The sequence below is a fragment of the Chelmon rostratus genome, chromosome 9, assembly GCF_017976325.1.
Source record: "Chelmon rostratus isolate fCheRos1 chromosome 9, fCheRos1.pri, whole genome shotgun sequence".
In the NCBI taxonomy this organism is placed as follows: Eukaryota; Metazoa; Chordata; class Actinopteri; order Chaetodontiformes; family Chaetodontidae; genus Chelmon; species Chelmon rostratus.
Window position 1 is genome coordinate 1,938,701 of NC_055666.1, and position 72,089 is coordinate 2,010,789.

General features: G+C 42.2%; 1 protein-coding gene across 2 annotated transcripts; it reads right to left on the reverse strand.

Annotated features, from left to right (window-relative positions):
* Window positions 1–10,666: 10,666 nt before the first annotated feature.
* pcdh18b (protocadherin 18b) lies at window positions 10,667–20,098 on the reverse strand. 2 transcript variants are annotated; one of them, XM_041944137.1, is made up of 4 exons: window positions 17,516–20,098; window positions 16,984–17,039; window positions 16,437–16,606; window positions 10,667–12,079 (listed from the first exon to the last, which is right to left on the reverse strand). In XM_041944137.1, exons 1-4 carry the CDS (start codon window positions 20,015–20,017, stop codon window positions 11,115–11,117), a joined length of 3,693 nt encoding a protein of 1,230 aa, XP_041800071.1. In that variant the 5' UTR covers window positions 20,018–20,098; the 3' UTR covers window positions 10,667–11,114. The 2 variants fall into 2 exon arrangements, with proteins under 2 accessions (XP_041800071.1, XP_041800070.1); XM_041944136.1 differs by having other exon boundaries at window positions 16,984–17,072.
* Window positions 20,099–72,089: the final 51,991 nt, after the last annotated feature.

A 72,089-nucleotide genomic window follows, 5' to 3' on the forward strand; every position in this document is an offset into this window, starting at 1 on the left:
TTATGTGGATGCGACAATGCCCTCGTTGAGTGCCGTGTCGTTGAGGAATGAACGAGAGACATAATGATCAGCAGGGGGAAGACATCCAGGTTTTCCCTGAAGCCTTGTTATTGTTGATCCACTTGTATGTGTTAGCAGGTGACTGCGTCCACTGTATGTTGCTGTTTCCTTAATGGAGGTGAGTGGGTCAGTTTTAATGACCTCTGAGACCCTTGCAATCCTAGAGTCAGACTCACCCACTCCAGGGACACTCCAGGTCGGTACAAAGATCATTCAGATCCGGCCAGTCTGACCAAATCCACCCCAAACCCAGGTATCAAGTTTTCTGCTTGGTTTCCTTGTGAATCCAAGGATGTGGCACTTTGACTCCATGGCCAGAGGAGGGCCAGAGGAGGATTGAGCCAGCTCTGGAACATCTTGTCATCATTATTCAGCATTTTTGCAGGGACCTCACCGCGTGGGTGAACAAAGAGAGACCTGCATGTAATAAGAAAAGCTGGAACAATGAAACGGTGCCAACACCCTGTCAGGCCTTGCAAATACCACCTGAGTGCAAGATTCAGTTCGAATCCAAATACAGGTTTCTCATTGGATGAGACTGCATGGTCAAATCACAGGGGGGGTGATGGGTGATGGGTGATATGACCATGAAGTCACCAAGCATGTAAAGATCAACGCACTCCACTGAACCTTTCTGCTGTGACATCAAGTGTCTAAATGTGTATCCTTCCTACTCAAACATTTGCACTGTAATTAGCTTAACAGTCTCTCACGTCTAACAGACAGGTAAACCTGGGAAAGCTGTATAAACATGGTTTTCCTTCGAAGAGCAGTTGGTTGTGATGGTCAGTGCTTTAAACATTGAAATTTTAAGTGAACACCCCTGTCATAAGAATGCATTCATGATTCAATCATTGGTCCCTTATCCCAGTATGGTGCCCTGTAAATGTTCATACCTATGAATAATCTTGTTAATATCAGTCACTCTCTCTGATATTTGCTAACAGCCAAAACTGCTCCTACCAGTTTACAACAATAGTCAGAAGATGGGAAATCCACATGCTGATAAAAGTCAACGTCACATTTGTTAGCCTGAGTCTTCCCTCCCACCGGGGATAAATAATGTCATGGGTGCAGTGTGTATTATGTTTTATTGTACATTTCACTGAGCACCTTCTTTTGGATGTAGATGTTGGGGAATAGATGTTGTACTTTCAGTATTGCCACCTGACTGACAGCTTCTGACTTTATGGTCAGAGGCAGTGGGCAACTGTCAATCAGGTCCAACCTGGACTAATAAGGGAGGGAGTATATATGTATAGGATTTGTTGCTATTGTGAACACAGGCCTGACCACTCCAAACAGGATCTGTCCGGGTGAGCATGCTCTTAATTACACCTTCTTCTCTAGGGGCTTGCTGGATGTCATCTGCATCTTAATGTTTGATTGGTAGCAGGTCTAAAATTAATTGTGGACCATGGACAGCCAGTTTTAGTATCGATCTGCTGGGTGACACAGAGACTGGATGAGAAAAAAAGAGGTACTCTCTTCCAAGTCTTGTACGTGTCTTGACATTGACAATAACAAAGTCTAACAGTACAGCAAAAAAAAAAAAAAGGGTGACATCACCCTCCAGTGGGCAAGAAAAACCTCCAAAAACCCCATTAATGAAGCAAACTTGGGAGTTCCTTTGGGAGGAGTTGCTCAAGAAGGAAGCTCATAAACAACAAGAGAAAGCATCACAGTAAAAGACTGAAACATAAAAATACCTGTAAAGAAACCACCCTCCAGTGGGCAAGGAAAAACCTCCAAAAAACCCAGCAGTGACGCTAAGTTTGGAAGTTCCCATGGGAAGAATTGCATAAGGCCGACTCTTTGCCAAGGCTTGCAGGTGTCTTGACATTAACAAAGTATAACAGCAACGAACAAGCACAAATAAATACATAAATAAAGTGTAGCACAATACCACAGTAAAGTTTGGAAGTTCTCTTGCACAAGAAAGACCGTCTTCCAAGGCTTGCATTTGTCTGGACATTAACAATGATAAAGTATAAATGTAAAACAAATAAACAAAGCACACACACACACACAAACAAATACACTCTCAACACCTGCTTTTTGGTAGCTGAGCATTGAAGTGAGAGCAGAACCCAGCAGAGAACCTGACTCTGCTGTGGTTCCAGGGAGCATATCTATCAAATACCTTTACACAGCAAAACACACACATACCGACGCAGCAGACAGCAGAGGTGGCATTCCTGTGACAACAAAAGCAAGTCAGCTTGACTGCAGCATTAAAAGTGGTGATAACATTAGATCTGACTATGTCAGATGATACAAAAAGCATGTGAAAGAAGGCAATGGAGGATATAATTTTAAATCCCAGCATCGAGGAGAAAGCAGAGCCCAGCCAGAGTCTGGTGCGGTTCAACCTCCAATGACCCCCCATTCTTTTTTTTTTTTTAACTTTAACGTTTTTATTTCAGTTTATTATATACAAAATCACATTCATCATATCTGCTATTTTTTTCTTTTTTTCCCCTCAAAATTTTCATTACAACTTAGTGCTTGTATAATAACAATTATGAAATAAAAATGAGGGTGGAGCTATAGTGACAGAAAGAAAAAATAAATAAATGAAATACAACAAAATGGGATAGGCAAATACAATAAAAATAAAAGCAGAGTTAAAAAAAATAATATATAGATATCAGATCAATAATATAGATCAAATGGATTCCTCACTATAACAGTATACCCATTGCAGGGCTCCACCTTCAAGTGAATAGATCTTTTTGAAGTCTCAGGGAGTATATTATTTGTTCCATTTGGTATACTTCCATTATTTTTCCAGTCCACATCCTGTACGTCGGAGGGTCAGGTTTCAGCCACTTTACTGTGATGCATTGCTGTTGCTAATGGTATTTGTAAAAGATATTTTTTGGCTCTTCCATTAATGCCTTTTCGTAATAGACCTAGTAGAGCCACCATTAGGTCCCTTGTAATATTTACCCCACATACTACATTAAGTTTTTTAAACACTTGTTTCCAGAAACTTTCCAGTTTCAGACATAGCCAAAACATGTGGCTCTGATTGCCAATATGTGGGCCACAGTTTCTCCAGCATTTGTTTGAATGTATATTGTCAAATTTGGCCATTATTTCAGGTGTCCGAAAGAACCTCATGATAAGCTTCCATTTAAATTCCCTCCATACATTCAAATTGGTTACCAAATGTACACCAGTACATATTTCTTCCCACATATCGCATGACATGCCGGAATTAATATCAATTTCCCATCTTTCTTTAATCTGTGTAGTTTTATTCAAATTCATGCCCAAGAATATTTGGTAGCAACAGCTTATTAGTTTCTTATCCCACTTTTCTATTTGTACTTTTATCAACAATTCTTCTTTAGCCCAGTCCTTGTGTTTTAATAAGAAATCCCATAGCTGTAGGTACCTGAAGAAATCTGTGCTTGGTAGTTTAAATTCCTCAGATAGCTGTACAAATGATTTTAAGTTACCAGCATTGTGGAGTTGATGTAAACTGGCGAGCCCATACTTGGACCATTTTTCAAACCCAGCATCTAATTTAGAGGCCACAAACTCATTTATATATCCAATATTTCTGAGTGCTGAAATTGTTTTAGACAGGCCAAATGTACAATTTATTGCCCTCCATATTTTTAATGTGTTTTTGGTCCATTGTCCCATATATATATATATATATATATATATATATATATATATATTTTTTTTTTTTTTTTTTTTTTTTTCTAAAAATGGCAAGGCCTTTAGAGGTCTTTCCCATGACACCCCTTTCTGAATCTGCATCAAGAATTTATCCAAGGTGGATCGAAATTTAAAGCCCAGCACTGACGAGAAGCAGAACCCAGAAGGGAACCACACTCTGCTGAGCTTCCTGCTCCAATGACAGCCCCGGCTGAATCAGGCCAGGGAGAAGTTATGACATCCCCTGTAGAACCCCCTGTAGGTTCAGAAGGGGGTGTCATCAGATCTGGAACTGCTGTAAAGTCAGGTTCTCTGCTGGGTTCTGCCTTCTCCTCAGTGTGGGGCTTTACATTTTCATACTCCCTGTCCTGAAAAAGATTTAAAAAAAAAAAAAATGTGTTGTGACACCACTGCCCAGTGGGCAAAGAAAAATGTCAGCATGTAAATGTAAAATGTAAACCTGATGAGTGAGGTAAATTTGGAAGTTCCCTTGGGAAGACGGATCCTCTTCCAAGGCTTGAAGGTGTCTTGATATTATCAATGACAGAAAGAATCACAGGAAAAAATGTCATGACACCAGCCTACAGGGGGCAAGGAAAAACCTCCAGAAACCCCAGTTTCAAGGTAAAGTTTAGAAGTCCTCAAGAAGGTCAAACAACCGAAACACACAAACAACACAATACTGGGATAAAAACAGAAGCATGTTGTCATGACAACAAAAAGGAGTTGTATTCATCGATGTACACTTATCAGGTGATTCTCAAAAATTTCCAGATCCAGCAGTCACTCGTCAGGAGATCTGTGGATTCTCCTGAGAACTTCTGATTGTGGAGGAATTACTTTGAAAAATAAAAGCTGTTAATAGGCCGACAGTCAAACTGATTTCATCTGTGTGTCTTTTATGAGCAGGAGACCTAGTGTACAAGCTTCTGGTGAATTAGTTGTTTTCCTATAAATTCTGTCACTTCTTTCATCCCTAAATGTGATCACCTTTATGAGTAAATTAAGATTCAAGATTCAAGATTTCTTTATTGTCATTGAGCATGACATGCCAATGAAATTTGCATTGCAACCCCATGTTAGAAACAAGATAATAAGAAAGATAAGAAAGATTCTAAAATAAAATCAAGATACTGGAATAAAATAAACCAACATGCAACAAAAATATTCTTAAATGCAATTAAAAACATACCAGAAATGAAAATATGCTAAATAATAATCAATAAAATACGTGACTCTTTATTTACCTTAGCAGCTGGACAGTTGCTTCTGAATTACTTTCACGTTGTTGCTCTTGCTAACAGGTGCTACTAGCTAAATGTGGTGTGTATACATGCGATTGGCTGAAAAGTGAGAGTGTGGTGACTGCATGAGATGCCGAGGGGCGTGACAGGATGCTCCGGGAGCGGGACCGGGCTCCACTGAGGGGATCTGTACTGACGAGACAGCAGACAAAGTGTCTGTGAGAAAAAGGCTGAACTGCAGTAAATTCTCTGTTTCTTTGCTTCTCCCTCGCATCGTCTCAGCTTCTGTCTCTGTGTCACTCTGCAGGCATAGTTCCTCCATCTCTATCTGTCTCATATACTCTGGTTCCACCTCTGTCCCTCTCTTTCACTGATGCCCACTCATTCTGTCCTCTGCTTTATTTTTTCAATTACTGTGGTCATACAATTCATTCTTGTTCATTCAACTATTTAATTAAATACTTTTTTCAAAGTGCACATTTCAGTCCGATGATTCCTCCTCTCTAACGGAAAAACAATATTTTTACATTTATCTCTTAAACATGCACATTCCTCTTGAGCCATCTTCAAAAAGGCTTTTGGATATTAGTAATCAGGACTATTATCCGTCTGTTTGTTTTTCCTGATCTGATCTGTTTTTTTTTTTGTTTGTTTTTTTTTACTGTTCTTATCTCTGCAAGGCGTCAGCTTGGAGGGGATCATGTGTTCGGTCATGTGTGTGCATGTGTCTTTGTGCATCTTATTTCACATACTGTTGGATGTATCAGCTTAATGTCTTTGTTTTTTTCTTGTGGTTACTGTCATTCACAATGTTTAAAATACCTAAATTATTGACAGCTCTGTTTTATTCCGCCACTGGGCCACAAGTAATCAACAACTGCTCCAGTGTGAGCCCAGACACCTGGAAGTAGTGATGCATGGTTCAGATCTGACATCATCCAAATCCACATTATGCGTAAATCATCCACCTGCCACCCCCCCCCCCCCCCGAAGCAATTCTTTAGGATTTAGAGACCCACATGGACGTTTGACTGCATGTCTACTGGTCCCTGTAGGCCATGCTTCTTTTTAAATTATGTCAAGCACTGAAGCTTTCCAGGTGATTTCCTTACTGTGTTGTATTGATATGTGACTGTTTTCTTTATCAGTTTACTTCAGTGATTAGAGCAGCTGCTTTTATTCATTTTAAATATTTCAATGCACACACTAGTGTTACAGCAGCAAATAACATGGGAAATATAAGCAGCAAAATTAGAAATCATCACTATAAAGTTGACAGGACAGGGGGAACTCTCTGGAGGATGCAGAATAACATTTTTAGCTTCTGAATTTTTTTTTTTTTTTTTTGTGAGCTTTGCTGGAGCTCAGGATTCCTCAGGAGGGCAGCTGCTTTAGTTCTGTGCCTGGGCTGTGTGTGTGACCTTTTGGGGGTGTAGATGAACACGCCATAAAAAAGATAAAGGCACGCCATACATGATTTGTTGGTCGCTGTTTTAAACACAACAATTCAATGTTGGCCCCTCCTCTGCAGCTCTCTTTGAGTGAAAGTGAATGAAGGGAGGGCGTGGCATTAGCGGCAACACACCATATATTATACATAGTATAAATATTTCATATCGTTTCAAGTTGGTTATGTTCTAAAGTACAGATAAACACGTCCACATATCGAGCCTGCGGAGGGGCTGCATTGCCGGATTTTGTGTGAATGGAACGCACGCTTCATCCTCCCCTGCTCCCACCCGTGCAGCGAAGCCCCACCCTCAAGTCAAGTCATGTCAAGTCAAGCAGACACACAGACCTGCAGCCCTTTAAACATCCGTGATACAGAAAGCAGAGGAGAGAGACAGTAATGTAACCTTGATGCCATGTTTTATAGAGTCCCGCCTTCACGCTCTGCGTGCTGGTATTGGCTGGAGTGAACACATTCACTGCCCAAAAGTTGACATGGTTCCTCCATGTCCTTTAAGCATTGAATTATGGGGCTCTAATATACCGATATACATTAATTGTATATTGCTGAGATGAGCCAGGCCTGCACAGAACTGACCATCTGTATCACCACACGTCGCATGTCAGGCTCCTGTTTCTCACATCAGAAATGACAGTCACTCAGATCACATAAGGATTCCTAAAATGACATTCGAACAGACTACAGTTCATCCCTGACAGTCGAATTATTCTATTGTATCATCTTCTATTCCTGCTTGCATGTAACTATATTTACTGTACTGTGTACATGTATAATGCATACAGTTACATATACTATCCATTTTCATCGCTCTCAGTGAGCTTACACAGAAAGAGACATAACAGCTGAGAACAAAGACAACAAAGCTCAACAAATAATGGTTAAGAACTGACAGTGCTATAATTTACACAAGTATGTGAAAAACAAGGCGTAGATACATATATATGTATAGAACACCAATGACCAACAACATAAATAAAATGGCCATATGGAAGTCAATTGTTTCTGTCAGCTGTAAATAATACAGCTTCTGCAAAGACAAATAAATACTTAATGCTTATACATTGAGTAGATAATTACATAACATATGCATGCATGTCTATGCAGGTACACACTGTATGACTGATTCACCCACTAGAGGGGAGTCGGGACAGGTTGTGTCCAGGGTGTGATGGGTCTGCAGAGACGTTTCCTGCCCTTTTCCTGACTCTGGACATAAGTCCAGAATAGATGGCAGGTTGGCATCAGTGATTTTCTCTGATGTCCTGCTTGTCCGGTGTAGACTGTCCCTGTCCTGTTTGGTGGCGGGTCCAAACCAGACAGTGATGGATACACAGAGAACAGCTGGGAGTACATTCTCTGCTGGGCCTTTTTGATAATGAGTCGATGTCAGATGACCACTATAGGGTGTTTTTCTGATGCTGCTTAATGTATAGAATAAACACTGTCATGGTTATCAGATATGCGTACAGTATACACCCTATCACACAAAACAGAATTTAAAAAACCTTTACTGATGACTGAGTAAAAGTTGGATTGATCTAATGAATACCATTATATTTCCTTTTGCATTGCATTTTGAGAGAGCAGAATACATTTAGTGATGGTTTGAAGTCGGGACACACTATAATTGATATTCTTTCGTGAACATATTGCATGATTTTGTGTTAGCACTAAAAGGTCAGGTTTGAAGCCATTAAAGGTGTTCCGGGTGAGGATATAGTATTGACTACAGTCAGTCAGAGGTGAGTTGCCATTATTATTTTCTATTCAGAAAAATGAAATACAACTGCAGGAGAGAGAGGTTAAGCTGTTCAAACATGCTGATGATATGGCTTTAGTTGGTCTGATCCTTAAGAATTACAAAATCAATCATTTTGTCCAAGTATCTAAGCTGGGAGAATTGTGTAAATTTTCTCTGTTGTTCAAAACAAAGGAGCACATTGTAAATCACATAGGTCCATCTCTGTCACTGTGCGATCAGTCTGTTCAGGATGTTAACAGTGACTGGGAATATAAGAATAAATGCCTGTCAGAGACTATTTCAGATCAGGAAATGAAGTCAGTCAAAATGTTTTGGAAATAAAATATGCTAGCCTGATACAGAGCATCCAAATGTCTAAGTATGATGGGGTAACCTGACTGTGGCACAGAAAAACAGTTGGGCAGTTGGAACATCTGGGAAAATTGCAGGTTGCCATCAAAAGTCATTATATCTGTATAATATTATACAGGAAAGGTTTATCTGCTGATTGTGTATACCCCCCTCTCAGTTTAAGATAATGCTGTCAGGACAATGTAGTGGAACACCTTTAGTCCCTGGCCTCAGCACTCTACATGTCGCAGTATCTGAATTTTCCTTGCAGGTGCCTTCATGCATTTTCTTTTCACTTTCCCTGAAAGCTGCAGGGTGGTGTGTTCTCCTCTAGGGGGCTCTGTCTGGTTGTCTGCTCTCGCTCCTCCCTGGTTCCATGTCAGGGTTTGGTGCTGCTAGTAATTGTAGTAATGTGGTGGTAAAAGCTGGGTTCTGGAGTCATTGGTTTACAGTGCACATGGTGAACCTCTAGGTGTCACCAATTATCTAGTTGTTAAGGGAACAGAGGAGGGAGGTGTCTCCATCGAATCCAAACCCCTCCATGAAACTCTCACCATCTCTCTGTGTTTCTTCACAGCAGCTATTTCCATCTGCTTCCACAGCACATTTCTCCCATCAGCCACCACACATCCAAGTCTGATTCTTTTGTTTTGTGAATTCAAGTGGCTCTGAGATTGCTGACAGAGTGCAGAGCCTCTCAGTGTTTTTCTGGGCTAAGACAACAATCTTGGCTGCATCAAGTCATTTAGTGTTTGTGGAAATGCTTCAAAGCTTTTTCATATGAGCAGGCGCATGTCGCACAAATTGCAAACACTGACAAGAACCCAAATTTGCTGACGTGAAGACGAGGACCCAGATGGGTTTACTGGAGGGTACTGTTCATCCACAGCGTTTTCACAGACCTCGCACTCGTTTTCTTGGCTTTATGAGTTTTAAGAGGATATCACAATGTATGGTACTGACCACATCAATTTCAGTAAACAACAGCACTGTAGCACTGTTTGGAGTATTCTGTCATTATTTGTTAGTTTTATTACTCAGTTAGTCTATAAAATGTGAAAAAAAATCCCAGAGCCCAATCTGATGTCTCTAAACGTCTTTTTTGAGCAACGGTTCAAACCAAAGAATCCAGTTTACAATGATAAAAACAGCTCATACTGCTACTTCAGCCAAAACCAGAGAATGTGTGTCATTTTTTAATATTTTGTATTGTTGATCAGTTGCTGAAATGATCAGAATGAATCAGTTAATGTGTTTCACTACTGGAGAAGACAGTTTGTATTCATTGCTACTGCACTGAAACATTGTGTTCGATGGCTTTTCACTTGAAAGCATTTACATGGAATCTGTGTGTATTATTCCTCTCTTTATTTCCATTACACTATAAACAGGAGTTGACAAATCAAACTCAACAAGATCTATTTAGAAGCTTTTGCTTGTAGAGTCACAACCGCCTGACATCTGCACGGCTAAACTTTATCTCTCCAGGAAGATTGTGTGATCCTTTCACAGCTTCCGAGTAGACCTTGTGGTACCCGTGGTAAAATTACTTTGTCAGCTACTTACTTCACATGTCCTGAATAGTAGCTGTTTCTGTTGTTTTTGTATGTGGTACATAGACTTGAACTGCTTGCCCCTCTCTTGCTCCTTCCAAATTTGAACTTCTCTTCTTCAATATCACTTATTTTGATTTTTTCTTTCAGTACTCCACCGCTTCTGTAGCACTCTATCCATTGTTTGTATCTCTGATCGTTTGTCGCAGCCTGCGGTTCTTGTCTTACCGACTTCTCTCTGGGCCTGCTGGCTCACAGGTAAAGTCTTGTCCATTTAAAACTTCCATTCCGAGGAGGTGGTGGCTGGAAGCCTTGCTCTTCAATCATACATGGAACAAAGCACATGTTGTATTTTATTGGACGTACAGTATTTATTCACTCTCACAAAGTCCATTAAAAACTAGAGAACCTACCTCAAACCACAACAAAACTTGAATTCAAACCACAGACACCTGAAAAATGTTTGTGTATTGTTATTTTTATTTGTGTACTGTCCACTTCCCCACAATAATCCACAAACACAAATTTCCATTAATTAATTAATATGTTTATGTATACATATCATAGTGACAAATAAAAAAAGAATCACAATACAAAAGACAATTTAAATATGTAGAATGTCGATCGCATGTCAAAGTCTTGATTCAACGTTTTGTACTCAACATGCATTCAAAATATAAAAATAGACTTCTGATTAAGTTTATATACACTTTTTTTTTATAAATATAAGTATACAAATGTATTTTTAAAATACAAAGATAAATACAGTCACATAGTGTACATTGTGTACCAAACCAGCAATTACAAACAATTTTTTGGATATTTAGCATTCACAAAACACAATTATTACATTAAAAATGCAACTTTAACGACAATTGCAGGTCTCGTTTTTTGTCTTTGTTTCTTTTTCAGCTTTTTTCTGTCCTTCTTTTGCCGCCCACAGTCCCTTACTTTCATTCTGAACTAAAGGAAGCAGTCAGTGAGTGGCGAATAAATAAAGAGAATAAGACACAGGAAGTTTAGCTCTGCCGGACATCCTGTAAGAGTTTGTTGATCTCAGCCACCAGCTCGCTGGCGTCCACCAGCTCATGCCGGCTGTCGCTGCGTTTGCCCTGAAGGTGGCTGAGCACTGAGTCGAAATCGTCCTCCTCGTAGTTTTCTGGGATCTCCTCCATGGCTGGCAACCACTTGGAGGAGGGTCCGGGGAGAGGAACTGGCACCGGCACCGGGGCCGGGGCCGGGGAAGGATGCACCAGAGTGGGGCTGACCAGTGCCGTGAGCAGGGGGCTGCTGTGGGGTTTGGGGGCATGGCCGCTGTTCTGGGGGCTGTTTTTGGGTACCTGCGAGCCCTTGTGGCCGCTATTCTGGGAGCTGAGCTTGGTGCTGGGTTTCAGGGTGTGGTAGCTGCCACCCTGGTGGTGGCCAGATGGGCCGATGCTACTTCCCGGGTTCTGGAAGTGGGTGTTGGCGGCCCAGGCGGCCACACCCTGCTGGTGGACGGAGGGGTTGGACTTGCCGGGAAGATGGCCCCTCCGGCGATCTAATGATCCAGTCATGGGAACGCCCACCCCGCTCAGGCTAGTCCCCTTCTGGTTCTCATTGACTTGGATGTACGAGTCCAGACCCTGGGGTAACAACCGCTGGAACACACTGCTCATCTCTGACAGCAACGACGTGGTCCCACACAGGTCTTCATCTCTAGCCTCGCCCTCACCATCTCCTCCACCCTCCTCCTCTCCGCCCTCCTCACCACCCAGGTCCTTGCCAAAAGTGGAGAAGCTCTGGTTCCGGGCAGGACCAGTATCAGTGCAGGGCTGCGGGGTCTTTTCCTGAGAGAGGTCGGTGGCTTGGCGGGCTTCTTCACCAGGGATGTAGAGGTTGCTGCGGTAGTCAGAGGAGGAGGAGGCTGGGGAGGCCAGCGGGGGCATCCAGCACTGATCCGAGTGACCCAGGACACGACACTCCTCTGTGCAGAGCCTCATAGCTGGAAAGAACAAAAGAAACACTCATGAGCAATCAGTCACATGCAGTCACTATAGTCAGAAATTAATAACCCAGACATTTAATTACACTGATGTAATACAGAGAAAAGCACACAATCCTCACAGTTGAGAAGGTGGAACAAGAGAATGCTGTTTTTTCTTTTTTTTTGTTGCAGATCACACTGAAAGAGATCCCATTATTTTATGTGTATGTGCTTTTTTTTCCATGTTTTAACAAAACCAAAGCGATGTAAAGATGATTCCTCTTAGTTGGGTCTCTTTCCATCCAGCTAATATTTGTCTGCCTCTCCTCCGGTGTTTTTGCTGCACTCTCTCTGGAAACACAGTGGAAATCTGCAATAATTAGTCTGAAAGGCTCTCTGCAGGAGCACTGCCTGCTACAGTACCTTCCAATGGATTTACCACAGAGAGACAATTCAGCAAGGCCGATCAATGCCTATTACCCATTCAAAATAACTCCTCCTCTAAAAGCCCTGCATTTTTCCCTTTCAAGTCCTTCTTTTCAATATTAAATCTTCAAACAGAAAATCTCTGAAGAATAAATTAGACAAATCAAATATGCCAACTTAAAGCCTTCATTAAAGGAGTGCAGCACTGTTCAGTCGTGCTATTGAGGGACTTCATTATTCCCTCATTAACATGAAAGGAACATTTATAATACATCAGAAAAGTGCATTTGAGTGCACAGGAAGGCATAAAAAACAGTGCGGGGGCAGCGGCAGATTGGGTGCCCTGCTGATGAAAGGGCAAAAATAAAAGATTTAACCCAAATGATTTGTGTACAAAAATGAAACACATTGGGCGAACATTAACTGAAAGCCTTCCTGTCTGACTGTAAGGTCAATTCATCCGACTTACTGAATGATAATTTATTGGCAGAAAATCAGACCAGTTTTATTCAGAGCTCTAGACTACATGGCTCGCTGCCGACAATCTGTTTGTTTACTTGAGAGCTTTTCTTTTATCAAATTTTATCAGGAAACAAATTCTACTTTTATCCCTGATAAGAAGCAGCTGGAGGGTGCTGTTATCCACTAAGCAGAGTGTTGGCAGTGAGATTTAGACTAGACTGAGGACTACAATGTGAGCACATACTCAAAGGGACATTCCAGTGATTAAATATTGCAGTTCCACAGAGTCTGAGTGTTTGTGGGCAAGAGATTAAAACAAGAATGTTGCTGTATGGGGTTCAGACCCAAAATCATTACTCCTGCACTACCAATAAAGCAACTAGATAGCATCTTTCCTTCAACACTTATGGCCTGGCAAATGCCCACATCTTTCAAACTTCAAGCACTCAATTTGTGACCCAGGCTTTAAGTTAAAATCTGTCTGCACTGTGTGCCTTCCATGGCCCCTGCCTGGATGTGACAGGCATTTATTATGCAAAAAGAATGGGGTCATGCTCGATGGTGAGAGTATTTTTAACCAGCTTCATCATACGCAAACTGTTATGAGTGGTCTGACCTTCTGTTCATCAGTGTCCGACTGGAAGCGGGGGGAAATACATTGCTGGTTCTGTCTAAAGTGAAGAAAAATGCCTGCCTATAAAGTTCCCTAAATAGCATTTTCCAAACATTTTCACCGATCCAGACAGTACTTATCAACCTTTACTATAGCATGGGCTGAAGCACAGGTTGTAGTTTAGATCTCTGTATAGGCATGATGGTACCACATCCGACAATGTCACGCCGACAGCAGGGCTCCAGGACATTACTGCTCCCCGCTGTTATTCGCCAAGACACAACTTTCTTTTTAACTTTAAGATTACTTTCACAGATTGTCAATTTCACATTACTGTTTGTGTGTCAATAAAAAAAATTAAAAAATGAGAAACAACTTTCGTGAACTTTAGAGGTAGGTGTATGAACTTTGGACAGAACCAAGCTTCCGGTCTTCATGCTAAGCTAGGCTAACCTCATCCAGACTCCACATCTGTACCTAACACACAGACATGAGAGTGCTGTTGATCTTCTCTTCTCACTTTCAGAGAGAAAGCAAATAAGTGTATTTCACAATCATCATACTGCTTCTTTTAAAAATCAAGAACATAATAAGGAGCACAGAATAGTCATGAATGTCTTTTAATGCTGCCGTTTTAGAGAATTTAATGTTTTCTAATAGTGCTCTAAGCATTTGAGTATGAGTTCTTGTGATGCTTCAAGCATGAAGGTACATTTCCCCTTAATATACTGAATAAAATCCTCTGCATCTAGATGCTCTACAACAAACAGTTTCTACCTCATCGCCTCAGCAACGCTGCCATACGCAGCCATAATGACAGGGCACTGACTAAACGCTGCCCGAAATCATCCATGCTGCAGTGGACATGGGGGTGGGAGGCAGGGCGAACATACAGAAGGAGAAAGGTGAGCTTTGAGATGTAATTATGCTCTTCAGGGCTTAATCATGAGTGCATCTTGGTGCTCGCTCCATAGCAACTATTTGTCACATGGCAATTAAATTCCTCCTTTTCATCAGAGGAGCACTAGTATTTCAGTTTGGACAGCTGAAAGCTTGAAGGTGGGAAAAAGGGGAATGAATAACGAGCAGAGCTCCTCCACAAAGCTATGAAGGAAGGGAGGGAGCAAGTGAGGGTGGGAGGTGTTGGTGATGAGATTGTCTGCCCGTCTGGGTCGACTTTAATTGGGATGTAGCTAAAATGCAGTGTCAAGTGACGGCTGTGTGGGAAGCTGGCTGGAAAGAAGTGGGAGCTCTGGAAGGAGAGAGATTGCGTGATAAAGGAAGCGGCAGCAGCTTGCAACCTGCGTGACGTTAGCTCAGACAGGCTGAGAGGCAGAGGAACTTTAGAGTATGAGACTGAGTGTTTCAAACTGCCAGGTATTTGATGCTGGGTGGATCGAATATTCCAAAGTCAGTACGGTCAATCAATGTTCAACAAGTGTTCAAAGCTCTTCCTTGTTAACTCAATTGTGGAGAGGAGGGAAACTTCATGCAGTGTGACAGCAGGGAGAAGAGATGGGTGGCTGTAAAGCAAGATCAGCTGAGCTATCTAGAGAGATAGAGAGAGATATCTCAAGAACTTAGTGACAGTAAAGTGAAACTGGTTGAGTACATACAGTATCATTCACAAACCTAACAGGCCAATGCACATGCAGCCACATGTAATGCAGAACAAAGAAGGCAGAGTGGGGTATGGCACTTTCTCAACCTGATGTGGCTGGTTTCTGGGTCACAAAATTCATGATCCCAGCTATAGACCTGTCACTGAGTCTGAGTATGAAGGCATGCCTCAAGTAATTAGAAAGAAAAGAAAATCTCAATGAAAGATTGATTCAGAATTTTTTCAAGTCTGTCTTAACACAATATATATTTTGCATATAGGGACTTTGAGTTGTTGGTCATCAGCCCTGAAATGATCACTTTCTAGCTTGACTCCACTGTAAGTGATGAGGGACGAAATCCACAGTCTTCATTCTGTGCAAAATACATTATTAAATTCAGCTGTAGCAAATGTGTGCTACTAAGTAAGAGTTTCAAGAAGCTAGATAGCCACTTGATTTGGGTAACTCAGCCTGCTGAAGTTTGTATTAGCCTTACCTGAGCCTTGGAATGCATTTCTGCACAGAATGAGGACTGTGGTTTTGTTGCCCAGCACTTACATTGGAATTGTACTCGAAAGGGATCACTTCAGACCCATGTACAGGTAGGAAGAATGACTGCAACAACCAATAACTCTTTCATCATGCAAATAGCACTTGGGTGTTGCATTAAAATCCTTTAAGATTTAGGATTCAGAACTATTTATTTGATGGCTTTATTAAAAACAAATTGAGCACATCAACATGTCAGTCTAAGAAACCTGCCACAATCAGTGCTGACCAGGTGACATTTAGATGGGTTTGCTACCCCTTGGTTGAGAAACTCTGGTTTGGCCCATTTGTGCCATATTTTCAGATGCAACGTAGAAGGTATGGGACAGTGTTGGAGCAGAGTTGATGATCTGTGCTTCAGGACCATGCATGGACATGGATGGAACAAATAATTACACTGGCATTTGTCACTATTTTTTTTTGTTTTGACATAAAGTAATCCATTACTTAACTATTTGACAAAGGATTTGGGGGCAGATTGGATCAGTAATTTAAATGACAAATGACTATCAGCCCCATTTTCCTGTATACCCTGTACATTTTCATATATATATATATATACACATATATATATATATATATATATATATATATATATATATACACACACACACACACACAGTGCACTTTGTCTTCAGAACTAGATGCTTGGGAGAAAAGACGGGAATGATGGGATATAAAGAGAGGGTTATGAGGTGTGGTAGATGGGGGGCCAGGGGTGTACCTGCATGCGTTCTGTGCTGGCCATCAGGGGAATATATCTCAGTAAAGCCCTCACCAAGGAGCCTATCCATGGGTGACTCCCTGCCAGGCTCGTAGTCGCTGTCTCCTGCTTCACTGTCTCCACGGCCGCTGTCCTTGAGACTGAATTTATCCATCTCATTCAGGGCATATCTGTACGGAAGGACAGACAAATATTTGATTCATTTCCCATAGAAGACTGGCTAATCATTGACAATAATATTATCAAATTGTTAAGGGAAAGCCATGCAACTGATGGATAATAAGGTGCACAGAGAGGCAGAAAGTGCTCTGCAGAAGAGGTTTTGCATAAAATTATGCAAATGAAAATTATTGAGCACACAGTTTGACTCTAAACCAAAAAGCTACTGGATATGGATATAACGAACTATGTGAAAGTGCTGACAAGAGACTAAATCAAGTGGAAATATTTTACCCATGATATTACAAAGGTGCACAAAAGAACGTCCCTTAATTTTGACCTTACTTCTGCCAGTGCCACACAAAAAAGGCTTTAAACACATCATTACCTGTAGCTCCTGGTGTATTTGTTGCCTCTGAAGCTTGGTCGTGGCTGGTACTGGCCCTGATGGAGCATGGACAGAAGCTGTGAAACTTGCTACAATCCCAAGAGAAACAAAAAAGACAAAAAAGAAAGAAAAAAGAAAAATAAAAGGAAAAAATGAAGAGGGGAAAATGAATGGAGTCAAACAAGCAAGGCCACAAGACAATGTTGGGTGGGGGGGTGTGGGGAAGGGGTAGGGGTGGGGGTGGCATGACTTTGTGACTTGGTCCTGAATGTGATGGTCAACAAAAACATGACACGAAGGGCTGAAGGTAACAGAATATGGGAGCGAGGGATAAATTCAGAACACATACTTGATTTAAGACAAAAAACGTGCACAGTATGTGACTTTGCACAGAAATATTACACACGGTTAGTCTTTTGGTTTTAACAGACGCTTTAGGTTGTATGTTTATAGTACTTTTAGCAGAAACAGCAGTCATGACAGAGCACCTTTTGAAAAAATAAACTAAAAGCATGAACTCTCATTGACTTACCTCTACAGGAGGTGTAGCGTGAGCCAGCTCCAGGGCAAAGTTCTCCGGCACATGATTGGAGGAGATGGTGACCAGGCTGTTGAGGGATTGGCGGCTGTGATGGCTCTGCCTGCTCCCCAGTGTGCCCCTCTCAGGTGTAGGTGAGGCTGAGGGGGAGCGTGGGTGGGCTCGGACAGGCAGGGTCCCATTGACGGTCGGCACCAGGGTGATGTCTGCCTTGTGGATCTGCCTGGCGGGCTTCTTGGGGTGGTTCTGGTAGCTGTTCTCCGCCACTCTGCAGTTGTAGTTGTGTCTGGGGTCTTTCTTCTCGCGGCTGCAGCGGGCAGTGGCAAACATTACCATGACGATCAGCAGCAAAGCACAAACGGCGCCCAGAGAGATGATGACGATAAGGGAGAGATCCAATGGGGCCTGGCTGGAGCCAGTGGGGTAGAGAGGGGGGAGGATGTCCATCGTCTCCTGCAGAGAAAGTCTGAGGACGGCTCCTGTGGACAACCGACTGGTGCCCCTGTCCTGCACTTCCACCCTGATCTCCATCACATCCCGTGGAGCCTGCTCCAGGCTGGTGTTAGTTCTGAGCTCACATCGCCGAGCGTCCATCACAAACAGCCCATCCTCATTGCCACCAACAATAGCACAGCTCACCTCTCCGTTGGCGCCGGCGTCGCGGTCTGTGACTTTAAGTGCTGTGATCAGCTGACCTGGTGATGCGTACTTCCACACCGGCAGCTCAGCCGTGTGATTCTGGAGGGAGGGGGAGTGGATGATGGGCGGGTTGTCATTTTCATCCAAAACAGTCAGCAGGACGGTGGTGTTAGTTGATAGCGCAGGGTTTCCCCCATCGCGTGCCTGAATGGTGAAGGCAATCCGACTGACATCTTCATGGTCAAAGCTTCGTAAGGCATAGATGGCACCATTAGAAGGATCAATAGTGACATAGGTGGAGATGGGGCTCCCCTGGACCAGAGCATCTATGATGGTGTAGGTGACTTGGCCATTGGTGCCCAGATCTGGATCCGAGGCAACAACAGTCATCAGGTAAGCTCCAGGAGAATTGTTCTCTGATTTAAAGACCTCGTAGCGGCTCTTCTCAAAACACGGAGGATTGTCATTTTCATCCAGCACTTGAACGGTGAAGTGTTTGATGGTGGAGAGGCTGGGGGAACCCCTGTCCTCAGCTATGACCGTCAGACTGTACTCCGACCTCTTCTCCCTGTCCAGTGAGACGTTGGTGAGGATCATGTAGTTCTTCTCGTGGGTCTTCTGGAGTCTGAAGTGGCCATGGCCATGCAGCCTGCACACCACCTCACCATTGAGCCCAGCGTCGCTGTCGTCAACACGCACCAGAGCTATGAAGGTGTCCACAGGGGCGCCCTCTGAAATATAGGCCACTTCCTCTTTCCCAGGCGTCATCAGGTTGATGTTTATCTCAGGCTTGTTGTCATTCACATCCTCCACTTTTACCACAATTTTGCAAAGTCCAGGAATAGAATTAGGGCCTAAATCCTGAGCCTGAACATCCAGCTCATAGGAAGCAGTGGTTTCATAGTCCACCTTTTTAATAAGAGTAATGTGGCCATTTTCTGGGTTTATCTTAAATGTTTCCAAGATCTTTGGAGAAACGTGGCTGCTGAAAGAGTAGACTATTTTCCCATTAGTGCCCTCGTCTGGATCTGTGGCGTTTAAATCAATGATTAAAGTCCCAAGGGGGGAGTTTTCCAGCAAATTGATGATATAAGCCTGCTCATCAAAGGCTGGGCTGTTGTCGTTCGAGTCAGAGATGCTGATCTTGAGCAAAGTAGAGCCAGACTTGGAGGGTGCACCATTATCTGAGGCCGTGAGTTGCAGCTGGTAGCTGGACTGCACCTCCCGGTCTAACTCCCTCATCACCACCAGCTCTGCGTACTTGGCCCCATCCGTCCTGGTCCTGATGTCGATCTTGAAGAAGTTATTGGGTGTCAGGGAGTATGTGTGGAGGGAGTTCTCCCCGACGTCCGCATCCACGGCGCCGTCCAGGGGGATGCGCGTCCCCACGGATGCGCTTTCGGAGATCTCAATGGGAACGATGGCGCGGGAGAAGTGCGGGGAGTTGTCGTTAATGTCCAACACTTCCACCTCCACATGGAACAGCTGCAGGTACTCCGTCGGGAGTGTGACCACGTCGAATTCAATCGAGCAGTTCAAGTTTTTCTCGCAAAGCTTCTCACGATCGATTTTGGTGCCAATGCTGATCTCGCCGTCCTCCTCCCGGACAGACAGGAACGACGTACTCCCCCGTTGCATAGCGCGGAACCGAAAGGTCAGGGAACTCGGTAGTTTGGATAAAACCCCTGCTACATCCTCCTTTAACCGTGCAATAACAGTGCCCACTTTCTGCTCCTCGTAAACTTTATATTTCAAAGTCTTACCGGTGGCACCGTGCATCAGCGCGGCCAAAAGCAGTAGTTTGAGTAGTGCCGAAGAGAATATATTTCCTTTGGTTTGGATCATTTTCGCCCCCATCTTCTGCGTGCACACTGTGGCCAGTACTTCCACAGAGGGGAAAAAAACTGGGGGAAAAAGGAGAATGTCTTCTCAGACGTCTGGCATGTTAAGTCCTCGGCTGCTGCTCACTCTCCGCAAAGAACTCCGCAAAATAGATTAAAAAAAATAAATAAATGAATAAATATATAAGTAAACTTTCCTTCTTCTCGAAAAGAACAGCACACAAACGCAAACTGCGGCGCTCTCTTTGTAGACAGATCTGTTGCATGTATCGACATATGCCTAATGTGTGTGTGCGCGCTAGTGAATGAGTGAGAGTGAATGTCTGGGCGAAGAAAAGGCGCAGCTTTCTCACAGTCTGTGCACGAGAGTGAGTGAGCGAGAGAGCGAGAGCGCGAGAGAGAGAGCGAGAGAGGGAGGGGGAAGTGTGTATGTGTGTGTGTGAGAGAGAGCGCGCTGTGCGCCGTGCGCTCTGCTCTGTCGACGCTCCAGCCTCTCTCTCTCTGCCCGCCCCGCACCCAAACCGCGTATCACCCCCGCCTCCCCCTCTTCCATTCCCTCACCCCCTCTTCTCCTAAATCATCGGAACGGCCTCCCGAAGCAACACAGGAGGGGCTGTTGGTAGTGGCCCCGTCTCTCTCCCCCACCTTTCTCCCCAAACGCCGAGGACACCCCAGTAAAAGAAGTGTGCCACAACAATGGGCCCGAGGAGGAATTATTCTGGCCTCAGCCACTTTCAAGACAACCACACACTGCGGCAGACTTACATTGTTGCAGTTCACAAATGGGGTCTTTTGTCATGTGTGCGTAAAACGCGAAGTTGTTCCTCACAGAATAGTAATTCCAAGAGGAAGGAAACATGCCCATCAGGCAGCGGTGGTAATGTGACGGGAGGGGGGCAGACTTAAAAGTCAAAATCACATCAAATATTTCGCTGTCATCTCGCCAGTGTTTTTTGTTTGTTTGTTTGTTTGTTTTTTGTGATAGCCAGAATAAAACTCATAGCTATGTTACATAATTTTAGCATCTCACTACCCTCATATTTCCATACTTTTCTTTCTGGGGCTTATGACAGCTTATATCATCTGTCTGCTCTTTGTGCTTTCTGCAATAATGCACAAAATGTCTCTCCATCAGTTCTTTCTTATTAAACCTGTCTGCCTGACCCAGAATCTGGAGACCTGTCACGCCTGAAGCCAAACATGCCCTGAAACCAACAACCAGTCAAATATTCCTGCATTATGAACACAAGAGCTGTTTGTGACACCCAAGATAGACAAATCTCAAGTTTACACAACTTTATAATAGCACATGGCTCATAAATGATGATTTGGCCAAAGCTGGCCAAATGTTTAGAAATGTTACTGAGATTCTAGTCTTAGGATATCTCCTCCTCCTCCTCCTCCTCCTGCTCTTGCTGTATAGTAATGTTTTTGTGGAGGCCTACAACTCCTGACACAACCAAATTACCATCCTGCAAACTCAAAGAGTCACTCAGAGAGCAAACAACTGGGCAAGCAGTGCTTTATGAGGGGAGCTCCAGGCCATCTGGCCAAGGCCTCAGACAACCCAAACCTACAATTACCGTCTATGCAGACCCTGCCGCCCCCCAGCCAAGTAACGCCAAATGAGAATTAGCCCCACTCAGATAAAATCTCCTCCTCATATTTGCTGTGGTAAAAGTCTTCTTAACCAGTCTTGTATGGGTTTACTATTCAGTAGTAATGAGAGGCAATCGGTGCTCTTTGGATTGCCTTTATTTGAATGTGTCATAGCTGCTGATATGTTTCAGAGGAGCAAGAAAGGGCATAAAGATCAAAGAGGCTGATAAGCCTTTTTATGGCATGTATTAATCCATTCTCCACTCGTAAAATGGGCAGAAGTTCACATCACAGCATAAATTTCTATAGTACATCCTCATCAGTGTGCCACAGACTTCAATAAGCCAGCAGAAGCCCAATTTGAAGGTTCCCTAGATTCCATTTTCCCCTAATCATTCTGAAAGTAATGAGTTACACTGCACAGATTTATGTTCTCAATAAGTTTCATTTGGAGTGAGAATCATATCTGAATACTGGCGCACTGATTGGTTTCAACAGAGCAAATTATCTGGGGCCGGCATCTTTGAGAGGTTGCGTCTCTGTGATGGATTTTATCTGCTTTTTAAAGTCCTATGCGTGACCCGTGGGAACAGGCTCTCTGCACCGCCATCTGTCTCTGAGCAAACACATGGACATCAGCTCCAGAGCTCATATACACTCTGCTGATGCTGAGTGACTCAACAAGGGCAAAGTGTCAATTCAGTCCACGCCATAAAGACGCTCATTTCATGTTTTTATGACTGACTGCGGACAGTTAGTGTTGTTAGTTTACCACGTCCATCGCTTGTGGTGATTCTGTGACCGGGGTGACCACTCTGAAAGTCTCTATAATGTTCTTATTAAAGCTCCTGTGTGTGGTGTTTATATTCTGATGACCATAATATTGCTTTAACCATGTAACTGGAGTTTCTGATACTGTTAATAAAATGATGAAGTATGACACTCTCTATCTTTGCCTATGATGCACAAAATTCTTTGTGACACAATTGGCAATAAATCCCAATCCACCTGTTTGACACAACAATTTACAGTCATTAGATGTTTAAAATGAACTGGGATACCTGTCATGTCTTTAACTTTATATCAGTTAATCAGTGCTAAAGTCCCTGCACCAAAAGCTGAACTCCTTTCATGCATTAACTTAAAGCTTCCAAATTAATTTAGAAGATTTTTGCATGCAGCAAGATCAAATATGGACATATCCACTACAGTTTATGGTACCGTAAAAATGTAATGTTGCCTGATTGAACTAAATCTGTATGTATTTTGTATCATTTAACACTTGTAAGTGGTCATGTCATAGTCCTAGCATTACGCACGGTGCTGAGCGCTCCCCATGCGCAGTAACAACACTGTGGGGTCTCTCACAGGAGCAGACATGGTACCTCTGGCATGTCTGCAATAGAATAAACCACAGATGAAAGAGTCCCATAACATATAACAAAGTTAGCCAAGGGCTGTTGCCCCTGCACATATAGTATGAGAACCCCCCTGTTGAGGAGCTGACGGTGCCATAATGGCATTATTGGAGTCAGGAACGCACTCAAATCACATTTCCTCTACAAAAGAAAAAAAAAAAGAAGCTTGACACGTTGTACAGATTTCAGCCAAGATGTTTCTTTAATCCCAACAGAGCCACTGCTGCAGAGCTGCAGAGGCCTTCAACCTAATGCACATACAGTCAGTCTTATCATTACTAAATTTATTGATTTGATTTTAAGACTAAAGACTAGCAAACGCTCCGTCAGCTGATGGTGATCATAATGATCTGCATTCAGAACGAACCATGTTGAACTGTGAGTCGTCTTTAGAGAGAAGGCAGAAGGGCCTCTGCGTTATTTGGAGGGAGAATGACTGGGTGGATGTTGGGGTGGATGCAGAGATTCTGCCCTTGGGGACCATAAAATTACTCAAAGGAGTTTGGAGGGGAGTGTGGGGGGTGCAGGGTGAGGGGTTCAGCAACTTTGTCATTGAAATGAAGCAGGAGATCCCAATGACAAAGGCTGCATAGCAGGTGGAGAGAGGGCAACGCGGGGCAGCCCTCCCAAACCATCCTCCCTCCCCCAGAGAATCAGCATGCTCACCAGAAGGATGGGGGTGGAGGCTGGGAGCCGAGGTGGGGTTTGTGTCATGTGTGCACTTTTTAGAACATGGGAATATTCGTATGCATCCCCCCATTTCCATTCCTCTGTCTAATTTTTTTTCTTCCCAATTCAGATATTATGACAGGAAAGCGTTAAAGTGAGCCTACATGAATCGAGCAAATATGAGAAAATAAGAGAAAAAAGTAGCAAGAACAAAGATAGCAGTGTTAACAGACGTCCTATAATATTCAGTAACAGCCTAGTTAAAAGCAATACTTATAAATTAATTTGGATTCATGTATGTAGTCAGCATCTCTCTGTCTTCATCAGGCAGAAGGGGGAGTCTCGACGTGCGTCCGGGGGGGCTTGTGAGGATTGTAAAGGCACGCGAGCATCTGCCACCACCTCATTACCATGCTGTTAGCTCACACGAGACAGAAGGGATTTGGGTTCAAAGACAGGGGAGTCAGGATGTTCTCCTCCACCCACCAAGCCTGGCCAGAGATGACACATCATAAAGATCGAATTGAAATGCGAAACGTCACCGGCTGAAGATGGGTTCAAGTGTTTGCAACAGTGTAAAGTGTGACTCAGTCTAAATTAAAGCTGTTATAAAAAAAAATAAGAGCATCTCCATTGGCCCTTGCAGGCCCCCAAAGCTTCAATATAGGGTAGTGTGTATGTGGACAGCCAAACACTGCACTGGAACCTGGCAGCAGAGGTCTGCTCCCAGTCAGCCACTGGAGCCTTAGCGAGGTCCAACACTGACGTTGGATGTTAAGTCCTAGCTGGTGTTCCGGTTCATCCCAAAGGGGTTGCGTGGTGTTGAGGTCAGGGCTCTGTGCATCCCAGTCAAGTTCTTCCACAGCAAACAAGAAAAGCCATTTCTTTATGGAACTGGCTTTGTGCACAAGAGCAGTGTGGTGAAGAACACTGTTGTCTAAAATATCATTGGATGCTTCAGCATTAACATTAGCTTCATCTGAACTAAGGCACTGAGGCCAAACCAGGAAAAAGAAGACCCAGATCCAATTTACCTGGATAGTGTATGTACATACTTTGGGCCATGTGGTGTATGTAGTCCATCATGTCACCATTTAACCATGTCATTTTACAAGAAAAACAAATCAGAATATAACTTTATACAACAACTCACCACATATTAGATTATATTATTAGTATTTTTGGAAATCCTTAAGCAAACACAAATTTCTTTGGTATAAATCTCTGTACAGGGACAATGCTACTCAACCTAAGACTAAAGCATACTTTCACTGGCCTCTTTTGGCCGTTCACCAAGAAATAGTTCCAGCGTGTTACTCTCCTTAGTTTGTCATTTGTCAATTTTTCTGTTTGTGAACAGATAATCAACATAATCTGTGAGCATTATAGGTTTTGATAGCCGCATGTTTTAAACTTGAGCAGAGCCAGGGTAGCTGTTTCCCCTTACCTCCAGTCTTCATGCTAAGTTTAGATAATCATGTCCCAGATCTGCTGAGACACGAGATTGGTGTTTGTCTTCTTATCTCACTCAGAAAGAACCTAAATAAGCATATTTAAGTGTTGAGCTGTTCCTTTAAGGGAACATCCCCCCTCCCTGGCCGCCTTACAAAGTTGAGTCTCTTCAATATGTGATGTTCACTGTATTACAGGAGGGGTTTTTATGTGATGAAATTTTGCAAGTTTTACTTTTTCGCTGCATCCTCAGCCTGCATTGTTTACCTCTGCAGCAGATAGTGATTTTCTACATTTCTGAAGTGTTGTTCCTTCTCAGAGGACAAGCGGTTCTTTGTTAAGTCCTGACAGTGAAGAGAAGATGTTGCAAAATTACACAAAGAGAAAGATGACAGGGAGTATGGTGACAGATATACAACCGCGCAAGCTGCAAATCCAGGGTAATTGTTAAACTTTGGTGGATATAGTTGCGCTTTGATTAGAGAGATGTCACGTTCTGGTGTCAGTGCCTCAGAATCAAACTCCATTGTTGTTGTGCAGAAGCCGGCTCAGCCTGATATCATGTTGTCTTCATTTTCAGGTATCCACAGGAACAGCAACAACACAAACACACTTCTGTTCATGTACATTTGGATTGGGTCTGTTTTTCGTGGTTTGGTCTCAGTCCTTCAGGCCTAATCAAGGGAAATCCAAATGTGGCAGCAGGCAATGATATTTTAGACAACTGTGGACTTCCAACTTTATGTCAACAGTTTGTGTTTGGCCTTTATGTTTCAGCAGTTCGCCAGCACACTGAGAAATGGGCTGCTTGGATCCACCTAGATCTTAGACACCCTGACACACAGACCAGGATGGAACCCTGCCTGGACCTAATGAGTCTCTGCTGTTGTGCAAAGAGCTATCATATTTGATACCTTCAGAATTATGGCAAAGGTATTTTGTAATTTGAAATTTGATTTGTCTACACCTAAACCTAAACTTTACACAAGTTTAATTCATTTATTTAAATCTTGAATTCAACTATTGACATCAAATATTTCTTCATTTTCAAAAAGCTCTGGTAATTTGTACAATCTGGCTACATTTGACCAAGTAGGAGAGAGACAGAAAAGTATTAGCAGTACAAAGAAGTGTTTGTCAACAGGCAAAAATGCAATGCAATGCATATCTATAAATCTTAGGAGACGAGAAAAACAACATAATTTTCATGTGTGCTCCTAAATGTTAGAGTACAGCCGTCTGTGTATTGTTAGAATAAATACTGCAGGCTTGTGTCACATGAAAAAAGGAAACACAGACAGAGAGATGGGTTCTTCGTGTAAATTCAGTATAAGTTGTAATTACTGCATTGTTTACATCACAAGAGGGAGTGTTCATGCTGAGCTGTTCTGATGCTGTAAAGCCTGTTAGCCTTTCTCTGCAGCAGAAAAGCTTGTTTGCTCTCCTCTTGTCTCTGATCAGCTCTGATTGTCTTTGCTGGGATTGCCAGCCCATGCCAAAGCCCCCGCTTCTACCTGGGCTGCAGTCTTGTTAACTGCCCCCCAGGACTTCATTCACATTTGGAGGCATTGAAGGAGCTCCTTGACTTGGTAATGGGGTTTTCAAGCTACATACAAGGCCCTTGTCTTGTTAGGTATGTGTTGTGCGCCACCACCATTTACCTTGTTGAATTTGTCCAAGGTTTGAAAAGAAGCTTTTAGATGTCCTGTTTCACTTTGAAGAGCAGCTATCACAAAGAAAGCACACGGTGTAAAAAGGTCTCTGAATGTGCAGGGATGATTTGCCTTGAAAAGAAAAAGAAAATACTCCTCATTTCTATAGACTTAAAAAGACTTAAAGAAAGATGTGTTTGTAGCCTCAGCTCAGATGTTGCAGATTTTAAACTAGGCTCAGGTTGAAGTTTCACTACTCATGAAGTATTCATGAGCTTCAAAAATCAGGAATATCTTGTCGATACTCTCTGCAAGCTGCAAGTTGTCATCGACCCCGCTCTGCAAATTAGAGCAGCGCTGACAAACACCACAAAGGTATCCATCTGCGAGGGCTCTGCCAGTGGGTTTTTCTCCGCCACAAAGGCTAATTGACTTCTCTGGCTCACCTCAAAAGACTTGCTTTGCGTGGTCTTACATTTCATGTGCGAACAGTGCCGGTCTGTTTAGGATGATCACAGGCGCTTTTACAGCGGGTCCCTTCCTGCAGTCATGTTGTGACAGAGCCAAAGCCCTCCTCTCTGACAGACACACGTCTGGCATATGCTGCCCTGATACCTGATCACTTGTTTTTGAAGTTGTACAATGGCCTCTCCTGGTCTACGCCCTCTATTCATACCTCAGGACTGGGAAATCAGCATTCAGCCCGTTGTTGTCCAAGTGTAATATCCTCTAAATCCTTGCACCTTGGGGGCGGCTGTGGCGCAGGGGGCAGAGTGGTCATCCACTAATCAGAGGGTGGATAGCTTGATCCCTGGCCCCTGCAGTCCACTGAACCCCCTGATGCTGTGCCATCGTTGTGTGAGTGTGTGTGAAAGGTTATTGCTCCTGATAAGCAGGTGGCACCTTGCATGGTAGCCTCTGTCATTAGTATATGTTGATGGATGAGTTCTGACTTGCTTTATAAAGTGCTTTGAGTGATCAGTAAGACTAAAAAAGCGTTATATAAATGTCATGTCCATTTACCATCTACATTTTCAAATGCTACCTTTTTCTGAATCCAGCCCTCTTTTTTTTTTACCTCTCTCTCTGTCCTCAGAAGGGTTGTGCCATCTTGCCAGATGCTGAGCACCTTCTCTTTGTCTCTCATTGGCTACATTTGAAACCTGCACTCTCATATACTCATAAAGTAACAAGTGCCTCCTGAAGCAGTAGTATTTGCTTTGTGAGTCGATCATTAAACTTTCCAAGTTATGCAGTTTGCTCCTCCTCACATGGGTCACTAAAATCGTAATTTGCCCACAACCTCGGACAGCGTCAACTCATTAGGCTCTCCGACACAAAGCTGTCTTTTTCGAGCTGTCTGGGAGTTATAGGGGACGCATGCTCGCAGGACAATAGAGGGAGGACGGCAGCAAGTAAGGAGTTTCTCTGAGGGGGAGAGGAGAGCGAACAAAGGCCTCCTATGTGGCTCGAGTTGAATGTTTACCATGTGCAGGGCCAATGGGTGACATATTTTCGGGAGTGCTCATTCATTAGACTGAAGATTTACTACCCGCAGCCGCCCACCAGCCCCCACTTCTTTTCTGTTTGTCTTGGCAGATGTGAGGCAGGCGCTGGCCTTTCTTTCTCTCTTTTTCTTTTCATTTTTGGAGTGGGGGTAGAATCTTTCTGACCAAAGCGCCACGTGTTCTTAATTTTGGGGCCACTGCGTGGAAACTCTTCTAGATCCCTGGATCAGCTTTCGCAGCAGGCTGGAGGTTCTCCCTCTGTTGTGATTTGGATTGTGGAGTTGTCCACAGCAGGGCCTGAGACATGCTTTCCTCCTGTTTAAGCTTTTGTCTAAAATTCCTTCACTTAGTTGCCCTTTTGTGTGCAATTCCCCCTTCACTGTTGATACTTCATCATCCCGGCATTGCAGGGGCAATGCCAGAAAACTGGTTATTAAACTATAAATGGATTACTTATTACACAAATGTAATTAGCAAGCATCTTATTCATTACAACAGAACCAATAAACTGATGCAATAACAATCATAATTTCTATTTCAGTGTTTTTTTAAGTGTTGTATTGCAATTAGATACAAGACCAACTGTAAAGTGGGGGCTAGTCATCACATTTGTTTTACATTATTAGATATTACCTTACAAACTTTACAGGCAAACTAATTTCCCAATGAGTAATTGGGTGCACCACAGAGCTTTGTTAATAATTGCCTGCTACAGTGCCCCACACAGACACCAGCATTCTCTATAGGGTTTCACAGTAACTAGCTATTGCAGGCAATCCAGTGCTATTAGTTATCACTGCAGGATCTTGTTTTACGACCTTAATTAAAAGGTCCAGACAGTGAAAGCAGCAGTTGTGTTCATCATGGTGGCCCAAGGGTAAGGGGGTACTAAAGGGTGTACTTATTACACGGCCCATAACCAGGCCAGTCCTAATGATTCTCAGAAATGCGTGCTTTATCTAAACACATTCCAGGTTGGGCCTGGGGAGGAAACTGTAAAGCCCTCATATAGTGAAAGACTTCAGCTTTCAATTAGCTAATGACCTCGGCGTGATCCTCAGCTTTGTTTGACCTCCAGTAGAGGCAAGGTTTGGAAGGAAATTCAGGTCTAAGCCTCATAATCTAAGAGAATCTCAGTTCAAACACCAACAGTGAGTCTCAAGTGGTGCATACTCAGCTAAACACAAGCAAAAGCCATTTCTTCTCTCAAACGTGACAGAGCCGGGCTTGTAGGAACAACTGTAAGTGTATATTTGTTGGAGTCGGCTCTCAAATCCACCAGTTGGTTTGAGTCGCTAAGAGAAATAGACAGGGGAAAAGCAAAAGTGCAGGCGGTACAAGTTTTTGGAAGCGTAGCACGGATGAGAAAGCCCCAGAGTAGGGCTGTGGCACAGTGTAAAAATGAAAAGTAAACAAGATTTTCTGACAGCTAAAGAGTCTCCTGGCATCTACCGAGCTCATGTTCTCCAGACAGACCCACTCCCAGCTGCTGAGGGAAGTGTAGAGGCAGCTGCAGGGCAAGGCGACAGGGGCCTGCAGTGTGTGTGCACATTTCGTGTGAAATCACACCGCTGAAATGTGGGCCAGAGCCGGTACGAGGGCCGGTACCTGCGTGTTGATGAGGAGGGACACATTAAAAGCAGCCACCAATTCGCAGGAGCTGCAAACACTTAGCGGCATGCTCCTTTCTGAATCATTCATCAGCAACTCAACACATACATTCAGAAAAAAGGCAGAAAAGTAGGGGGTGGGGGAGGAGTGGAAGATGATTTGCATTAGGAAAAGCTGAAATGTCAGATGACTGAGGAACATTTTTCCTTCCTTCCTGCTTCTTTTTCTGCACACAGGAGTGAGTTCCAGCATGCATGGTAACAGTCAGGCTAATTGACTATTAATTTGAATCAGAGCCCTGCGCGGGGTAAAAATAACTGAGAAAACACCTTAATGATCTGATTTGGTGCCTTGTGCGTTCTCTTTCCCCTCAGTTCTCCCTGCTGCTCCTCTTCTTCTTCCCCATTCATCCCAGTGGGTTTGTTAATGAAAACTTAAGGCTCAAACAAATCCAATACTCCCAAGAGGGACTCTCTGGTGGGGCAGGCTGGTGAAAGAGAGAGAGATGCACCAGAAGAATCTTTGCCTAGCTGTGTTTAAGCTACTGAAAGAGATTCCTAATTACTTTGCCAGCACTGATTTCCATGAGAAAGCCCCAGCCATCAGTCACGACACCTTTTTCATCAGTCTTGCCTAAAGGACACCGCCCCCCAATCGTCGACTGCTTTCATTTCTAATCTACTCTTCCTCACTCCCTTGCTGTTTCCTCCTAGTATAATAAGCCATAGTGTTTTCGGAGTGAGAAATGGGGAGAAATGTAATAAAGGGAGTAGCTGCACTTCACTTGGACCGCCACATTCATTATACGCAGCTTCATTGAGGCTGTGGGGATGAAGTCCCCGAGTGCTCATGTCTAAAATATTGAGCCGTGGGACATTGTTTTAGATGCCAGCCTAAAAGTCCTTTCGATGTCCTTTAAACTTAACTTTACTTTGGGACATGCAGGCAAACTTCATTTTGAGGATGCTGAAGAGAGCAGGTGGACAACAGAACACATTAGAGCTTTCATCTGTTTTTTCTAAAATTTAAAGCTGTAGTACTTTGAGTTTAAGTGAGAGAAAATGAGGGGAACACACACATGTAGCCTCTCTCACACCTGCCTCTGCAAGGGGCAAATCTGTGCATTGGCATGTCATCAAATGAAAATTAATTTCCCAACACTATATTTCACAAGCTTTCAAAAACATAGACATTTCTTAGTGTGTGTAAATACTGAAATTTGCCAACTGTAAAAAGGGTGATATATGTTTCTGCAGCTCTGTGCGGTTATATAATTCATACCCAGCATTTCAAAAGTCCAAACAGCCTTGCACAGCCCGACTCCAACTCACAAACTCAATTTGTGTTTCACAATTTAAGTTTGGAGTCATCAATTCAGCTGAGTCAGATACACACCAGGCTAATCAGCTGACGCTTCGCTGATGATGTTATTTGTTATGTCTACTGATTTTTCAAAAAATAACACCCGATTCTTGTCTGTGTGACCGATTTGCTAAATCAAATTTATTCAGAACATAACTTATATATATAATACTTGATATTTTGGGGAAAATTTGACACTGTGGACTTTTTGTTTATTCTCAGCATGACAATCAGAAGCAAAGACAAATGACCGCCCGTAGAGCCCTGCATTCATCCAGTCAGACAGAATAGGAGTTCATGTGGATGTCTGAGTGAAGGAGAGAGCTGTCAGTCATTTGTGGTACAGCCTTTTTGAGATGACATCTGTCTCGAGCTAACCACAGCCACGCCAGTGCACTAGCTCAGTGTCACTCTCATGCTTTTAAAGCGTAATTACAATTTGACCATATTCTCACAGTTTTGCCCTCAGATCTATCACAAATAACAACGTTGGGGTCACTCGAAACATTGTCTCACTTACTGAAGTTAACAAGCGAGAAAAATAACAAGATTATTGGTCTCACTGTTTTCCAGATCTCAGCAATAACTTTATAATTGGAAGAAAACAAGGTAAAACCAATAAAAATAAAGCCATAGTCTAACCAGAGTAACATACACTACAGTACTTAACTTTTCCAGAGCTTTCAACCACATCTCATGTTGGTCACATGGTTGAAATCTCAGAAGACCTTAAGAAAAGATTATTTAATGACTATTTCCATGTTCAAGAAAGACAAACAACATAATTTATTTAATATCTAAAAAGCAATATTAAATAACCATTAGACATGTTACTATTCAGCTTTTTTGCTTTAATACATCAAACAATGTGTAGAGGCTCTGTGTTGAGCTGGCGAAAGTGCCGGCCCAGTCTGACAAAGGCTGCGGTCTGCACTCTGCACCTGTTCATCGGCTGCTACGTGTAGCGCTCACCCTCCACTTCAAGGTTTTTTTTTCCAATTTGAGTCAATGAATAGCAGCAATGAGATGCAGATGGATGGCAAACTAAATCAGCCAATCTGCTGATGCTTGACAGCAGGCACTGCTCAGCGCTGTGACATGCTGTTACATATCTACAGATGTCCACCACCACCCCCCTTCTCTCTCTGGTGCTTTCCGTCGTGGCCTCTCCCCCGCTGAGGGATAAGTGTCAGTGTGTCGGGATGTACAGATGCTGATCCATCATTGTTAGAGGCCGGGCGAGAGCTGATGGTAATAAGTCTTCTCCTCCCAGCCCCCACTCCCAAACCTATGACTTTTTGTGGTGGGCTCAGGCCCCTTTTGTCAGGCCACAGGTGACCCCTGACCCCTGGGCCCTTCCTCCACCGGACCAGAGTTAGGGTTTTAACATAGTTAAACACACATTCTGGTGAGTAGTGTGCAGCGTCACCCACCCGCAGACACACTTCCAGACAAAGACACTTGTATGCTGACACTGATTCGATGCTCTGCCTCTGTCTGTCTTTCTTTTTCAGAGCTCTTTGTGGGAGGTAAGCCTCCTGCAGGTCATTAGCGCGCAGTGTGCTGAGATTAAGAGAGCCTCCTCCCTTAATTAAGAGTAAAGGAAAGAGAGGCAACACAGGGGAGAGAGAGATATTAGATGGAGAAAGAAAAGAGAGATACACTGCCGATCCATTAAAGCTTACGGAGCAGAATACCTCTCACCTAACTTTCTCCCAAATGAGCCCATATCCATCACTCTCTGATTGAGGCTGCCTATAACACACACACACACACACACACACACACACACAACTCCGTATTACTGCATTTCCCCGTTAGCATTAACATTTTAACAGCTTCCTAGGGGAGATCACACTGAAATAGTTTCCTCAGGGAGATCACACATTACCTCAGTCAATAACTGAACCTAGAGCATTTTTCTTACCTCTGCATTATCAAGGGGGGGTTCAGCAGAGGATAGTTTAAAGTTTTTAAGCGAACGATGAGATGGTATTTTTCTTTCTTTTCTGAGAAGCAAAGTAAGTTTACCTCAAAGTTTGAGGATATGCAGGGAGCTCAAGTAGTTTGTATTCCACTGTGGCTCACCTCACCGCCTGGATTTTAAGACATTATACAGAACGCCCAAAAAGTATTGAGGGGGGTTGGTAGTGGTGGAAATGAGAGAGAATCGAAAATGTAAAAAGATGAAAGTGGGCGACTTATCAGGATGAATATTGATGTGGAGCCTATTTGGAAATCACCCTACTTTTTCTACATCAAACCAGGAAAAAAAAAATACAATATTGACCTCCTTTTTACCTTCTCCTCCTTGCTCAAAGTAGTCTCGGGAAAATCAAATTGTAAAATCACTAAAACCTGTTTAATGTATTGCCAATTTTCTATGTTATTAAAAATTCAGCAGTCACTAATCGGGTTAAGTCATGAAGTCCAGTCATATGAATACATTATTTCAGAAATGGTGCTGGAAGATTTCCGAATGACTGCAGGAATGTAGCGCTCCAGTAGTGAGCAAAGTCACTGTGCTTGCAGCTTTAGTTTTTCCACGTGCACTGCTCGAATGTCATCTATTGTGCATGCAGCTGGTAGTCTGAACTGAGGGTTTCGTATGCCACATAGGGACACAATAGAAATACATGTAACAATGTGTCATGATAGAGCAGAGGGCTGAACATGCCTTCTTGTAGTCTTGAATAGCTTTACCAAATAAACATTCCAGAGGTACTAAAATGAACTTCCTGTTCAGCAGTGCCATTCAAAGATGACAAACTCTTTACAAGTACAGGCTAAAACAGCCCCAAACAAACCTACTCTATTAAAAGTGGACACAAGAGCAAGATGTGATGTGGGATGTGACAAAGTACTTTTTGCAGTTTTGGGGACCACTGGTGGTAGAGGAGACCAGGCACAGTTTGAGGCAGCATGGAGAAGAGGCTGAATAAATGGCATTGTATTGAGTAGGAGGGATACAAAAGCAGCAGGTGGAGTTGGGGCATGCCTTGGTAATGACCAATCCTCTCATCTCCTCTAACAGCAGCAAACAGATGAAAGGAGCCAGAGGACAGAGGTGAATATGTGTATGAGGAAATCAAAGCAGGTGGTGGCTGATATTCTTCAGTCAGTCAGTAAGTATTGTTACTTATTGTTCTTTTTTTTCTGACACGTTGTTTCATTTCTTGTCGTGTTACCATCGCCATCCAATTACATATGTGAGTTTAAATGGCTGTAGCTCCTGAGCCATACAGACTTTATGCACAAACAAGGTCCTCCCACAAAGAAAATGTCTGAACCAGGAACAAAGAAACAAGGACACTCTAAAATAGAATAAATCCATCTGGAATATGAAAAAAGTCTAATTCAGATGACAAATTCAGCTTTCTAACTAACAAAAACACATGATGTTTAAGTGCCTCTCACAGAGCTGATCAATTCTCAGTATACAATAAATCCGAGCCGATGTGTCCATCTCATCCTGCGAGCTCGAGGGTGCAGTCTGAGCTGCACCTCTGCTAATCAGCCCACCAATCAGTCTGCTGTGTGCGTGCGTGAGTGTGTGTGTGTGTGTGTGTGTGTGTGTGTGTGTGTGTGTGTGAAAGAATAGCACCTGGAATGGGATCTGAAATTTTAAACAGCAGGACCATTGAAGCAACTTTTTACTACTTTTTTCTACAACAACTACAACATCACAACTGTGCAGAATGCAGTTGCAAAACCCATGACCCATGAGTACTGAGTAGTCATGTAATAATGGTTTATACTCTTTGTGTATAGTGTACATACCCTCTCTAGTTTATTTTATTTTTTGTATCTTTTATATTGTATATTTTGTTCTACTTGTTCTGTTTCTAATCTCTCCTGCTGCTGTAGCAGGTGAATTTCCTGTGTGGGATAAATAAACTCTTATCTTATCTTATCTTAATGACTACTGAGCATTTCTGGGTTGGAATGCCAGCATGTTGAGAGGCATGGCGGCTGGTGTGATCCTATCACATGATGATCTCTAGTGTTTGTCATTGCTACGCAAAACCATAGTGGCATTTGTAATAAATGCCATTACACAAATGATTGATGTAATCATATCAAACTAAAATCTCTCTGCTCCTACCCAACAGTTGTCATAGTTAAATGAAACCCACATTGAGCGTTAGCAGGAAGACGGATGTGAACCACAGTCTCTGATGTCACGGTCACACACTTTGTTGGCCCATACATCCGAGCCAGCCTCCTTCCACAGAGGTTTTGTGGTGTGTCAAAGCTACTCTCTCCTGTGCTCATTTTCTTTGTTTTCTTCGAAGTTGCTGACTCAGTGCACAGCGACTCTCCCTGAAACCTCCATCACATCTTAGGCAACATTACTGCTGTAATTCGAATGAATGATTTTCTGGTTGGTTGATTTAGTTAAATGTATCAGCAAAGTGCAAACCTTTTGATGTGAGTGTCACAGTCTTTTTTTCCTGATACACACATCAGCAAGGTATACTTAAAATACTTGTTAAAGGTACATTTAAGGCATACTTAAAATACTTTTTAAGGGAGTTTGGTACTGTGGCTTTGGAATTGAATAGATGGTTAAAAGTAGACCATTATTAACTGTTTTTAGTGTGATGTGTGTGATTTTGGTGAGTGAGAGTGTGTTTATTAATCACAATCTATGCAGGAATTCAGTTCTTCGACTCAAAGCTTTTGTGTTGAGACTCTTTGCAGGTTGGAGCTCATTTTCTGTGAGGGAGGATGGAGAGACAGAAAGAAAAGAGAGAAAAAGCAGCAGAAGAGAACATGAGAAAGAGATGAGAGAGACAGAGCTGTGAGGCTCCAGATGAGACTGATTTTCTCACGAGGAAGAGGGGGGAGCTGTCCATCTGTATGTGTGTGTGTGCGCCCTTGTGTGCGTTTGATGTGGTGTGGTGTTATGACTGAGATGTGGTATGTTTTCATCTGCATACATTCCTCTGTGTGTGTGTGTGTGTGTGGGCATGCATGTGGGTGCGTGTGTGTGTGTGTGTGTGTGTGTTTGCATTTGTGTCAATGTTGCTGTCAATAAGCATGGAGCTCTAGTTTGTATGCCCTGAGTCATCGTGTGTGTGTGTGTGTGCGTGTGTGTGTGTGTGTGTGAGTTGTTGGCCTGTGTGTGTACATATGGGCATTTAGTTAGCATGTGTCTAATGTGAATGCCTCTGTATTGGTGGCCCTGCTTTGAAATCCTCACCCCACACACACACAGACACACACCACAACTGCTCCAAGGTTCCTGCCAAGCCAACAGCCCGTTGACTGAGGGGCGGGGTCCACCACTGAAAGCAAGAACTTAAGGAAGTGGGAAAGAGAAGAAAACGAGTGACAGAATCTGAAAAGACAGTTTGAGGAGGAGGCCAAATGGACTGGAATGAATGCTGCAGTGAACAGACACACACACACACACACAGAGTCCTGTTTCCATCACTTTTAAGATTATAACATTGACTTAAATTCATTTCCTGGAGACTTCCCCTAGCCATAACCATAACCACCAAATGCCTAACCCTGAACCTTACCCTAACCTTCACTTAAATCCTGACCCTAAAATGTTTATGTAAAGCGGACTTGCATTTGAATGAGAAATACGTACATATCCAGACTCTCTCTCTCTCTCTCTCTCTCACACACACACACACACAGTTATTCATTAATAGCCACTGTTTGGGGACCATTCTGGGTGCCATGTGGTTGCTAAGTGGATGGATTGTGGCAACAATTCTGTGAGGCGTGGCTTTTTGGCTGTCACTTCAAAATGTTAATAGGCTTACATTCGATTCATTACAGTTCACATGGCTGAAAGGAACTTAAAAGAAAGGACATATTTTGGGAAATTCACTTGACTTCACTGAAACACGTTTGTGATTTTTCTTTTTTTTTGCCATTGTATGAAAAGTCTGGAGTTCTACATCCCATTCACACCTGGTAGTAAAACAGGATCTGGATCACAGATGTTTTCCGCATATGCGGAGACCTCGCAACGTCCTTTTAACAGGCAGAAACCTCAAGCAGAACCAGGCTCTGGGTGGGCGGCCATCTGCCTTGACCACTTGGAAGAGAGAGAGAGAGAGAGGGAGACATGTGACTAATAATGAAGTAGTATGTGATAGTGTAAGTATATGGTATGTGTATGATAGTACATGTTTATATGAATATATGATAGCATCTGATAGTGTATATACATAATAACATGAATATGTAGATAATAATAATATAATAATAACAGTAGCAGTGGGCATCAAGCAGGGCCACAACAGTAGATACAACCATTATCCACAATCCAGGCACAGCCGTGATCCATGGGAACCGGTGAGACGAGACAGCACAAAGACTCTGGGGAAGAAGCCAAGCAAGTAACATGCGTTAATGGGACATGAATGCGTAGAGATGGAGAGGGACAGAAGGAGACAGGAGCTCTTTGTTGCTCAGATCAGCTGCACAGATGAGTGAAATGCACACCATCGCACATACAATTAGTTCTTGCTGTATATCATTCATTTTCCACCCTTATTGCTTTAATTTTTCATGCATTGACTGCATTGAATAACACATCTTTTGGTGTTTTCATCCACAGAAATGACACACAACCTCTAAGAAAGTAACAACAGCTGTGTCTGGTTGCTTTTTTTGACTTGCTCTCTAAATACGAACGACAACCTATATTTTATGTTAGCTGAATAGGGATATCTGTTTCAACGTCATGTTGTGTATGGATGCCAGCTGTAGAGATTGTGTTTACACCACTGTGTTCCAGGAGCTTGCATGTATTCTGAGGCAGAGAAACAGTCGGCCGATTTGAGAAGTATACCCAGTAACAGTCCAGAGCTGCTTTATTCACCCATTGTGTCTTTTATCTTAGTTGTATTTTTGTAGGACAAGACAAGACACGATTCACATTCCATCTGTATCAGAGGAATAGTGTGAAACCATTGGGCTACGTGTTGGGTCGCCCGCATGCTTATGTGCTCATGTGCATATACACCAGACAAACAAAATGAACCCACCCAGCTACCACATGTCTGCATCACTGTTGTCACATCATAATGCAATATGTGGATTTCAGGGGTTCAGTGAACTTGTAATTAGAAGGGGGGAAATGCTAAGAGCTCCTGTTCCAGTCAGTGACGACGATGACTCAGTACACTCTGTGTTGAAGGCTGGTTTGTCCACATACCCCGATCAATCCCCAAACCAGAAGGAGTCAGCGAAGCTGCTGTTGATGAATCAGATCAAGAGGTGACTGGGCATTCCCATACACACTGTAGCCTCTGAAGCGAACAGTAAACAGTGTTTAAAGTGAAGTTAAACAAATCTCATTTAGATAAGCCATTATTTTACTGCTTCTGGCATCAGCAACACCAATCCCACTGACTTTAAACTGTTCTCATGCACCAGTTTCCACCCGTGCACGCCCTCCACTCCAGCGTGCCCTCATAAATCATAACGACGGTGTAGTTAACGACACTTTTTACTGCATTCTTTTGTGTTTTTAGCGTATGTATTGTTGTAAGTTGATGCAGAGCTGGTGTGTCTGCTCTCAGAGGACGACCAAGCAGAACAGAAAGAAACAAAGGAAAAATGGAGGATGATTTAAGCATGATAAAGCAGCATTCCTGTGTATAGCCTTCTGGGCTGTGTGTGTGTGTGTGTGTGTGTGTGCATGTGAGGGAAGGAGAAGGAGGAGGAGGAGGAGGTTTTGATTGGAAATATTTATTTTGGAAGCTGAAGGTTGGAAACCGTGGTTTCTCTCTCTCTTTCTCCCTCTCGTTTTCTTTTTCATCCCGTCCACCCCCCCACCTCCACCTCCTGGTGTCCCATAACCAAAATGGACCACTCTACATCACTTGAAACATAAAACCTCCTCCATCCTACCCCCACCTCTCTCTCTTCTCCCTTAGAGGGAATTCAAAACAATGAGATCCTTTATACCCTCGCTCCCTATCTGTCTCTCCAGACAGCCGGCCGGCCCCCCTTCCCAAGTCCATACCTCCACTCCTTCTTCAGCCCACTGCAGTGAAACAGTGAAAAAGCCCCCCTGCCTATAAAAATAAAAGGCATAGACTTCTTCTATGGTTGCACATTCACATAAACACACAAGTACATCTACGATGTCTTTAATGGTGTCTATCAAAGAAAACAAACTTTAATATATCGACAGACAGGTTATATATTCAAATTATGTTAAGATGGTGAATCACACACACACACACACACACACACAAACATGCACACCAGCAGCCATCTCATAAGGCAAGGCAGAGCAGCTTTCTTTAAATAGCACATTCTGTACAGCTCCAGGAGTAAAGACAGGCCAAGGCATCGAGCAGCTCACATGTGACTAATTATTTGCCACTTGCTTATTTGCAATGAAACAATTTTACTTTTTGACATTTTTGAAAGAAGAAATAGCACTGTCTTCCTTTTACAAAATGAAAAGTTGAATTTAGTTTTTCCTCGTCACCGTCGTCAACGGCTTGCTCGTGAGGGAGTTGTTGGGTCTCTGTAGATAAAGAGTTTGGTCTGTAGCTGCTCTATATGGAAAGTGTCCTGAGACAACTTTGGTGGTGATTTGGCGCTATATAAATAAAACTGAATTGAATTAAATTAAAACTCACCATTGCTCTTTGCAACACATTCGGTTCTCTGCTGCATATAACTACAACAATTTAAACTAGTCGTTTTATTTTTCAAGAATTTACAGTGAATATAGATATTTGTTTTAATCAAAATTACTTAAATATCGAAAAGAAAAGTCCTCATTATGAAGCAGAATTAGTTCCTCATGGGGACAGTATTGTACCAATACTATCGGTAGATGTGTGAAGAGTTGTGAAACTGTATCACAATCATACATGAGTTCATGAGTACTCAGATGTGCATACGATTTGTACATGCCTAAAGGAATGTGACAATATGTGCTCAAAACCTGAAAGTAAATGGCTTTCGTCAGTGTCATGTATGGTATCGATGAATCATTCTGTCTGATTCTTTCGTGTTTAAGCAGGATTTTAGGTCACTTTCACACTTGTAGTTTGGTTCACATCCGATCCAAAGAAAATGATAATCTGATGTCTTTCAGTTCAGGCTCACATTGGCTCATGATATGTCCGCCATGGGACTTTCACGTAGTCCTGATGGTGCAGAACAACAGTCCCTGAACTGTCAGATGAATCCATTATCTGTCAGTCCAAGTGATTTCATATTTACAGCTCTTGGTTCATTTGTAATGAGCCACTCTTCTGTACCTTTCAGCTGTGTTTGTCTTGTCTAGTGCTCACAACTACCAAGGGGAGGTGTTTATTAGCATTATAGTCAAGAGACGTGAGAAACTCTGACGTAATATGCCATAAACACAAAGCATGACAGGATAAAAAACAAGAGGACTTATTCAATGACAAGTCATTTCTGTGTGATTGCTTGTTGACTCACTTATTAGCAAATCACACAGTGACACACGGTTTGCATTCAAACTGAATCTAATCCATCTAGACCCACAAGTCTACTCACTCATTACAAATAAAAGTCCAGCATTCAAAATCTGACTTAAGTAAAAGGCCAGAAGTATTAGCAGCAAAATGTACTAAACATATACCCCCAGTGAGCATAACACCGCCATATTGATGCAGCAGTCTGGAAGCAGCATTTTACTGTTGTAGCTGTTGAGGTGGAGCTTGTTTATGTGCTGTACCTCCTTTGTATACAGTTAGTTGCTTCAGTCCAGTGGTTCTGCACTGTATTTGTATTTTGTGTTTTGCATGCACAATATTGCTTTCTGAAGTTTGAAGTAGCATTAAATACAAAACAGTTACTTCAACTGTACCTCAAATGTACAGTACTTGAGTAAATGTTCTGATACCGCTGCTGACCAGAGGCTTTAAGTTCCCAGTGGAAGTTAATGTTATGGGATTTCAGACAGATGTTGCTGTGTAACACCTCTTCTCTCCGTCTGCTACAGTTACGCTATGTTTTAGCATTTGCTATTATGCTGCAAATGACACTTGTGGCCAAGTTATATGAGAGCAGAGAGAGTCCCATTTGCTGTTAGTCTTGTCTTTAATTAGATTAAAAAAATTAAAAAAAAAGAGAACAAACAGACACAATGCAGGAGACATATGTGAGGCAGTCTTTGCACATGCAGTCAAACTGAGCTCAGGGCTGCCTTCACACAGGCAACAGGGCATGTGTTTGGAATCATTTGGGGAGAGCAGCCATGGTTTGATTGGTCTCAGATTTCTCTCTCTCTCTTTCTGTCCCCCTCTTCATCTCTCCGTCTTTCTCTCCACCTCTCCCCACTCTTCCTTGCTTTTTTCATCCTGGAGAGAGCGTTCCCAGCCACAGAGCTGGATCGAGACCTCACATTAAGCACATACACACAGAGACACACAGAAAGAAGGAGGAGAGAGAGAGAGAGAGAGAGAGAGAGAGAGAGAGAGAGAGGTTGATGAAGTTCAAGCTTTTTACGCCACATTCAGAACACAACCACTATAAGCCCAAGGGATCTGCGTGCACTATGCATGAAAACCTGCACAAAAATAAAAGAAGAAACGGCAGTGTAGAGGAAGAAAAGAGGAAAAGAAGGAGAAGGAAGGAAGCTGCAGTGGGAATGGCTCTGGCTCCTCTGACGCTCCTCAAATTGCAGCCTCTCTCTGTTTCAAAAAAAAACCACCAGAGTGCCACAGAGTTTGGGGACTGCGACTAGTCAAATATTGGTTTTGAGTGATGTAAGGAACATGGCATTCTGGAGAGCCACAGCCAGCACTCAGCCCTGGAGACTCAGTCTGAGACTCACACTGGCAATGCGTCTTCAGGCACAGAAACATGGCACTGTCTCCCACTGGCACTTCTCGATACAGAGAGCAGGGGGAAAGAAAATCCTGCATGTGTTGACTGTGGATCCCTGAAGACAGCTCATCTTACTCCTGCTGATCCCTTGCAGTCTGGAGTTGAGGGGAAAATATGTTTTTTTTCTCTTTCTTGAATGGGAAATCACTAACACAAAAAAAACCTAATACATCTGCAGGGGGTTGATTTGATTCTTGATAGCTGCCAGTGACTTGACAAGTATTTGGCCAGCTGCTGAGATTTTTGGCGATGAGAATGCACTTTCCAGTCTGTATTTTTGCTCCCTCCCCCCACTGGAGTGTTAAAACACTCCCATTCCCAATGATGTTTTGATTTAAATACACATGATCTGCTGCCAAAACTGAGAAACAGTTTCCTATTGTTCCCCTTGGTGAAGAGCAATTTCTTTATCTACTTTATATACCGAATGCATGCTTAATACTGCGAGGAAAGGCAAGGCAACTGACACAGGTCCAACGACCTTCAGCGCCTCACTACAGTCAGCTGGTTTTGGTAACAACATTTGTAGGAATTTTTCAGCTGACCCACATCGAAGTTTCTCTTAAATCTGTATAAAAAATCTTGAAACTCGTCTTAATAGACTTATTTTTGTGGAGTGAGCTTGAAAGCAGTTTTTGGCCCCTTGAGGGCAGCACAACAAGCTGTAAACACAACACTGACACATTATCATCTTTGGACATTCATGTGGCATGTTTGTTCACATATCAGCAAAACGGTTGCCTGCATGTCCAGCAGACAGCTGAATATAAGCCCAATAGTCTCTTCTTTTAGCTCTAGTTTGGTCTCCACCATCTCCTTAGAAAAATATCTGCCTCTTTTCCACTGAAAAGGGCTCCCTGCTGCAATCCAGACCTATGAGAGCAGATGATTGAATGATTAAGGGAGTAATAGCACAGATATTTTAAAATCCAGTTTGCTACCAAAACATGGAAAATACTCTTTTTTATGTGTGTGTGTGTGTGTGTGTGTGTGTGTGTGCGAGTGTGTGTGTGTGTGCGTGTGTGTGTGTGTGTGTGTGTGTGTTTGTGTGTGCGTGTGTGTGTACTGTACTTGCTACAAGTTTTTAACCAACTAAGTTAAAATATTTTTGGGAAGTGAGGACATTTTGCCTGGTCCTCACAGTTCGAAGTGTTGTTTGAAACATAAGATTTAATTTGAACGTTTAGGTTAGAATTAGGTATACGTAACACATTATTAATTATTTATTACAGCCTGAAACGTACTAACCTGGATGAATTACAAGGACAGTTCTGAAACTTCATTCAGAAGGAGACTTTGTGAAGGAGTCTTGTTGCTGCTGTGGAGCTGCTAACACCAGAAAAAGTAAAACTGTCAGACACAAAAGTGTCATTTTGTCTGGAATAATTCATGGAGAAGAAGGAAAACCTGACGTGGAACTCAGTGACAGTAAGTGGCTGTGTGATTTGGCCCCCATGGTGGACATTGCCAAGTATCTCTCAGAGCTGAACCTCAAGCTCCAGCAGCTTCTCAGCTCTCTGCTTTCAAATGAGAAATCATCTGAAGCAAAATGAAAGCTGTGGAAAGTATAAGTAGAAAGAGGAAACACTGCATTTTCACTCTGCACGAGCAAAAGCTGCTCTGACATCTGAATATGTTGGTGAGTGTGTAAAACTACTTCAGGCATTTGGTGAGAAGTTTCAGGACATGAAAAGTGAACAAAAGAAACTGAACATAGTTGCTATGCCTCCATATGGAACCAGCTCTGACAGCATGAAATCATTGAGCTGCAAAGCAACGGTCGACTTCTGGGAGCAGTTGTTTTCAAAACTGACTCAGACTCAGTTCAGCTCAAGACTGACTGACCCAAACCTGGACAACCATCACCATCATCACTACTATCTGACACCAGACGTCTCATCAAAGAGAGGCAGTTCCAGTCAGCGCAGAAATTAGTGGGATATATGAGGTCAATAATTTATTAGGGCCACAGTCGCCACCATGGGGGGACCAGAGGGGCCAAGGGCACCCTGATACTGTCCCGCCCCAGTGAGTACCCTCCTACCCCATTGCAAATATATAAAATGTTTCTCAAGTGCTGCCCAATCACCAGTGAACCTCCACCTCCCTGCGTGTGCCACCCCCATGAAAAATGTCATTATATATTCATTGCATGCATGCATTGTCAATGAGTGTCCCCACAAGGATAGAAGTACACGTGTGTGTGTGTGTGTGTGTGTGTGTGTGTGTGCGTGTGTGTGTGTGTGTGTGCGTATTCACTGTTGTGGCCAACGCTGATTCATGGGTTGACTCCAGTTTCTATTCTCGCCTGGGTTGTGGGGAGGAAAGCGGAAGAGGGAATGTGTCCCTTGTCCCTCTTGAAAGCACGGATCCTTCAAGGATCTTTTTTGGAGCAAATTACTTGTAGCCTTACTAGCAGCTTTATTTACATGTTCCAAAAATGTCCTTGGGTCACATACTAGAGCAACTGTGGACATGGCTTTCCAGGCAATAGTGGCTCGAAATAGAGCCTATGAAAATGGATACGGTGAGACCTTAAAGAGCTTACTCTTTATTCTGGGTCAATAAACATGTTCTAAAATGTTCTTCATTTGTGTTCATTCAAGTCAGACATCAGAGTATCAAAATATTCACTTTACGAATACCACAAATCTGCAGTTCACCTCAACTCTTCAGAGCATTTCAACATCTTTCAGCTTATTCAGACGTACACAGATAGAGACAAGCTGGTGAACATAGTGGGGCATTTAGCAACTAAAGAACCAGATTTTTGGTGGAGACCAACATGGAACTAAAAGAGAGCAAATATTGGACATCAGATGGACACAAACAAAATTCAACTTTAACCAAGTGCAAGTTGCAAATGTGAATTCTGTAGTCATGATATATAAATGCAAGTCTTAGGAGACAGTCAGTGAAGCTGCAGTTGAGCGATAAAAATCAATGGTTTAGTTCAAAAGATAAGATAAGATGAACTTTATTTATCCCCAGCCTGGGAAATTTGGGCATTACAGCAGCATGTGAAAGCAGTGGGAAGAAAAAAATAGCAAAATACCAAATAAAAAGTAGACTTATATGTACATTTTATACACGCAATATGGAATTTGACTATATTAAAGAATAATAAAATATGTAGAAAAAATATGTAAAAAGTGTGTATTGCCCCAGTAGCTGTGGAAAAAAGAACAATGTAAGCTGCCTTCAGATTAGGTTCAGGTTCTGGTGGTCCTGGTGCTGATGAAGCCACACCTGTGGCCAGGTGGAAGCTTTCTGCAGAGGCAGTGAGCCAGGTGCCCACTGTCTGACTCTGGCTTCATGCAGAACACTTACGGGCTGTGAGCTGTCCGGCTGTTCCCATGATGCCTTCCAGTCTGTGTTTGGAGCGGGCTGAGGATGTGATGAACCACACCGTGATGGAGGAGTTGAGGACACTCTCAGTGGCGGCTCTGGAGAACTGGGTGCAAACTTTCAGGGAGATGTTGGTGAGCTCGCTTAATGACGTGAGTTAGGTGTGTCTCTCATTTCAGGTTGGTGGTGACTGTGGTGACTCCACTACCTTTACAGCTGCATTGTTGGGTTAGGGTTAGGGTTAGGGTTAAGTAGTTGGTGATGAGAAGGTGGGTGTTTCCAGACGTCCATCACCATCTCCATCGTCTTGCTAACCAGGCCCAGGTTATTATCTGTGTAGCATGCTGCTAGCTGTGACAGAGTGTCCCTGTAGCCCAACTCATCATTGTCTTTGATAAAGCCTGTGATTGTGGTGTCGCCAGCAAACTTGACCAGCTTGGAAAAAGTTGGACATGAAGCAGTAAGCATTAATCCCCTGATGTTTAGGAAGGTATTCAGAGCTGTAGCTTTAGTGCATAATGGAGCAAAAAAAGAAGATATAAATACATGAAGATTGGGAAAAAAGTGGCTGCCAGCATGGCAGTCAGACGTCCTAACATGAAAGTGTTCCATATTGTGATGTACATCCAGGATACAGGCTATACAGGTGGGGTACAGATATGAGAAATACTACAATCAACAAAATAACAGTCAGGCGCAATTTATGATCGGTGAAGTTCATTCCTCTAAGTAAGATCTGATTGGATACATACATGCCCCCCTCCCCCACAGTTCAAAAGCATCATGAAAAAAGTTCAGGTCATCATCTCATGCATCCAGGCACAAAAGTACACATAGGTAAAAGCGACACTAATTGCCGTGCAATCCCCAGACATCTCCTGTCAATCACAGAGTGTAGGCGGTACTCTGATGCTGATGTTCCTCTCTGGGCAACATTATCATCAACAACAGCAGCCATTGAAATTTCTAGAAATGTGCAAGAGGTTGAATCAAATTTCTGACATCAAGAATAGGTTCAAAGTAGCAGAGCAACATTTTCCATTAAATTAGATTATTACTGAAATGGAACTTAATGTAAATAAAAACCATTAATTTGGCATTCCTAAATAAACATTTTATTGAGGTGAATTAATCGATGTCTTTTTCTCTTATTCTTAATTATATAAAAACAAAAAACCTCCCAGGCCACCACTCGGCACTCTGTTTAGCATTCTGCCCAAGAAGCAACAAGAGGTCAGAGCCTCCAGCTAACTTCCCACACGCACTGGGCTGCGTGCGAGAGGTTGGAGGTCAGAGGGGGCGGCGTCAATATGCAACATTAGACCGTGTGGGCTGCGGTGAAAGAGACAGACGGTGGCTGAGGAGAGCGTGACAGATGCCCTTTTCACCACCAAACACAGGCCATCCACCAGAAGTCAAAGCATCGATCAGAGGTCGGAGGTCATCCTGCCTGCTGTATGCATGGCCAGGCAAGTGACTGGACGCGTATGATGATCAGGGCTCACAAGAATCCGCTGGCAGAGGGTGAAAACATTACTGAGGAAGCATTAGAATGATGCCCCAGCGCACTAAATACACACTCAACATGTAGTTGTATACATACACTGCACACACACACACACACACACACACACACATAAATGTCCACATAGGTAGAAGCAACGCTAATGCCATCGCTAATGCCTCTGCATGAAAAATGGAAGATTTATTCACAAAGAGAGCAACATTCAACCCCGAGGCTTCTTCTCACAGGAAATGGATCCTCTCTTCATCTCTGCATGTCATTGTGTGTGTGTCTGTCTGTGTGTGTGTGTGTGTGCGCCTGTGTGTCTACGTGTTGCTAATATGTGCATGAGCGACTTGTTGTGAGATGCTGGCAGAGCACGCTGTTCACACATACACAAAGACCTGGATTTGGGAGGGGTAAATAATACGTCCTATTTTTAGAGGTCTGCTCCAATTTGTGCTCCACTCCTCTGAACCCAAACAGAGTCAGAGCTAATCAGCGCTGCCTCCCCACAGCCACAGAGAGAGCAACAAGCCACAGCCTGAGAAAGCACCTCCATCTCCTCACAGCTTAGCAAAGCGGCTGATTAGAGCTGTTTCCTTCTTCTTTTTTAAAGCTGTTTTAAGTTTTAGTTCTGTAACTCTGTGATAGTGTGCTATCTTGGTATTTCACTGCTTATATATTTCTCTACAACATACTTGTTGCTGTCTGCATTTTGATGTGTGTTTATCTGTAATTTAAACAGTATTAAGTGTAATGTTCTTAGCATGGCAGAAAAAGCAGTTGCCCAAGTGTCTTTTTAGAGCTCAAGTCTATTTTCCTCTGACTTCACCATGTAATATAGTGAATGTTGGGCTGAATGTTCGGTTGCTGAACACACTGACTGTGTGAGGATCTTTCAGGATTCCTCCCTCATCCCCTCCTTAGTGTGTCCTGTTTGCTTCTCTCTGTTTATGTGTATGGGTGTGTCTGATTCAATCAGGGCGTGGCAACCTAGTTTCTTCCTCCCACCTACTCACCTGCTGCTCCACTCATCAACTACACCTGTAGCCTGCAGCATGTAGACCCTGGTCCGTCATTGGCCAGACCACCGCGTGTCATAGTGGTGCTTCTTTCGGTCGACTCTCCGAGGTCTCTGCAATTTCCTCTTGGCTTGTCTCTGAACCTGGCTAATCCTATTTTACCTGTGCTTCAGGTCCATTGTCTCCTGCCTGCTGATTTGTCTGCTACGCCCTGATACAGTGTTCTTCCTGAAGATTCCAGCCACTGCCTGACCTGATCCATCGCATCCAGATTTCATCACTGCTTCTGGCTGGTGTGAAAGCTGTCAGGCAAACTCTGGTGCAGACCCAACATCTGTACCTCGGTCTGCTTCCGAGCCGTGTGCTGAAAGCAAATCAGACCAACCACAGGGACTTCAGCACAAATTTAAAAAGCAAAACTGATGCATCTGCTGAACTAGAGCTGTCAGCACAGTAATCTTAAGCAATCTGTTTAAATGATGTACTGTATATAAGCAAATACACAAGATAATTGTGTAACCTTGTTATTGTGTATGTGTATCAGCGTGAGTTCAGGAATTTTGTGAGAGGAATGTATAATAGCAGTGTCTTGTGTATTAACATTTCATCCTAAATCATTACAGTGCAAAACACCTCTTTTTAATAAGTTTGTAATTTTTCAGGTTTTAATACTGCTCGTTATCATGTGGGAGCTCAATATGACAAAAAGATAAATGAGCATTAGGTGCAGTAAAGTGCAGCATTTGACTTTTTTCCAGACACTGTAATACACTTTTCCCCCCTATGGGTCCATGTAAGTCTGATCTTGCAGAATGACCAGTGAATGGGTTACCTATCACTACATCATGTTCACAGGGCATTCTGGTATACACCTATAATTCAAATTGTGTGTGCACAACTTATTTTGTTACCTTGAACTCATTGTTTTGTTTTGTTTTTTTCCATTTGCTGGCCCTGCTCAGTGCAAATATGCAGCTGTGTGACAGAGACCGCAGTGCTCAGCGAAAGCTGGTCATGCACAATGCTAATGGGCTAATGAGTTAATGCTGTTTTCTTTTGATTATGGACTAAAATAACAAGGTATACTTCATGTTTAACATCATTTGTAAAGAGACACAATGAGCTCAATGTAAGGTACCGAAAACACAACAATTCTTACTTTCAGGTGATTATACACTAATGAAAAGACAACTATGAATATTATATTCAATTTCTGCTAATAGATCCACCTAAATCCTACACAGTGGACCCTTAAAATTGGACTTTCTATACAAATGTGATCAAAAATGTAACCTCCTGACTGTAGATTACAGGCCAATAACAGCTCAGTGTAATGTACTGGTATGTAAGTAACCCTCAGAGTTTTCCTCTTCTTGGTGCTTGGGCTCCTCTCTGGCTGCTTACAGTGTTCCCTGCAGGCCCTCCTGCTGCTGAACTGACCCTGAACTCCTCCACACGCCTCCATCCCAGCTCACATGCTCTGTCTGTGTGTTCATCAGTGTGTGTGTGTGTGTTTGTGTGTGTGTGGAGGATAGGCATCTCAACTCGTGTTTGGTCAGAGGACTTTAGAGGGTGCAGACAACATCCTGACCTCCGACTGAAGGATCACACACATGCATGCAGCGTCGACGTACGCTGTCCTGCTCGCATACCTCACATTCCTTCCTGTTTTCATTGCCTCCAAAGGTCTTGTGTTTAGGGGAAGAGGGGAGCATTGACCTGTTTTGTCTGAGGAACAAGGAAGGGGAAAAACCAAGAGGAGAAAGAAACGAGAGAACAAATATTGGAATGTTCTGGTCACTAAAGAACAGAAAAAATTCTCATTAACATCCTGTTATTTTCATTTTTATTGTATTTATTATTTTGACTGCAATTTGACTATACTACATAATGTCATTATGTGCCAATGAAGGATTGAATTTGAACTAATTATCTTGCAATCTTATGGCCATAAACAACATACTTATGTATACATTCATAATAATATTTCAATACATAATATACCTTAATGAAATAAAAACCACTTGTTGTCCGTAAGGAAACCACAGAACTTTCAACAACAACATCCTGGTCTGTCAGTGGTTAAAGGTGAAGGAACTTCCTACCTATGGTCACAGGATGACCATTGAGCTATTTCTATGAGAACTGAGCAAACTCCACCTGAAGATGATAATGAAAACTGTAAGATGTGGTTGAAAACTCCAGAACAAACTAGTAAGTGGTAGGTTTTTGGTTAGTCTACTGGGAAAACATATGTAAATGTGAATAAACCTTCAGAGTCATGTGCTGCATTATCTGGGGCACCACTCCTTTTTGATATGATAAAATAAGATAATACTTTTATTATTGTCACAGCAGAGAAAGTTGCACTGTTACTGCAGCAAAGGAGATAGTGTAAAAAGCCATATATGCTGTATAAGTAAACAATGCGTGAAGTTTGGAGTGTAGAGGGTGAAGAGGAGGGGCCTCTGCGCTGCAGACAACCATGTTGGACACACAGTTGTGAATCCTTGGTGAAGTGCTCCATGAACAGTGGTGTGAGGAGGTGGTCCACCCCTGTGCACCCTCGCCCCTCAGGAGCATGTGCTGTATGGTTTGAAGGTGCAGGAGAAGTCAAAAAAACATGTCAGTGCTCCCAGCCTTCTCCTGGTGACAAAGGCTCGTATGCAGGAGGTGGAGGTATTGTTATGAACGTGTTATTTCAAGAGTGTTATATGGCCAGACTGCCACTCACTTTATCAAGTCAATTCATAATATTCCCAGTAGTGAATTCTATCTGTTTGAAAGAGGCCAGTTTCTTGGGCAGCTAAGAGTTGTGTCTGGCTTGGCTCAGACAATCTCAGGCTCCAAAGTGCACAATTACAGTGCAAATCCTACAAGCAAACAGCCATGGGTAGCTGTAATGTGTGTGTGTGTGTGTGTGTGTGTGTGTGGAGTTGGAGGAGAGACGGATAGAGAGATGTCTGCCATTAATCCACTTACAGTACATGTACAGGAATTCTCCACCTGCTCTGTTTTTGTACATCATGACTTCAGTTTGAGTTATTGTGAAATGAGGAACTGATCTGTTATAAGCTGTTCATCTCTGATATGACGGATGTGTGTGTGAAAGATTACATGTGTGCTGAGGAAGTGTGTGAGCCCTGTACATCGTAACGCCGTTCAGAACAGCAACCCCAGAATAAGTCCCTGTGCTTCTTAGAATATTCTCAGAGTTGTTGATCTAACTCTGCTGTCGTTTTTGAGGTTTAGTTAATGGTGGTGTCACATTGCATTATCCTACAAGGTGTTCGAATACTTCGTTCCTGGAACAAAACCTGCAGAAATCAGTGCAGTAAATATTTGCAGTGCAAACACACTGAAAGCAGATGCTTCCATACAGAACGGCAGAGTTCACTAACTGTACCAGCTGGATACTTCTGCACTCCACTGCATGTCAGAGAGAGACATTGTACTCTTTACTCTACATGTATTTACAGCAGTACTGGTAACTTTATCATTTTTTTTTTTGTTGTTGTTCTTTTCATACATAACATATGGAGCGCTTATAAAGCCTGATGTTTTGTCATAGATCAAACTACCCATTGGTATATAGATTTACAGTTGTAATGACTTGACAATTCATTGATCCATCAATTCACAGTATGTACCAACATGTATAAGTAGGTACTGGGGTACAAGAAGTTATTTAATAAGGGGCCATTCCCTCTTAAACACGTATCCAAGAAATACCAAAAAGTAAATTGAAAGCTGTTCTTCAACCAATTAAAGTGTATGCATGGTTTTGGTCTCTTCTGAAATGTGACACTCTGAAGTTTTATCCCCAGCGGTCAGAATGGCTGTAAGTGCTACTGGCCTCGAGTAAGAGAAGTCTAAACACTGAATTAGAAGATTTATTCTGTCTGAATATTTTTTTTGCCAAGACATCCCTGCAGATGACTATATCTGGGCCTTATTAGCCAGAAAACCACAGCATGAAGCCTTGCCCTAGTCCAGGTTCAAACACAGCAATACCACAGAAAATGAATACTTTACATCTGTTTTTCTTATGGTATGTCTGGACGTTCTCCCAAAAAAAGACCATTTTTCCTGATAAATAAATTTATTTTCAGCCAATAAATATTCAGGCCATCTATATTCATATTTTGGATTTCTATACTTACATTCAGGCTATATATGAGCTATACGTATGTAAATTGGCTACTGTCAGCTGTGGACATAACATGCAAGATCCTGCCTGGACAAGTGACGTGTCAAATGAAAAGTCTGAGTGCAGCGGCCATTTTGAGGCCAACATGTCGCAGACGTATACCATGCTTACTGGACATTTTGAAGATTAGCCCTGAAGCTTGCTGCCTAAAAAGCAGCCAGTGCTACCTGTTTATGGCTACAAGTCGGGCAGTCACGGTGGAAACCATGCATTCACAGATCACTAACGACGAACAGCCACAGCCAACTGACAGACAGCCAAGATATTTACTACACAACACACGTCGTCTTCAGCCTGATCAAACTACTTCTTCTGTCACCACACTGCAATGCTTGTCTGCACTCTGCACTGGCTGCTGCTGGCTGCTCAAATTTGATTCAAATGCATGGTATTTGCATCCCATGTTGCGAATGGCTCAGGCCCATTCTACATGCAAGACATGGTCAAACCATACATACCAGCATGTCCGCTGTGCTCCCCTAGAGCCAGACGACTTGACAAAGAGGGCCCACCATCCACTCAACAAAATCCAGACAGTTTGCTGCCCTGGTTCCACGATGGTGGAACATCACAACCCGAAAAAAAGTCGTCATTGTGCGGTTCTGCTAAGCACGGACATGTTGAAACTTTACCTTTCTTTCTTTCTGTTTACACTGTACGTTTTTTTCCAGTTTCCAGTTTTCATTTTTATGTTATTTGTATGTTGTGGCAGGGCTGTAGTTGGGATCTGGTTGGGTTTAGGCACAAAAACAGCTGGTTCGTGTGAGGAAAAACTCACGTTCTGTCAATTTCCCAACGTCTTGTTAAAAACACCTGGTTTTGTGTCAAAAAACATAGTTTGCTCGGCAGTTAGCTCATCACCACTACCACCACTCATCAGCTTGGCTCATATTCATGTACCGGTAATCCGACTTTGATACCTGTTGGAGAAATGTTGATATGAGACGTATGAAACTTTAACATGTCTGTGGTTTACAGAAAATATACAATGCCAATGTTTTATTCTGGCAACTACATGCCCTCTGTCACAGACTGAGACTCATCTGTTGAGACTGCACCTTGACCCATGAGAAGAGAAAAAAACAAAACATTAAATAACTCATTTTCTATCACTTATCTAAATGGAGCGCTTGAGGCAGTTTATCTTATTTGATGAAGATTCTTGTGATTTTGGGTTGTATCCCTCTGGCTGAATTCTCTCATTCTCTCAAGTTGCTGGGGTGAAATTGTCATCCAGAGGTACTGTAATGTACATGTAAAATGTAGTGACGATGTAAGTTCCAGGTTCCAGGAACATGACAGTGACTATAACCAAAAAACTGTGCAGGTAGCAGTCTAATCCCAGCGTCCCCTCTGGATGCACGTGCCTGACCGCTCTGTGACGCTTCAGCTGTGTCCGACTGTAAAACTGCAAAGCACGCTGGGACTCTCTCTCACAGCCTTTTTGTGCCCTTTATGAACACTTTCCTTAAGTCTGCACTCCTCCACACTTTGCTTTAGGGAATAACCCACAATTCATAGTGTTGCAATGTTAAAAATAGGGATGACAGAGGAAAAGAGCCTGCAAGAACATGTACAACTTCAAGTATACATGTACGGTATACAGCTCATCACAAAGCACTGAGTGTAGCTCTCTGACTTTGATCTGATCCAACAAATGAATTTATTTTGTTTGTAAACTGAGCAATAAAAGCTCTCCAGTTAAACAACAAATGAAATACAAGTTGATGCTACAGGCCACAGAAATGCCTCTGCTTCAGGTGTCATGGGGCATTCTGAAACCTTGGTCTCTCTGATGGTTTAGGGTCAACATGGTCCAAGTTCCGTCTTGTTTGGGTAGTTTCGACCAACATTTTTATTAGTAATGTCATTGTATTCACCAAGCCAAAGGAAAACTGCAGTTTATTATAACATGGATTTTATTTGTAGGCATGATAACATTGTAATCACAAAGTTTATTACTGAGACCTGATGAGTTGTAAACACACCATCTGGTTAGCTGAGCTTATCTGGAGGAGAAGCCAAAGATGAACATCAAATTATGACCCAAACTGTGTCCTGTAAACAGACATCACAGCTTATAGACCCAATCCCTGCGTCAACTTCAACCACCTGTTTTTCTTATAGCTTTGCTGCTGTGGGATTATTACCGACATCTCAGACACTCTCACTCTCAGTTTGACCTCCACTTGAAGTGGTTTAGAAAAATCTCGATGAACTGTCAGATTGTCTGAATGCTGATGTTTCTTGCCCCAACATTCTTCATCGCAGCGAAGTTGCGACTGTCATTGTGGAGAAACAAGGGTCTTCTGTTTCCATGGTATTCATAATCAGTGGATGGTGTTGAGCGACAGATAGCCTTCCTGTCATTCTTTGCTAGGTACATGAAAATATTTTCATGTCATTCAAAGTGAATGGAAATGTAATGTATGGCCTATTTACTGAGAGCAAGTGAACATGCACTGTGTCAGATGGACAGGAATTTTGTCAAAACCCCATCTGAGTAAGGCATGAGCTGTGTTTACACAAGAGATCAATACAGACAAAATATTAGTTTGAAATAGTTGAGAAAATGATCGAGTAAAAAGTGTCAACCATATAAGGAGTATTTACAACACCTAGTCTAGCTGTTAAGAAGGCAAGATTGGTTGTTCCTCGGTCCAATCCAAGATAAACATCAGTACCACATAATTGTATTTAAAAGTTTTGAGGGAAATCGTCTTTGCTCTGTTTCCTTCACAAACCCATATTATTCTAACCTTGCTTATACTCCTGAGCTGCAGCTGCTTACATTAGCATCACTTTAGCATTGATGATTTATCACTCCTGACATATGTGCTCATGTCTTTACAACATGGATTTATTCCCCTGTGTACTCCCATGCACCTGTGGAGCAGATTTATTATATATAGATTTATGTGACAAACTCCCACATATCACCACATGTCCTCCACATTAACAGGAAGAGGAATAGTCTGTCTCCTGAACAATGGTTAATTTAAATACAAGAAGTTTGTTCCTGTCTAAATTTGAAGCAGATAGAGAAAAAAAGTCTCTCTTTCCCCTGTCATTGTTTATGCAAAGTCAGCTGCTGTACAATCCTTTTACACCGATAACAGAGATGAGATCGCTGCTGCGGATCTGCAGTTTTCTGCCGACATCTGCACAATCTCAGGCTGGTGCACACACATTCACCCACAGGCGTACACACACACACACACACACACACACACACACACACACACACATTCCCTCTAATCTGATTGTTCCGGAAAACTGAATGTAAAATTGCAATCAGTGTAGTGCAATTATTAGCCATCCTGCAATTCAATCTGTACTCTTCTCTCCTCTACTGCTGGAAATCAGCACATACACTACAGGCAAAAAGAGGGACAAGTGGGTGGAAGGAAAGACAAAGACAGAATTGAGTAAAGACACACAAAGAGAGCTGAAAGAAAGAAAGTAAAATCCACTGCTGTCACATAAATCACAAAAATACAGTGGTAGAAAGTCAGAAAGGAAGAAGTGAGTATGAAATTGTAACAGAGATGGAGAAATGGCTAAAACAGAAGCAAATTAGGAGAAAGGATGAGGAAGAAGAAATAGCTGAAAGAACAAAAGCAAAGTAAAGAAATCAATTAGTGCAGGTGAACTAGATCAGTGGAAAGAAAAAGAATGAAAAGGGTTGAGGAGGAGAATCACATCTAAAAACCTGCATCTAAAATTCAGAAAGCTTCTTTCATGAACCTACTGAAATATTCAAATGGCAGTAGCCCAGGGACGGCACATCCATCGGCCTAATATGTTTGATATTTCCATGTAGAAATAAAAGCCATGGAGTAAAATATTAATATCTGCTTCCTAATGACTTTTGGAGGATGTGAAGGGAAATTATGATGTATAGAAAGGGAGGAAGAAGAGGAAAATGGAATGTAGACTTATTTCTCCCAGCTGAGGTGAGGAGGACTCAGGACCCTCCCGAGGACACAGTTCATGGCACACTGACATATACTCCAGATACTGTAGCTATTATTCCTATTTTGAATTATTGGCATGTGGCCATATCTCACATGGTTGGATGTTCATTGTAGTAGATATATACTCTCAGTGGTATTTTATTTTATAATTTTTGTACTAAAGATTCAACGATTGTGATAAAGTTCAGTGGAGCCCAACGTTTCCAGGACTAACGTCCACCAACAGATCAAACTATCTATTTGACCCGCACTTTAACACTTTAAAAACTAGTGGTCTGATTTCAGTTTGTTGTGGATATTCATGGTCTCCTGAGCCTGAACCCAAGTGCTTTGGTTGTCCCTTGACCTTTGCTCCAGCGGATCTGTCCAAATCTAGTCAAATTCCTGTTGAATTTACTGAGCATGTTCGTGCTCCATCCATCCATCTGTCTGCTGAAGCGGGCACTGCTGACATTTAATTGCTCATATTTTATTTCCTTTTCAGTCACTTTTCTTTGATTATGTTCTACTGCTGTCATGAGTGCAATGACCCAATTTAGCAAAAGAGATTGTTAAAGTTTGATCTTTTTTTTTTAATTATTTATAGATAATGTGCATGCTGACTGAAATAATATGACATGTATGCTGTTGGGATCTTGTGGAGCAGGTTTGGTTATTAGTAGATATTAAGGCAAATTATTGATGCCAATAACTGCATTATTCCAGCGTGGTACTGTGAGAGGATGCCACCTGTGCAACAAGTCCAGTCGTGATATTTCCTGGCTCCTAAATATTCCACAGTCAACTGTCAGTGGTATATAACAAAGTGGAAGCTACTGGGAACGACAGCACAGCACAAAATGACAGTGGGAACAGTTTGGGGGTGGCCCCTTCCTGTTCCAACAAGACTGTGCACCAGTGCACAAAGCAAGGTCCATAAAGACATGGATGAGAAAGTTTGGTGTGGGTGAACTTGACTGGCCTGCACAGAGTCCTGACCTCCACCCGTTGGAACACCTTTGGGATGAATTAGAGTGGAGACTGAGAGCCAGGCCTTCTCCCATAAACACACTCAACCTTGTGGAAAGCCTTCCCAGAAGAGTTGAAGGTGTTATAGCTGCAAAGGGTGCAGCGACGTCATATTAAACCCTATGGGTTAAGAATGGGATGTGACTTGAATTAATATATGAGTCAAGGCAGGTGAGCTGATACTTTTGGCAATATAGTGTATGTATGTCATTTTGGGAGTCAGGACCTATTCCTGTCTTTTAGGTATGAGGACATGTTGGTCAAGTCAAATGTCAAATTGTAAAATTCAGTGTTTTTCCATTAGCTACAATAATTAACTCAACAATTCAACTTGATGGCTCAGTTTTTAGTGCTACAGAAATTCCTGGCCTCACGTTACCTCACATAAAAATAATACCAACAAGTTTCACACAATGTGGTTCAACAATCTTAAAAAGAGAGCACTGAAAGGGGTTCCTGGTAGCCCAGAAAGGCAATGACCATGTTCCACAACATCTTGTGTTTCTGTCTGTAGTTAGCCGGGCCCCAAGTCGCCCGTGCGGACTGAACAAGTGTTGCTTTTGCTAATGGCTGTCTGAAGGAGGCATAGCCTTTAGCTGAATCTCATCCCATCAACCGCTCCATGTTTCTAGCAGCTTCTCCCCACTCAGCGACGCACACACTGAGAAACCAGCTGATTTTTGGCAGCTCTATTGTGAGAAATGTGACATTAGTGACACTAGCTAACATTGTATGAAATGTATTCCTGGAGCGGGAGTGGCCGATGATGAATCCTATTTGAAACTAAATAAATAAATCTAGTGAGGTTGTTATTCACGTCAGCTGTAATAACACAGACAGCAATCGGAGGTCAATGACTGGAGTTGGGGACATTTTTGACTCTAATCTATTGATCAACTCTACACTTAAACTGGACAATATATCATTCAAAAGCACATACATGTGCACATACTATCATATACTACTTCACTATTAGTCTTATTTATATTTATATTATTATAATACTCATGAGGGAATTGCTGGGTCCCTATTAGAGAATTTGGTCTAGACCTGCTTCATATGGGAAGTGTCATGAGACAACTTGTGTAGTGATTTAGTGCTACATAAATGAATTGAACTGAGTAGTAATAAACCAGGCTCCCTCAGTTTAGAACTGGTATGAGGAACTCTTAAAACCAATCTATCCTGTGATCTGTTGAGGTGCTTATCAGCTCTGAACTCAACTATTAGTCTTAAATGTCTCAGCAGGTTAGATAGCATAGCCTTAGAAATGATGACACATATATGCCGATGCCTCCCTGATGCTGTGAGCATCATGAACCTGTTCATATAACTTACAGTGGTCAGTGTAATCGCTATGTTGTCTAAAGAATTGAAAGGCACTGTCACAGACAGCGTCCAGTCATTAAAGGGCAGTGGCAGCAGCATGAGCAGACAGGATATCTCCATGACCCAATGTAGACGATAGGTGGATTGTAGATTTATTTATTTGTTCTCAAACATTTTTGAGCAAACACGAGTTTTGTAGGATTCTGATCTGCTAGACTGGTTAAATCCCTCAGAATCAGAAGTCAAAGCTTGGTATGGCTACATACTCTATATTATTATTACAGCACATTACTGTTCCATTAGCCTGAGCGACTGCTTGACCAGCCAAGTCTAATGGAAAGACACAGAGCAGTGACCACAGCCAGCACTGGGCGCCTCACTGCACCACCAATATTTTGGTCAAATGATTCAATTACTCCTTCAACAGAGCAGTGAGCCAAAGAAAGCAGGCCGCCCCACTCTTTTTTAGTGTGGGTGAGTGTGTGTATATGTGCATGTGCACATACGGACCTAAAAGGGGACCTAATTGAAACCAGCTGTTCCTCTGAGACAGTGCTGGAATGAGGCCAGAGCGCCACATTAGTCTGACATGGATAGAGCGAGAGACATGCACGGAGACAGGGAGAGAGGGAAGGCCGGGATAAAAGAATGTGAGACTCATGCAGAGATCTGTGTAGAGAGGAGGGGTAGTTAGGGGTTCTGACTGTTTCTCTCCAGACTTTAGTGACAATTTGATGTTCTTTGTACTTCGCACAAGCGTCAGACTTGAAGTGACACTCAGGCAGACAGCTCACTGACAGGAGGAGCTCATGTAAAATGAAGCCAGCAGCAGCAGTACTGCAGAAGAACCTCATTGTCAAAAGGAGCTTATGTACGGTACATAATCATGAGTGTTTTCAGGACTTTCCAGATATCAGATCCTTATAGGGTCGAACTTGACAAATCAGCATCTCTCTTTCTCAAAGACATGACCTCCTCCAAAGTGTACAATATTCAAATGCAATAAGTGAAACGATGGCCCCAGTCTTTCGCATTTGCATTTACATGACATCACGCTCTAAAGTGGACAAAATGAAAATGAAACTGGAACCTGTCAGTCCTCTCATCAAGGCGGGTATTCAGAGAACGTCACTTCTTCTGTGGCGTGTTCCTCTCAGTAAAATTGGTTAGCTTACTTTCACCTGCACCCACAAGCTAACAGAGAACAGTTTAAGCCTATAACTGAGCCCAGCAGCCTAGCTTGATGTCTGTAATTTCAATCCATGTGCAGTTTCTGTGAAATTCTCCTAAAATGTTTGGCAGTATATTTTTTTTTATGGAAATATATATATCTGTTGTAGTTCTTTGTACTGTATATACACACATGTAATCAACTTTTATTTTGTATTGTGTATTTTTCAATTCTGTTGTTATTCCTGCTGCTATTACCTGCTGCCTGTAACATCCAAATTTCCCTGGCTGGGGATTAAGTCTGTATCACAAGATAGCACAGTGATTTAAGAAACAGCAGACATACTTCCCAGCATTCATTGTTTATGACATTCATTTCAATATGTAAACACACATTTCAGGCACATACATACTGTATGAGAAAAAGAGGTCTGTTCTCTGAACACAAGGATCATGTCATTGTTTCTGTATGTGTGTTGATCAGTCTCTCTCTGCACACACCACTGCAGCCCTGTCATGAGTAGCTGACCCTGCACCTCACAGGAGTTCACATGCTGTTGCTTTCACTCGAGTTTGCCATTTTTTCCTTTAAGGTGTAGACACTTAACACAGCTCATCATTATATTTAATTTCACCAAGGCCAAATAGGGGGATTCTCTGACGGGTTGAAGACAATCCCACCTGGACATGATCCAAGCCGTGGCACGTCAGGTTGGATTACAAACCTGCAAGGGAAGTAGCTGACCCTCCTGAATCTGATTCCATGTCAAGGACCCATTTCATTGCTGCTGTCAGATTGATTCCTCAGAAAATCCTGTATTTCCCCAAACTGAGGAGGTAAGTCTAGGTCTCCTTAATCAATGCCAATCTGCACCAAAAACTTTTCCCCGTAGTTGCACCCTCTATTTTGTGAGCCATTTAAGTGCAGGTAGGTGAAAAACTGCAGATGGGTAGTAAGCAGACCTTGACTCATGAAAACGTCAAGCAAGGTGCTGAAATATGGAAACACTGCTACAGTGAAATCCAGTGGAGCAAGAAACATGAGCAGTCAGACGATCAGATAGGTGAGTTAATATTTGAAATGCATCTCATGTTCTTCATCATCAAGTGAAGTAATCTCAGTTGCCATCATGTGATACAATAACATATGTTTAGGCCATTTGGAGGCAGTGGGAACACGACATGGACATAATCATCAGCTTGATATTGACAAGATATTGTGTGAGTATTTACTCATCCAGAAGTTATAAAACGGCATCATTATTCATTGGGAGTCATGTTTGTGTCCACTTGATGAATGTTAAGTCCAATATTCACTCTCTTTTAGCTCTGTGTTTGGTTTCTAACAACTCCTGGGGGAAATATCTGGCTCTTTAGCTGCTAAATGCTCCATTATGTTTCCCAGCTAGGCTCTAACTGTGTCTGTCTGCTGTTTGGCGCTTAGCAGGTAATGTAGAGTGGGTTTTTAAAGCTCCTTTGTTGAAAACATCTGCCTACTGTGGACAAAAAACAATGCTATGAGAGCAGTGAGAGTGATCCAAAACATGAAAGCTGGACAGCTAAATGATGATGAACTGAAAATCACTATAACGCTCTCTATTGCTGCATATTGAGGTGATAATACTCTGTAGGTTCAACACTACGCCTGACCCCTTTCACATAGTCACACTGTTGTTGACAATGAGCAGCAGTTGCAGTAATATTGTGTTACATTGATTCAAGTCAGACAGAAAGTAGAAAAAGAAACAGAGCTGTACATGTAAAATGGCATTTACATCAATAAACAGATAAATAAGAACGCCCCACCACCACACACACACACGCCCTCCTCCTCACTTCTCTCATCCTTTCATTCCTTTCTTTTCTCCTCTTTCGTTTCCTTCTCCACTTGTCTCCCCCCTCCTCTCGTCTCCTTTCCTTATTCTGATGATGCGTTTTGATCTGCTTTGTCATCTGGGTCGTCTCTATATTTCTTCTCCCCTTGTTTTCATTCTGTCTTCCTTTGTATGTCTCTTTCTCTTCTTCCTTTCTCTTGTGACAATCGACAGGCCCTTTTTTTGTGTCATTTTTCAGGCAGACAGCCTCTGATTCATGTGCCCATCATCCCGTCTGCCCGAGGGCCATCGGGGCCAGGCACAAAAGACGCAAGCAGTCAAGCATCTCTTTCTCCTCTCTGTAGTGGTTTTCGTTGCTCTCTTCCCTGACTTGTGTCTCTTCCTTCTCCTTGCATTCGCCTGGCATTTGTTGTGCCTCCCCTGTAGGTCTCGCCGAGACCCTTTCTGTCTACTATGCACCAACCGTTCATCAATCACATGCTCATTTCTTCCCTTTATTTGTTTGCTTTAATTTAATTTGCTTCTCAATACCTTCATCTCTCATCTGGTTTCAGTTCTTCAGTCTCTTCTCTTCTGCTGTATTCTGCTTTCTCCATTCATCACTCATCACATTCATTTAATGGAGCAGAGAAGAATGTGGGCCAGTTTGAGAGATTATTTGCAGAGCTGAATGTATTTGGATTTTAAGGTCTGCCTGAAGAGAGTGATTGAAGCCAAATGAGATTCATTTCATTGTTTAAAGAGAGAGATTCTGGCTTTGCATCAGGCACTGGTCATGTAATGGTTTGGGTCTGTTTCCTGTTTTATTTTGAAGGTTACTTGCCTCATGTGTTATATTTTGTTTTACTTCCTGTCTGAGTGTGTTTTTCTTTGGGATTGTTGATAGTTGTAGCTTCACCTGTCCCACATTGGTCTGCTCTCACGAGCATATTTAGATATTTGACCTCACTCCTTGCCAGTTCATCTGTACCCCGTGTCAAGAGTTCCAGCCCTCTCCTCATGTTTAGTTCTCCTGGGGCCAAACGTGTAAACCATGCGTACACACAAAGTGTACTTACACTTTCCATACAGGTTTCCAAATAGCTAAAAATCCTTGGGCAGCGACAGTGTGCATAGTGGTATACATATTTCACACAAAGAGTACCCTACCTCTTTTGAGCTCAGTGAGAATTTCTGTGACATTTTATTTCGAGCTCTCACTACTGGACTGTGATTACACAGTGATGCGTGAGTGGTTAACAATGTTTTTTTGTAAGCCTTAATTTTATTTGCTGGTCTCTGTTCCTCATCTCCAGCCACATCACCAGCTTCCAGGGGGGTCCCGCCTATGCTGCCGATCTCTTGCATGGCAGTAGTTGTCAGATCATTTCACTGTGAAACAAAAATGTTGGACGACAAAGATTCATTGTCTGGGAACCATGAACATATGTACAAAATGTTGTGCTTATCCATCCTGTAGATACTGAGATACTTCACAGGATACGAGAAAACTGTGACCTGTAGGTAGCCTAGAGTTAAATTCAGGGGATCACAAAAGTCACTACTCCTCTAAGGACCATGAATGTCTGTACCAAAATTCATCACAACTTGTCCAAAACACAAACCCAAAACTTAATCTCATGGTGTAGGAGATAATGTCAGTGGATCATCAAAATCAGGGGGATTCACCTTCTGATAAATTAGAATGACTGTATGTTTTCACAACAGTCCATTCAGTATATGTCAAGGTGTCCCCTTAACGCAGATTGTCGCAAATTTGCATCATACCGCCTTAATCCACATTGCAGCCGAATCGCGCATGCATTCCTCTAATGCCGGTTTGTGCATATTCAACACACACCTAGGAACCTTTGCAAGCACTGGTTTCTCGTCGGACCGGTCAAAGTGAAGACTACATCCGCTGTGTTGTTGTTACAATGTAATGGTTGTAAGCCAATTTAGTGGCTGTTTTGATGAAATAAATTAATTTTGAATGGCTTTTATGATGCACATTTATTAATTTAGAAAAAAAAAGTATTTTTATTGCATTTAAGCATTAACGCCTGTTGTCGCCAATTTGCATCATACCTAAGCAATTAATTTTTTAATATATCAGTATATCAGTCTGGACCAAAAGGGTGGATCTCCCAACCAACTGACATTGCCAGAGTCATGTGGCTTGCATAGCTACAAATCAATGAAAACACACAGGAAGAATCTCCTTGACAACTTCACAATATTCATTCAACATTTTTTTTTTTTTTTTGTTATAGTTATAGTTATACGAAAAAGGGAGACTGACATGTTCAGTTGCCATCTTCCATGTATCTCTGTCCATATTAAAGCAATCCATCTTCACACATACTCAATTTTTGTCTGTGAGTGTTTAATTAGGTAATTTGATTGTTTTGCTCTATTTGAAGTTGTTTTGGCAGTTGTCACTGGTAAGGTAGAGTTGTGTTTGGTAGTGTTTTCCTTCTCTTTCTGTTTGTCTGTTGTGTCTGTGGATGACAGTGAGAGAGTGTGTGTGCCATGTCATGTCGTGAGTTACAAGATGGAGAGCAGCCATAGTGAAGGACAAGCGTTTCTCATCCATTTATGAGGCCGTCAGCATAAAAGCCAGCCAAGCATCTTAATGACCTATGACTCAAGTCAGAGAATAATCTGACACACACACACACACATCCACAGACACAGGGCTGAGTCACACGAAGTTCATATGTAGCACAAACAGTAACACACAAAACACAGTTATATTCACGACTGAAGACAACATTATGACCTCATGTGGTCCTACAGCTGAAGAAACACATGGGAGCCCTTTTTGCAGTAGTATACGTATTAATACATAAGACCAATAAACAGTATGGACTGTCTGAAGATGATAGTGACAGTCATACTGCAGTTGGCAGAGCTGAGCTGATATTAGACATACTGAACACATATTGGACAACACTGTATAGTTTTGCTTATAATCACGTAAATCTCATGCCTGATTATTCTATAAACTGCAAATACTTCTAAATACCACAATTATGGTTATTCAGTTAGAAGAAATGTTTAAGTTTCACATACAAACCCTTGCTATTACCACAGACATTGAGTTCTGTGTATTTGCACATTATGACTGTTTGATCTTTGATCCTGGTCAAAGCAGCTATAGATGTAGGCCTGTCTAAACTGAACTGCAAACACTGGCAAACAGCTAGCCTAGTTCTGCTCCAAAGAAGTCTGCTTACCAGAAATCTAACTAATGCTAATGCATTATATGTTGCTTTTTTAACCCTTAAATGAATCAGTGTTTATTGAAACACCATACCTCAAGTCTTTAGGGACCTGCCACACAGCGATAATGGCGATTGTCGCGAATTCACATCATTAATCCACATTGCAGCCGAATCGCGCATGCATTCCTCTAATGCAGGTTTGTGCATATTAACACATACCTAGGAACCTTTGCAAGCACTGGTTTCTCGCCGGACCGGTCAAAGTGAAAGAACCCCTGTTCTAATTGTTGTTACAATGTAATGGTTGTAAGACAATTTTGATGAAATAAATGAATTCTGAATACACAAAAAAAAGATGTTTTACTACATTTGAGCAGTGAAAAAAGTGGAGACATACTGTTTGTTTGAACCCTTTTGTAGTTGGTGAACCTACCTAAATTTATATCTGTTGTATGTGCTACAGAAAAATTAACAAACTCCTCTTAATTTAGGATCAATTTGAAAGCAAAAACACAAAGAATTAATTTTTTAATATAATTCTAAATAAATTCAGGCGTCAAGGGGTTAAGGCATGTATCAAACTCAAATTGCTTGTAAACTTTTTGGAACATATGATTAACAATAACAAATGTTTGTTGAGTAAATTTCAGTGTAGCCCCAGGGATGGAGTTCCTCAGCTGAGGTGCCTGTTTTTCTGGAAAATCCAGACTTTTTAATTTAACCAAATAATGACACATGACATTTTTTTTTATGTTTTTCAACAGCATGTGATAAGGTGTCTGTCAGAAAATACATGAAAAAAATGTTTAAAATGTGTGAATTTTATTAATCCCTCCAATATGATGTGACAGTGTGATCATATCAGTCCATCAGACCCAGACCCTCAGCTAAACTATTTGGCGGATGTGGGAGTTAATCAGTGGCAGAATATTGATCTTTTTCAAAGCCCAGAAGCAGCCAAAATAGTAACAAAATGAGGATGAGGAGTCCAGTAGCTGTTCGAGAGTGTCTGCTACACCTGCTCAATCTTCCTCCACCATATGAAGCCAGAGCACTGGCCTTTACTAACGCAAGAGATACCAACTTAGGCCACATTTGTATCTGCCACAGCTGGATTTGAGAAGCTGTGTGAGCTTCCCAGGAAGATTTAGGACAGAAACATTTCAGCCATGCTGGTTTTCTAACTGGCAGTGGTTGCACTGTGTGACAGATAAAGAGAGGGGGGGTTCTGGCATGTTGAAGGAAAGATCAGGCCCATCATCAGTAGAGGATTGTGTTACTGGTGCAAGGTGATCACCAACTCTGCCCACCTTGCCCCATATGACAGGCATCTGGAATCAGTGGGAATGATGTTATCTTACAACCATAAAACTATAACCACCTTGCGATCAGGAAATTGCCAGAACAATTTTGAAGCTGCTTTTTAGATCCATAAAATCCCTTGAATGCGATGGACATCAGGATGCACTTTTATGGCAACTAATAACGTAGTGGGCACGTGAGTGAAGAAGAGACAACTAAATGTTTCATACCATTCAAGATGACATGGCTGCCCATCTCCCTAGCCAGGTTGACACGTCTCACCTGTACATGCAACTCACACTTCTGGGTGATGTGACTAACGAGAAAGGACTCGGAACAGGTGCTGACATGGCAGATTTTTTTTGTGGGGGGGTGGGGGTAGCATCCACAAACCCAGGGACTGCTGAGAAAGGTAGAAAAGTTTATGGAACTTGGTTTCTGCCTTCTTGTTTCTGTCACCTCCTCCGAGACGCCATGTCCCACACTTTAGCTGTTAAAAAATGGTTAAGGAGAACCACTACACAAAAAATCAAGCTCTTGATGTAAATCTTTGTGCACCACACAGCGGAAAGAAACACCACCTTCAATTTAAGGTAGTCCATCACTTTGGTACGGTCTGGTATGGTTGTTAATGTATGGTTGTTATTTCTTTGGACTACTTTTTTTTCTCTTTGGAGGTGGTGCCCCAAACAGAGTAAAACAAATAAATCATAGTTTAACTACAATATTTTTTTTTGTTTATTTTCGTAATAATTATGCTTACCTCACATGTGTTTTCAAGACTTCAGTGTTATACTGGGTTGTAAGATAGTGGGTCAGACAGAAGAGAGGACTAACAGTCCATGTCTCAACATGTAAAAAGAGCCACGGAACAATTAATAACTAGTCAATTAATACCATTGTTGTCTCAGTATTTCCCTTGATGATACTTCTTAACTCCATGTTTCAATTATGGTCCAGTGAGCTCATTTTCAGTTGTCTTAAAGCAGTATTATGTAACTATGTTACCTTAAAATAACAGCTTCAAAATCATTTTGATGGGATGCTGACTTTCAATAGGGAGGATGGCTCCTCTGCCATTCCCACTCTGTGCCCTAAATGCCTGTTTTTGGGTGGGTGGGTGTAATCTTCCATGACAAGTGCGTAGCGCTTGATAGCACTAAGTCACACACCACCAAATATGTAAATTAATGAAAGTGGATCATATTTTATGAAGAAGATGTCCGGCTGCTGCCTCAAGTCTTTGTGATTTGCGGGGTTTCCTGATAGACAGATAACTTTACTCGTTGCTAAAGCAGCCCCTAACAGGCCAATTGTTGTGTTTACACCTACAGGAGGTGCCAAATCACAAAAAAAGATGCCGCTGCTTTAACCTTTATATATCTGAAAGAAACAAATGACAGTACCCAAAAATCATTATCATCACATTATGAATATGAGCGATCAGTGTTGTGTGTGTCCTCTTTTTTCTTGCCTCCTGTGTCTGTCTCTGGGGAGTTCATTGATCTGTGCTCAACATGAGTTTGTTTACTCCTCAGGGTTTAAGATTAGCAGTTAGCATACTGGAGGGATTAATTTTCTAATCTTTTAATCAGTGGTGAATATTTATGATTTTACATGTGATTATGGTGTTCCACATGGTGGCTATGTTGAGGTGGAGGGAACGCTGTGTATCCTTTCTTGTGTGTATATTATTATTATGTGAAGATGGGAGGGAGGGGCAGACAGTAAAACGGTTCACTACAGTTTGCATGCTTTTATCTTGAAAATGACACTTGAGCGAGGTTAGCTGCTAGTAAGACAATTAGCAAACTGCAGCAACAGAATTTGAGACAGGTTAAGGTGCTCGTCACATGTGCGACTTTGCTGATAAAGGTGTTGATCTCCTCTTCAGGCATGCAACTAAGATCCAAGAATTTCAGACAGACACAAGTGGATACTAGTGAGTGAACATAGTGGAGCAGCTAAAGAGCCAGATATTTTTCTCAAAACTTGGTGGAGACCAAACCAGAGCTAAAGGAGAGTGATGGACATTTGTCAAGTAGCCAGACACACGATTCCAGGTTAATACTAGTCTTGCTCTTTGCGGCCTGGATGGGCAAATGGGCAAATTTTTACTAAATGTATTTATACAATGCTCATTGTTGCATTTGCACTTTACTTTTGCTGCCCCCAAGTGGCAACATCACTTACTCCAGGTTGCTACAAAACTGAAAATTGTTAGTGTCCTCAGCTGTAGCTACCAACCCACGTACAAAGTTTCTTTCCATGTTGCATCAGTTTTCAAAGTCCATAAAGAAGACATTGAACAATCTGAAGTAAGGTAGTAACGCTGCTATCATATCAGATGCTCAGTGAGTCATGTTAGAGTGGTGCAGACAAGGAGGTGAGATATGAAGTGCACTTCTGTGTCCATGGCCTCAGGTCTTAAATTCAGTGGCAGCCATAGCTAATGAGCAAAAGACAATCAAAACGAGTGCATCTCAAAATCTTTTTCTGACAGTTATTAAACTGTCCAATTAAACAGAGATTATCCTCGGAGATAATCTGACTGAGTCTACAGCTTTCATCATGTGTGTTGAGCAGGGAGAATGAAAAGTGACGCTTCTGTCTTGTGTGATAATCCTGAAACTGAGGCAGATTTAGTCCAACTTTGGAATCCAGAAATCAAAGAGGGTCCAAAATGCTCCTGTGCGATGAAGACACATCATCATCATCATCATCATCATCATCATGATGGCAGAATGCCATATCCTCTGATATACAGGTGATGACACCATTTTAAAAGAATTTCATTGCGGCAGCTCTGGCCATCAGTTCTATCATTTATGATAAGGGTGTGCTAACCAAAGAAAATCTGGGAACATGGCGACATTGAAATCAATAAGTCCAGTCATTGGCTGATGGAGCTATGATTGAAAGCTCTGAAAAAATAAGTGGACATTGAGTTGAGGTTATTTTTCACACATATTGCAAATAAAGTGTCTGACAGGGTGCAACAGGTCTGGTTTCTTCACAGCTGCTGGTCTGTTATAAGACTGTTGTCTTTGGAAAGAAAAGGGTTTCCATTGATATATAGGCACTTCATCAAAATTTAAGAACATTTTGGTACTTTTTCTACAAGACAAGGCATCAAGCCCATAAAGTGATGTGCTGTTTTATTTTGCTGTCTGTGAGAGGGATTACAGGAACAGACAACAGCGTTTTGTGGAGATTCAGCTGAGTAAGGCAGAAGACTAACAAAGGGAGATATAGAGAGTGTTGGGTCTGTGTGTCAGCTTCCTTCCAGTGGACCAAGCCAAGCAGATAATAAAGCAGCAGCACCTCGGTGACCAGCAGCTCAGAAAACCCTCATCTATGGCTGAGCTTCACTGTGTGTGTGTGTGTGTGTGTGTGTGCGTGTGTGTGTGTGTTCTGCTAAGCAGGCCATGATATTAGCACTTGGATTTTGCAGGGGGTCAGGGAAGATGCTTGAATAAAAAGAGACAATATTGTTTTTTTTTTTCTCTTGCAAAGGCTAACTTGGGAAAACTCCTGTTAAGACTGGACCAAAACACTTTGTGAGAAAACAATATGGGAATAATGACACAGCTGCAAAGCTAAACAAGCAACTTAACACTCACATTTTCATCATTTCTTATAGTAGCCTTCCATAGGAAAATAGTTTGGTGTCATTATATGTGATGAGAATATTCCTTCAAATAGGTATCACTGATCTTATTTTCTCCCTTTACTGATAATATTAACTCAACAGGTTAAGTGTCTATATGTAGGAAAAGGGCCATACTATTGGAAAGAACTCAGATGAAGCAAGAAACAGGGAACTACAGGAGCTCCAAAGGTTCAGGCCGACATCCTGCTTCAACTCTGACCGACTGAATTTATTGTAGTTGTGGGAACATTGTTTATCAGTGCTGCGAATTATTAGCAAAACTCTGGGAGCACCACTTTTAGATTTACCTTCAAATAAAAGTGGTTTAGATGATCTAGTTCTCTGATCATCTGAATGCTTGTTTTTCTTGACCACTTCTTCCAGACTGTGAATACAGAGTAAACATAACCAGGAGAGATCATGGCCACTATGATAATAAGAATCCCAGTTGAAGTAATCCTTTTTTTCTGCTATGACTTTACAAGTCAAAAACCAGTCAATATAATATTAATATAAATCCTCATATTTTGAGGTAAAATGATCACCTTGCCAAACTTAAATGTCTGACTCATCCTTTATTACATATAATCCAGTAAATTATCCTGCCTGTCCAAAATTAATATGCTCGTTAACACATCTAACCATGAAATCTGACTCAGCACAGTCAGCTTCACAGCAATATGTTTCTGAAAACGAAAAGCTAGCCATAGCTAGCATAAGTTACTGGTCATACTATGCCGTTGTATGAACAAACCCCCTGAGTTTATTACAATAATTAAGGATGTGAAACGTACTTTTCACCTGTAAGAGGAAGCTTGTGTTGCACAGTCTCATTGTAAAGGTAGATTATGGTATTGTAGAGTATGTTTTTTTTTTTTTTTGTACTTTTGATTGTGCCTACATTTTCAGAGTGGGGTGTGTCTCAAGGTCCATTCATGTATGATTCTAAAGCCCAAAGAAATGCAAGCTATGGTCCTTTTGTGCTACACACAAGACAAAAATACAAAAAACAAACAACAACAAAGAAACAGCAGCAATTATCTGTGGCAGAGTTCAGGGCATGAAGTGAGGATTAGGAGCTCTGTAGTCTGGTTGTATGACAGCAGACACTACTTTATCGCTTGCCAGGTATTAGCAGGCTGTAACTGGGGTGTGTATTATGTTATAGTTTCCTTTTAGCTCTGCTCAGGCACCTCACCTCACTGACATCACTGATGCTAGATAGATGGGTACCAGTGATGTCCTGTGCAGTTTTAGTCACCCGTTGACAAAGCCCTCATGTCCTGGTCCGTGGACTTCCCACTTTCTAATGTTTCCAGTCAGAAAACTGACATCTGCTGTGGATGCTGACAGTGGCAGCTTCTCTGGAGTCAGAGTAGACTTGACAGCTGACTCTTTGTTGAGGAGGTCAAAGCAAGTATAACATGTTTAAAGCTTTTCTGGAAAAGTGGCCTCACACATGACGCTCCTGCTTTTGTATCCATGCCACATATCTTTGGGTTGTGGTCTCTCTGCAGTCTCTGCTGATGTGTCTGCTTTGCATCCTTGATGCCAGCTTTCTGTCTCACTCTGATGTTGTTGTATGCTTCCACTTGCCACTTAACCAAAATGCAGCTGTTTGGGCTGCGGAAGCTCCTTGTCTACATTCATCCAGGCTTTCTGGTTGGGGAATGATTTCATGGTCTTTGTGATCTCCACATCATCAACAATTTGCTGATGTATGATGACACTGGTGATCTGAAGTTTAGTAATGAGAAGAAAGTCATGATTTTAGGTAAAACAGTTCTGCGGTTTGAATAAAATCACCAGACAATATCGGGACTTCATAGACTTCCTGCAGTCATTTTTATTTTTTTAATTTGCATCTGGAGGAATGCAAACAGAAAGAAAAACCTTACTAAATTCTCTGGGCAGGTCATGAGGTTGACATCTTGGTATTAAAATTTTTCCGCTTTGTAATCAAAGAGAGTTTTTAAATAATTTATTTGTCTTAAAAAGTCGGAGTTCTCTCAATCAAGAGTAAAAACTACAATAATTTCTCTGAGATGTAGTAGAGTAAAAGTATAAAGTTGCATTAAATGGAAAGTCAAGTAAAGTAGTAGTACCTTGAATTTGTAGTGCTTGACTTAATATATTTTTCCACCACTGACAAGGAAAGATAGACTTGTACTAGACTGCACTTTAGGGGATGTGCTGCCTTTGCAATTTACATAAAAAGCAAACAAACAAACAACACATAATGAAAGAATTGAACTAATTCCAAACTGTGAGCTGAACCTGTTCAGTTTAATCTGTGCAAACTGAATTTGAGCTTGCTCTTGTGAACAACACTGGGTATAATGTTTATTAATGTTAAGAAATTCTAAACACAAGCCCACCTACTAGCTTTTTTTTTCC

Bases quoted from the DNA above. Each gene is read 5' to 3' on its own strand.
- pcdh18b (XM_041944136.1), bottom strand. From the start codon at position 20,017: ATGGGGGCGAAAATGATCCAAACCAAAGGAAATATATTCTCTTCGGCA. The intron at 16,607-16,983 runs GTAATGATGTGT...CCTTCCGTACAG, and splicing joins AAATACACCAGGAGCTACAG to ATATGCCCTGAATGAGATGG. The intron at 12,080-16,436 runs GTACACCCCTGG...TGTTCTTTCCAG, and splicing joins CCAGCACAGAACGCATGCAG to CTATGAGGCTCTGCACAGAG.